The sequence below is a fragment of the Camellia sinensis genome, chromosome 2 (assembly GCF_055761805.1).
Source record: "Camellia sinensis isolate YWXY chromosome 2, ASM5576180v1, whole genome shotgun sequence".
Lineage (NCBI taxonomy): Eukaryota > Viridiplantae > Streptophyta > Magnoliopsida > Ericales > Theaceae > Camellia > Camellia sinensis.
Window position 1 is genome coordinate 15,925,071 of NC_138962.1, and position 72,089 is coordinate 15,997,159.

General features: G+C 35.6%; 4 protein-coding genes and 1 pseudogene across 5 annotated transcripts; all 5 read right to left on the reverse strand.

The window, feature by feature from the left end:
• Positions 1–1,200: 1,200 nt before the first annotated feature.
• LOC145819875 (alanine--tRNA ligase, chloroplastic/mitochondrial-like) lies at positions 1,201–4,807 on the reverse strand. Its single transcript, XM_082913816.1, has 6 exons — positions 4,346–4,807; positions 3,546–3,624; positions 3,049–3,171; positions 2,680–2,889; positions 2,436–2,593; positions 1,201–1,856 (listed from the first exon to the last, which is right to left on the reverse strand). The coding sequence occupies exons 1-6, from the start codon at positions 4,420–4,422 to the stop codon at positions 1,520–1,522; spliced, it is 984 nt and encodes a 327-aa protein (XP_082769942.1). The 5' UTR covers positions 4,423–4,807; the 3' UTR covers positions 1,201–1,519.
• A 5,286-nt stretch (positions 4,808–10,093) lies between these two features.
• LOC145819873 (uncharacterized) lies at positions 10,094–16,914 on the reverse strand. The gene is made up of 15 exons (XM_082913814.1): positions 16,058–16,914; positions 15,037–15,338; positions 14,629–14,850; positions 14,216–14,437; positions 13,803–14,024; positions 13,390–13,611; positions 12,820–12,912; positions 12,227–12,471; positions 12,077–12,128; positions 11,898–11,990; positions 11,671–11,790; positions 11,438–11,536; positions 11,150–11,209; positions 10,963–11,057; positions 10,094–10,437 (listed from the first exon to the last, which is right to left on the reverse strand). Exons 1-15 carry the CDS (start codon positions 16,212–16,214, stop codon positions 10,353–10,355), a joined length of 2,289 nt encoding a protein of 762 aa, XP_082769940.1. The 5' UTR covers positions 16,215–16,914; the 3' UTR covers positions 10,094–10,352.
• Positions 16,915–31,412: 14,498 nt separating this feature from the next.
• LOC145819874 (alanine--tRNA ligase, chloroplastic/mitochondrial-like) lies at positions 31,413–34,530 on the reverse strand. The gene is made up of 5 exons (XM_082913815.1): positions 34,374–34,530; positions 34,030–34,140; positions 32,896–33,925; positions 32,652–32,809; positions 31,413–32,065 (listed from the first exon to the last, which is right to left on the reverse strand). Exons 1-3 carry the CDS (start codon positions 34,473–34,475, stop codon positions 33,089–33,091), a joined length of 1,050 nt encoding a protein of 349 aa, XP_082769941.1. The 5' UTR covers positions 34,476–34,530; the 3' UTR covers positions 31,413–32,065; positions 32,652–32,809; positions 32,896–33,088.
• On the reverse strand, positions 32,011–33,044 carry LOC114264824 (alanine--tRNA ligase, chloroplastic/mitochondrial pseudogene; annotated as a pseudogene).
• Positions 34,502–37,087, reverse strand: LOC145819876 (alanine--tRNA ligase, chloroplastic/mitochondrial-like). Of its 2 annotated transcripts, none has more exons than XM_082913818.1 (4): positions 36,909–37,087; positions 35,959–36,129; positions 35,163–35,240; positions 34,502–34,792 (listed from the first exon to the last, which is right to left on the reverse strand). In XM_082913818.1, the coding sequence occupies exons 1-4, from the start codon at positions 36,939–36,941 to the stop codon at positions 34,517–34,519; spliced, it is 558 nt and encodes a 185-aa protein (XP_082769944.1). In that variant the 5' UTR covers positions 36,942–37,087; the 3' UTR covers positions 34,502–34,516. The 2 variants fall into 2 exon arrangements, with proteins under 2 accessions (XP_082769944.1, XP_082769943.1); XM_082913817.1 differs by having other exon boundaries at positions 35,953–36,129.
• Positions 37,088–72,089: the final 35,002 nt, after the last annotated feature.

A 72,089-nucleotide genomic window follows, 5' to 3' on the forward strand; every position in this document is an offset into this window, starting at 1 on the left:
TTAAGTGGAGATTTTAGAAGAGAGGTTTTTTTTTTTTTTTTTTGGGGGGGGGGGGGGGAATGGATGATAATAGTTTTGGTTCAATAATGCACCTTGTGAAGTTAAGAACAATATGAAAACAAAACATGATCAATAATGCACCTTGTGAAGTTAAGAACAATACGAAAACAAAACATGAGATGTCAAAGCAAAGCATGAGATGTGAAATGATTGCTTATCTTGTCAATGAGGGGAGAGAAAGGAACAAAGCTAAAAAATTGATCTTATCAAGCAAGAACAATTAAGGTGGGCTGTGGAATAAAGCATGTGATTCTTTTTGTCTTTCTTTAGTTCTAGCAAAATTATTAATTATCCTTATCTTAATGTGCTGGAAAACATTAGCTATTCAAATTTGACCATAACTGAGTATAAACTACAAGCAGAAATACACGCTGAACACAATATGTTGAGAGATATTTGTGCTTAACCTATAGACCATATAGTTTTTTTTTTTTTTTGTTTAATCAGCCATACCTCCATGTCAGGGATTCGAACTTAAAACATTAATTTAAAAACAAAATGGCAGTAAACAATTGAACTATACATGTTAATATTAATAACGGTTCATTCCCCGTCATACATGGATCAGGTTAGGTGTGTCAGAAATCTGATACTTATCCCAACAGATCTGGATGATTCAGAGAGAGAGATAGGAATTATATAAACAACTTCATAAATAATTGCTTTTCCAGCTTCAAATGGCCCTGATATGCATGGAGTGAAGAGCAGATATAAAACTGGGAAGTTCAGAGGGCATGGAACATTTAAAAATTTGTGAAAACACCATCTGCTCCAAAGCACACGAAAGTGTCCACAAAGGTATGCATAAGCCGCACACACTAGCTAAAAGTAGAGGTAAAAATGGAAACAAAGGTCAACACACTGTGGTGTGTTGGGATACTGTGACCTCTTACCCTAATGCTACGTATATGTGGTTGGCGAGGGCGATTATCTCTATATTGAGAAAGAGAAGCACAATCTCGTTATCTTCAACCATGTTCTTGTCATGTACTATCATCTTCGACATGCTTTTTACTGTCATATTTCTAACAAAAAATTAATCTAATAATCGTTGACAGTTGAAACTAATCACAAGCAGAAGAATTAATACTGTTTCCAAACTAGCAAATATTTTTCCTCTTCCAGTCAGGCTAACAGTCATTTTTGAAGTACTAAAGCCCAAAACTTTTGATTATTATGTACAATTGGCTCACATAAAGCCATGAACATAGCAAAATTACATTGTTTGACCAAATAAAACCAATGCTATATGATGAACTTTACAAATTTTCTACTTGCCCTCTTCCCCCAACCAAAAGAAACAGAAATAAAAAAATAAAAATAAAAATAAAAAGAGAAAAGGGTTCGATGCTATTGCTATGTTGGGATGTGATAATTGCCTAAGCAGTTGCATAACTGGAATCTATAAAAGCTTCACAGAATAATGATTCTCCTAGCTTTTGGGACAGCCTAATGAATTTCAGCTAGCTTTTGCTGATAAAATAGAAACAAGCTCGGATCGAGCTTTTTCGAGGGCATTTGACAAATTCTCAGGTTTTCTACCACCTGCCTGAGCAAAATTAGGCCTGCCACCCCCTCCTCCACCGCATAACTTCGCTATAGGCCCGATAAATTTCCCTGCTTGAACTCCCATGCCAACCACCCCCGGTGAGAATGCAGCGATTAAACTTACCTTGCCTTCACCAGAACATGAGCCCAAAATCACAGCTGCTGGATCTTCTAATGTATCCACTAGGTAGTCGGCTGCACTCTTCAGTGAATCAGCATCTGTATCATCCATGCACTCAACCAGCACCCTGTAAAGTAATTTTCCAGAAAGCAACTGTATTATTCATAGAATGCTCTTTTAGAACTCCAAAGGGGAAATAATATCAAGACTTGTTAATGTCAATTTTTTTTGTTTTTGTTTTTGTTCTTTTCTGTGCTTGGGTTTAGGTTGAGTTGTCTGAATGATGGCGGTGCGAGTTAGCTATGTTGAATAGCTTAATACACATTGTTGGGCTCATTTTCTAATAGCCTAAGCTTTGGGGACTAATGGTGATATAACATATGGTATCAGAGCCAGAGAACTAGGGATGGGTAGGGTGCATATCCCTGGCTTGTACATGGTGGGTGCTGCCAAGCGAGCACACTGGTGTGAGGGAAGAGGTGTGAAGCGAAATTCCACATTGACTGGGTACAAAAGTAATGTGCAGTATATAAATCTGAAGGCACCTCATGCTGAGCTAACTTTAGGGTGTGTTTTTTCCAAGACTCTGTAACAAGCTATTCTTTACAAGTTTGAATGATTTCGTGTGCTCTTTATCATAGATGCATAGTTGATCCAAAATTTCTACTCTCTAACATAGATGGAACTACAGAAGTTAATTTAATACCTGATATTTTTAGAATTTCCCACAAGCAATACATTGTTTGCGATGATTGAGGCTCTGTGAACTGCTGCTTTAGCACGAATAGCTGAAATTTCATTTCTTGCCATTCGCAATTCCTCCAATAGTGTTTCTACCCTGGCTGGTACATCTTCAGCTTTCACCTTTGCAGAATGAATTTTAATAATGAGAACATTGGAAACAATCAGGTGTTCTCTATTTAGCAAAAAGATTACAGAAGAAAACATACTTTGAGAGTAGAGCAGAGCTGTTTCATGTAGTTATCTCTAGCATTGATGTATTCGATAAAAGCTTCACCAGCAACGGCTTCTATACGTATGATTCCAGACGCAATCCCCTGTTCTGAGATTATTTTGAAGCCATGTATTTCAGAAGTACTGCTGACATGAGTGCCACCACATAGTTCCATGGATACACCTGGAACCTCTACAACACGTACCTAAAATAATCACAGTATTTGAAGGAAAAATCAAATCCTATGTAAAAGTATGTTCCATAAGTTACAGCATTTATGTGTTGTGAAATGAGCGTATATTTTAACACCATTTTCTGTCAGAACTCAGAAGTACAAAAGAAAAGATTTTATAGAAACTTGAACCTGTTCTCCATATTTTTCTCCGAACATTGCAATAACCCCAGCATTTTTAGCATCAGTTAGAGGCATCACTTTAGTTTGCAGAAGTGTAGAGTCCTCAATCCAGCTATTGATCAGTCCTTCAATCTCCACGAGGCAAGAACCAGATTTATGAAGTTAATTTCACATATCATTTATATCTGGAAGCTATCAGTTAAAGAACTCTCACGTGGAAGTATACAGTCCCCAAGAAGTGAAGAACAAAAAAGTCTCAAATGGACACCTTGGGCTTAGCAGGCAAGTGCATATTTGTAACTTGAATGACCATGAAGAGTGATTTTAACAAGGGTATGAAAATTTTGGAAACATTCATGACAAGCCTCTTTGGCATGAATTTGGATAGCTAGACATCTCTTTACATGGAAAACAATTTTAATGATCAGATACGCAAGCAGAGAAAATTACAAAAGATATATTAGACTATAAGTACAACAATATGATTAAAGTTCTTGTCTGCTTACCTCGTCATGCCACATTTCAAATGCTTCATCATCATCTTCATAAACACTTACCCATACTCTTTCAGCTGGCAATCCAAACCTGCGCAATTAAAAAATAACTTTCATTCTTCTTGCTCAGGGAAACAATCACAAATTCATAGCTACGACGAGGAAAAAATTTATTCAAAAAAAATTATGAAAAACCCATCCTTTTAGTAAGATCCTCTGTATTGACCAACATCTGGTACTAACATATTGGAACCTACGCCCCCCAAAAAAGGCATTTATGCTTGACTTTAGGGTCTGTTTGGCTGATGTGCACATGTACTTCACACTCTTCACTACTAGTATGGATCCCAAAATATTTACAGTTTTGACTGCTGCTTTTTTCCCATTGCTAACAACAGTGTCATCCCACAACAAACACTGTCCAAGGATGTGCCTTTGAAACTACAACTACTTGCAGCCACTAGAATGGTTACATCTTATATAGTGAATTGATACTCATAATATTTTAAGGTCATAAATAATTCCAGGCATTGATTGTACACATAAAATTGTGGAAATATTATTCAAAAAATACTGCTTGTATGACTTAAAAACCAGTTTTTATCAGAAATTTTATAGGCCTGGTACCTATTGAGAAACATAAAACTTCATAAGAGGTGCCAACTTGAAATAAGGATGTTGAGATTTATGGCATGCCAATGAAGGGAAAAAAACAAATTAAAAATAGACATATTCAATCAACAAAAGGAGTGTGAAGACAAGAGAATTATCAGTCTAGACTTTAGTGTCACAATAAAATTACTCATACATACTCCAAGGTAGTAAGCTCCCATGCCCATTTAATTGCTTCCTTCTTGAAGTAATCTCCAAAATTGAAGTTTCCAAGCATCTCAAAGAATGTATGATGTCTAGATGTTCGACCTACAATCTCAACATCATTTGCGCGTATGCATCTTTGGGAAGTTGTGGCACAGGGTACCTCAGCAAAATATGATGATGATGATGTTAAAGTGGCTCAAAATTGCATTCGAAAGAACATATGCAATATACACATGTTCATTAATAACAAAATGAATAAGACCACATCATTGCATTCCATTAGCAGACCTTGTAGACCAAAACCAAGAGACACATACCCATCAAAAGGCGAACAACGGGGGCAAAAAAGAAGATGGAAACTACGACACACATTAATGAAAAACCAGTCAATTACTAGATTAATGAATCATACATTTGGTAATCATCAGACATCATGCCAATATGTTAACCAGCCCAATTACGAGATGTGCATCAGTGCCTTTTGAAAATAATTTTTTTATCCAAGGTAAGTGTTTATAACTCCATATCATACATTTGCTTAAAATAGTATATATCTATATAATAAAGCAGAACGATTTTTGAAAATATGTAAAATGTATCAGAGATACATTTCATTTTAAGGGCTCAGATTAATTGTGATAAATATAGATGGTTGAGATATGCTTTAATTCCCGCCCAAACACTTGGTGCTCTCTCCCTCTCCCACCTACCCACGTCTCTCCCCATTCCATCTTTATCTCTCTGTTGCACGTCTCCTTCCATTCTCTCCTTATCTCTATCTCCATCTTTGTTCCTCTTCTTTATCTCCCCCCTTCTCTCTCAGTGGCTTCAATTCGCAACCCTCCACCACCACCCACCCACTCTCTCTCTGCTTCGAACCCCGATTGGAGCTCTTTGGTACCTCTCTCCCTCTCTCTCTTTCTCTCTATGCTTCAAATTTAAATTGTTGCTTCATGGTTTCTGGTTTATCATCATTTCTGTTTCTGGTTCATGGTTTATTATTTGGTGAAACAGAGCTACTTCAAAGCTATACCAAACCTGAGGCTTTTATCTGTGCAAGGTAAGATTTCTGTCTCTATTCCCATTCTCTTTCTGTTCCCCTTCGTTTTCTTCTCTTGCCATTTTCTGGTTCATTTCTGTTTATACAAATTTGCTGATCAACATTTGGTTCTCTTACTGTTCATTTTTGCCATTTTCAATTATGATTGATGTTAAAATCCACCTACTCTCCACCTACTTCACCCACTTAAACCTACTCCACTAAACCTAACCCACTACACCACTACCACCCCACCTACTCCACTAAACCTAACCCACTACACCACTACCACCTCACCTACTCCACTAAACCTAACCCACTACACCACTACCATCTCCACTTCACCTACTCCTTACCTACTACACACTCACCCTCTTCTATATATAGGAATCATGAATCATTGTAATAGAAATCAATATATCAATCAATAATAATACATACAATTTATTCTCTCTCTTTCTCTATACATTATTTCTTAAATGGTATCAGAGCTGGTTTAAAACCTAGTATTTTCGCTTCCCCGGCGGGCGGCAACCTCACCTTAGCTGCCCGCCGGACCTCAACCTATTCCGCTGATAAAATCAACAAAGATTTGTGCAACTGTAGTCATGTGTGAGGCTGATGGAGAAGAATTCTTCACCTCATATGACGAGACAGTCTGGAACTGGAAACACTGCAACATTCTGCTCTGGAATTCTGCAGCAGCTAGATTATAGCTTGGTTGAGTGCCAAGCTTTGGTTCTTCCACCCACTCTTGAACTTGCCCAGCAAAGTGTGAAGGTTCATGCTTGTGTTGGAGGGACTAGTGTGCGCGAAGATCAGCGCATTCTCTCCAGTGGGGTTCATGTTGTTGTTGGTACTCCTGGTCGTGTGTTTGACATGTTGCGGAGACAATCACTTCGCCCTGTTTACATCAAAATGTTTGTCTTGGATGAAGCTGATGAAATGCTGTCACGAGATTTTTAAAAATCAGATCTATGATATTTTCCAGTTGCTGCCACCCAAAATCCAGGTTGGGGTGTTCTCAGTTGCTGCCACCCAAAATCCAGGTTGGGGTGTTCTCTGCCACAATGCCACCAGAGGCTCTTGAAATCACCAGGAAATTCATGAATAAGCCTGGAAAGAGAAAAAGCTCATGCTAGGATTTGCGAAGTGATTCGCTGCAGGAATTTTGGCTTTGGATGAAACCCTTACCATACTCCACTCATTCTCTCCAACTGTTCTAACTTTTTATTTTTTTTATTATTATTATTATATCAAATAATCAATGCACTCATGTTCCCCACTAACAGTGTCCACTTTTGACCCAAACCATTTTCAATCCATCATTTCTCCTTCACCTTTTGCACCCCACTCACCGACTCTCTCTCCACTTTATCACATGGGTTTGTCCCTCTCTCTCCTCCATTTGAATTCAAAAATCACTTATTTTTATTTATTTTTTCCAAGTCACTTTTCCTCTTTTTTAAATACCCCACTTTATTTTGAAACAATCGCACTGATGTTTTTCATATAATCCATCTATAAATATTTTTTATCTATTTTCTTTCTCCCTTGTTTTCTTTCATTTTATTTTTATTTTTTCAACAAAACACTCCCAAAAAAAAAAAAAAAAAAACAACATTTTACAAACTTGTCATTTCTTCATGCCGGGGATCAACCCCGATCAGCATTTTACATCATAAAAAAAAAATAAAAATAAAAAAAATAAAAATAAAAAAACACAAAACAAAACAAAACACAACCAACACAAATCGGAACAGTGGGATTTTTCTTCTCGCCTATTCCGCCGGTCTTTTCTTCTTGCCACCGTCTTGGGCGGCCCTTGCCGGTGTTGCCTCCGTGTTTCCCACTCCACTGGGCATGATCACTACTCCCTGCTCCTCCACTGCAGCATATGGCGGCCCTCCAAATCGGAACATAAAACTGGCCTTCCGCTTCAGCTCCTTGTTTTCCGCCTTTAGCACACTTATCTCTGCTCGCGCATCCTTATACATGAGCTGGAGCAGAGCCAGTTGGGCGTTTAACTGCTGCACCTCATTTGTCCTACTCTGCAGCCGGTGCGACAAGTTTGTGACCGCAGTCATGGTTTCCACACATGACTTCAATGTATACTGATTGGCCTCAATATCCGTTTGCACTGCCATTTTTTGCTCCACCGACCGCATCGGAAAGTTCAACGGAGCAAAACCAGAGGTGTTTGGTTGAGGTTCACTGGCCACCGCACCAGTTATTTCTCTTGTGGACTCGTTCAGTTCTGGAAAGAGCGTGAGCAGACCACGGGAAGAGGAGGCCATGTTCTGGGTAGCTGGACGGGAAGAAGAGGCCATGTTGCTGAGTGTTTCAGAGACGGGTTGGTTACAGAGTATTACAGAGTTTCTTTCTCAGCAAAGGAAGAGTTGTTTTCAGAGGATTTTCAGAAGTTTTTTTGTCTGCCTCAGCCTCAGCATCAACCTTGGTTAAATAGCGAGGCAGCCACGCGTATCGCGCGCCACTTGACGCCAGACGACAAACGGGCGGGCCAGTCAAGGCACTCACGTGCCTCGCCATCATGTCCGGCACATCTTTTTATGACTTGGGCTCGCCTTTTGATGGCACGTCTTTTTATGGATTGGGCACGCTTTTTGATGGCACGCCTTTTTTAAAGATTGGGCACACCTTTTGAGGGTGCGACTTTTTAGGGGTCCGACAAGACTCTGTAAACTGTCCCGACATTTGATTCCGGTTAGCTTTTCCAAGGGTCCGACAAGACTCTGTAAACTGTCCCGACATAGATTCCGGTTAGTTTCTACAAGGGTCCGACAAGACTCTGTAAACTGTCCCGACATTGATTCCGGTTAGCTCCTTTATGGGTCCGACAAGACTCTGTAAACTGTCCCGACATAGATTCCGGTTAGTTTCTACAAGGGTCCGACAAGACTCCATAAACTGTCTTCTACAACGGTCCGACATGACCCCATAAACTGTCTTCTACAACGGTCCGACATACAGTGTCTCCACCAATGGTCTGACACGACCATACAGTGTCTCCTATCCTCTTTTATTTTTATGTATTTTCTTGTTTTGTTACTCTCTCCAAACTCAAGTTGGTTAGTTCCTATCCCCCTTGAGTTTGCGGGGGGCTGTTAAAATCCACCTACTCTCCACCTACTTCACCCACTTAAACCTACTCCACTAAACCTAACCCACTACACCACTACCACCCCACCTACTCCACTAAACCTAACCCACTACACCACTACCACCTCACCTACTCCACTAAACCTAACCCACTACACCACTACCATCTCCACTTCACCTACTCCTTACCTACTACACACTCACCCTCTTCTATATATAGGAATCATGAATCATTGTAATAGAAATCAATATATCAATCAATAATAATACATACAATTTATTCTCTCTCTTTCTCTATACATTATTTCTTAAAATTGAATATAACTTGGTGACTGAGGGAAAATTTTAAGTTTGGTGAATGATGTGATGGCCAAAGAAAGAACACTCCGTAAAGGTGTTTTTCTTCATGGGTTTTATAGGTATGTTTTTAGTGTTGTCCCAAACTACTTTCAGAATTACAGAATACAGATTGACAGTAAATCAAATTCGTTGGCTATACCACACAGAGGAAGCACCTGGGATGAAGACATGGGTGTTTGGATCAGTTAGACAATCAGTTAGCCAGTGACAGGTCTGTCATGAACCCACATGGGAACACCATCTGAAGGCACCTCACATTTTTCCAACACAAAAGTAAATAGAATGGGATGGGCTGTAATAGAGGGGTAGCCCCACCTCTCAAATTTCAATTCCATCATTTTATTAATGAAAAAGTCTAGAAACACATAAACTTATCATATGAAAATTATGTCCGATTTTTAGAAACACAGAATCTAATCATATAAAGATTGCCTCTGATTTTTAGATTGGTTATTAGTTTTATTGTTGTTGAAACTATGATATGGGTAAAGGTAGAAATTTCAAATATTCATGGATTTGGGTCATTTCTGTTTTTCTCAAGAGGCATCCAGGTGAAGCTATGTGGAATAGCTCAGTATGGTAATCTCATAGGTGTTACAATTGGATACACAATAACGGCATCTATTAGTATGGATGTCGTTATTTTATCCTGTGTTTTTTTCCCTTCACAATTATTGTATTTTTAAATTAAGTTTTGTAAAGGAGAATGCTTGATGAAAGTCATTTCAATACATTTGAGATTTTGTCACCAAATGTGTATTTACATGGTGAAAGCACAAAAGCACTTTATGATTTTAAAGGACTTCTTAGATGAACATATACCAAACATTCATTTTCTCTAAAAAGTCTTATGAAGTTCTTCTATAGAGTTGATAGAAAATGCCACGAGTATACAAGGATCAAACTTTTCAAGAGAGAGTGAATTAGAAAGGTCACAGGCATATTAATCACCACCTTTACTTTTTTTGAAGGTGGTGTGAACTAAACTTCATTATAAGTCCTAACTACCCAAGTTTACCATGTCGTACACTAGAAGAAGTCAGCAAAATGTGTATATTGAGGTTGTGCTAATTAAATATATAGGCTTTGTTTGGATTTCTATGTGATTAGTCTAACCAACACGTATCTAAAAAATGCTCAAACAAACAAAGGGTAAGAGCAAAACTTCAAATAAAGATGCATACATGACTTGTGCTTCAAAGATAGAAAAAAGAAAACAAGGTAAATAACAACACTAGAGAAATGAATGATTATGAGCTAATATTCATTGAAATAGCACACAATTGTGCATACAACACTACCATCACTTGTTTCATCAAAATTGCAATTAAATTGATTGCTTTCATAGGAATATTGGAGGACCATATAAAGAAGAAAAAAAAGTTCAGCATTATTAAGCAACTGACAACAAAAGAATTACGAAAAATCTTGATTTTTTCTTCCTTCTCTGCATTTCATTGTTGGTGTGTGAACATAGCATCTCAACACATGCCACGCTTGATCTTCTTGTGTTGTGGTGGTATATGGAACTTTGGCTCTCTAGGTATGGTGCAATGCTTCATCGACCTGAAAATAACCCGAAACAAACAAAGGACATCGTTATGTTTACACCACTTGTGCCAGTCAAATGATGCATTAGAAAACTTCTAGATTTGAGGTATATTTTACAAAATTGGAGATCCAAACAACACCTGATCAATAAAATATGCTGGAAAAGTTGCAGCTACAGTCACACTGAGGGGAAAAAAATGTATATAAAAAAAGAAGAAAGAAAGCAATGTATACAAACTACATATTGCTTTTTAAGAATCATTTGAAGAAGAGGGTCTATTTGAAGTCTTTAGTAGGAGAAGTTATTTGGCAGGTTCAGCTTTCCGCGCCCACCAAAATAGACATGATATCTTCTTGTATAGAAAATAGAAACAAGTGGATCATATGTTTTTCTAATATTGAAAAGACACACCATGTGTTCTATAGGCCAAACCTACTAGATAATTTCTCTATTTAGTAGATTTTTTGGTTATCCATATTCAAATGGAAAGCCATGTATAGCAAAAGAAGTTTTTAAAAATTCTAGATTTTATCCGATACCTTCTAGGGATGAAAGGCCTGTCGAAATAGGGCATGAGTTGAGCTCTTGGAATGAGCTCCTTTCTTAGTCTCCTGATTTCCTCTTCTTCTGCTAACTACAGGAGCAAAATCCAACATGCACACATATATCAGTAAACTACCAATAATATCACCAAAACACACCCATAAGGTTTTTTCTGTCATGTACCTTTTGTTGTCTTTCCCTTTTCTCCCTGTACTGTTCAACAAGGCTCATCTTCTTAGCCAGCTAATATGCAATCACAGAAGCAAAATTAAAAGGTAATTCAATAAAGGGGATTTCATTATTGCTATGTAATATGCGCGAGAACGTGAGTGAAGGGTAAAGACTATAGTAATGACATAATGCCTACTCTGTATGTGATAGGTGAGTGAAGTTATGGTCATTATGCCCAAAACAATTGATTAATACATGAAAACCCTGAGTAAAAATATTTAAAGAAAGTTAAAAATACACCTGCTGGTCAAACTCAGCACGCTTCACAGCCCTCACATCGCTATGCAGCACCAAATCAACCGGTCTTGTGATTTCTTTGACGGCAGGTTTTACTAAGCACTGTAATACCATCAAAAAGCATATATTCATGCTACACATTTCAACAAAATATTACATATGAAATTAGAGATAGAAACATTTGTACAACACAGCGAAACTTCCATCTTTTTTCTCCTCAAATTAAATGGAATTACCTCTGGCTCATCTGTTGTCAATGGGAGACCTTGTGTAATTGGTATCCGTTGCTTTTCCTCCTCCATCATCATTTGTTGTAATTTCTTGACAAATTCTTCCTCCTTGTATCTCCCCCTTTGCTGCAATAAAAATCAATCACCAAAATTAACATGATTTCAAGTAAATTGAGGCAAAGACAGAAGGATTTAAAAGCAAAAGTCAATTTCACAAAACCATAAACGCACACCTCTGTTCGAAGCTTGAAGGGTTTTTGGTAGGTTGCTTTGAGTTGCTTCTTCTTCCAACGACTTCCACCAAAGGTCCCAGATGATTCAGAGCTCTACATTGAAAAAAATGAATATTAAAAATAATAAAAAAAAACACAGGTCCATTTTTCATTTTAGAAATAGAAAAAAAAATGCTTACATTTCGTCGGCTTTTGTGACCACCACCAGAAGTCCTGTTTGAAATAGTGAAGCTAGAAAATAATTCAAAGCAAACCCAATTAGGATCCAAATTGAAACGATTGAAAGAAGGAATAAGAGAATAAAAATTAATCAAATTATTATAACCAACCTTCCATGGCTGCCATCTAATGAAGACGAAACATGCAAATCCAAACCTAAACTCTCTGATATCACGAAAAAATCTGATGGAAAGAACGAAGAAGAAATCAGTGTTTCGGACACCTTAGGTTGTTGCAGTCCTGGCAATGCCCATTTCATCCCCTTCTTATCATCATCATCATCATCATCACCAACATCTTCTGATTGTTTCTCATCTGTCTGATCTGAGCCCTTCGGTATCGTAAGAAGCTTAGGCTGGAAAAGAAAGAGGAAAAAGGGGGTCAATAGTATGAGACAAAAAAAAAAACAAAAGATTCAAAGAAATAATTAATTTCAAGAAGATCAAAACCTAGCTTTAAACATGAACCCAAACAGACCAAGATCAAGAATCCATAACATATTGAAGTGAATATACCATTCCTAGATCAAAAAATAACCAATCAACAGGGAAAAAAAAAAACCTATAAATTTTTTTCTTCAAAATTATAAGAAACACTAGTGAGTTCAATCATTTCCAAGATTCAAACCAACCAATAATCAATGCGGGTTGAGATTAGCGAATCAACAAGTAAACCACGAAGAAAATGAAGAACCAGAAATTACCAGAAAAGCCCACTGATCGACTGGTTCAACAACGTTCTTCCTCGGAGGAGCAACTACTGTATCTATGTTTTCGGCGATTTCTGGGTCTTGTGTCTACATATCCAACATGTTAGACTACCAAATGGTGGACAAACTTATAACTTGTAAGTAATAAATAATAATACTCATTACATAGAATCATATTCCGAAGTAATATATTCAGCTGGCATGGGCATTTCTCACCCTTTCATTTTATTTTTTAATGTTTACATTAATGTTGTGCTTAGAGAAGAACACAGCTGCCAGAATTATCACAGTAGATCCTCAATGGTCTCTCGCAAATTAGTTTATTAAGTGGTGGAATTCTATAATTGTGTTCTTCAAATACATGTAAATATATGTTTCTTTGGTTCTGATTTTTTTTGTTTAAAAAAATGTTTGTGGACTTAATATGCCAAGTGTTTAGTCTGCTGAACTTATTCAAGATTGAAAACTAAGTAGCAGATTGAAGGTGAATAGATGGATTTCAAACAGAAGTAAATTATATTGAAAACAGGACATGAGAGATCAATTAACTAACAATTGATATACCTTTGGAACAGTACTCTTTTGCTCTGTCAGTATCTGAACCTGCTGAACCGTGCCTCCAGCTCCGGTGTTGGATCTCTGACTCGTAACATTCTCTTTACCATTTCCGAGTCCATTATACTTGTTGACTCCCACTTTGTCATTTGCTTTTGTACCACCAGTCACAGAATCTTGTGCATTGACTCCATGTAGCCTCGTGGCTTTAGAATGCACAACTTTGTTAACCTGAAATTTTTATGCATAATTCAGCTGACTAACCATGATTCTGGACTAAATATGCCAAGTGTTTAGTCTGCTGAACTTATTCAGGATTGAAAGCTAAGTAGCAAATTGAAGGTGAATACATGGATTTCAATCAAAAGTAAATTATATTGAAAACAACACATGAGAGATCAATTAACTAACAATTGATATACCTTTGGAACAATACTCTTTTGCTTTGTCACTATCTGAACCTGCTGAACCGTGCCTCCAGCTTCGGTGTTGGGTCTCTGACTCGCAACATTCTCTTTACCATTTCCGAGTCTATTATACTTGTTGACTCCCACTTTGTCATTTGCTTTTGTACCACCAGTCACAGAATCTTGTGCATTGACTCCATGTAGCCTCGTGGCTTTAGAATGCACAACTTTGTTAACCTGAAAATTTTATGCATAATTCAGCTGACTAACCATGATTCTGGACTAAATATGCCAAGTGTTTAGTCTGCTGAATTTATTCAGGATTGAAAACTAAGTAGCAGATTGAAGGTGAATAGATGGATTTCAAACAGAAGTAAATTATATTGAAAACAGGACATGAGAGATCAATTAACTAACAATTGATATACCTTTGGAACAGTACTGTTTTGCTCTGTCAGTATCTGAACCTGCTGAACCGTGCCTCCAGCTCCGGTGTTGGATCTCTGACTCGTAACATTCTCTTTACCATTTCCGAGTCCATTATACTTGTTGACTCCCACTTTGTCATTTGCTTTTGTACCACCAGTCACAGAATCTTGTGCATTGACTCCATGTAGCCTCGTGGCTTTAGAATGCACAACTTTGTTAACCTGAAATTTTTATGCATAATTCAGCTGACTAACCATGATTCTGGACTAAATATGCCAAGTGTTTAGTCTGCTGAACTTATTCAGGATTGAAAACTAAGTAGCAGATTGAAGGTGAATACATGGATTTCAAACAAAAGTAAATTATATTGAAAACAACACATGAGAGATCAATTAACTAACAATTGATATACCTTTGGAACAATACTCTTTTGCTTTGTCACTATCTGAACCTGCTGAACCGTGCCTCCAGCTCCGGTGTTGGGTCTCTGACTCGTAACATTCTCTTTACCATTTCCGAGTCTATTATACTTGTTGACTCCCACTTTGTCATTTGCTTTTGTAGCACCAGTCACAGAATCTTGTGCATTGACTCTATGTAGCCTCGTGGCTTTAGAATGCACAACTTTGTTAGCCTGAAAATTTTATGCATAATTCAGCTGACTAACCATGATTCTGGACTAAATATGCCAAGTGTTTAGTCTGCTGAACTTATTCAGGATTGAAAACTAAGTAGCAGATTGAAGGTGAATAGATGGATTTCAAACAGAAGTAAATATGCCTAGTTTGGTGTCATTAATCAAAATGTTGCAGCTTCTCACCTTTGATTTTGCAGTTTCCAGGTGGGCTGACTTTGCGGCAGCAATGATTTTACTTCCACATCCAGATTTAAAAGTCAAATCCCGAGTCTTAGCAGTAGATTCCTTGGACATATTTGACTTTCTTACTTTGTCACAATTTGCTTGAGGCGCTCTCATGGCATTTTGATTATTATCAGGTGTTACATCTTTGTTCAGTGATGCACGAAGTGTCGTGTTCTTAACATTATAACCAGGGTGTGAAGAGGAGCCCACACCGGATTTTCCCGAGGAAGATTTACGCCCTTCTAATTTTCTCCCACCAACTACTTCAAATGCATGTTACATGTACGCATAAAATCCAAGAAAATCATACCAAAAATAAAAAAATAAAAAACAAATCCAAGAACAAAGATATTGGACAGGTATATATGCAATTCATAAACATATGCGTGCACAGAAATGTAATACAATTTAAACAGATTCATTAATTTTTTATTTTCGATAACATTACAAACAGAAACAGAGGAGCACAAAATTTAGACCAGCATCTCTAATGGAACTTCTTGCAAAAACCTTCAAAAATACACACACCAACTCAAACATTGTTGGTCACCAAGCTTCTTTTTTTATTGATGTATTTGGCGATGTAAACTTTTTACTGTCTAAATTTATCAATAATTTTTTTTTTACCGATTAAAAAAAAAAAAAATTGAACATCTCGCATCCACCATATCGAGGAATGAATCAGCAACGTGGTCACATGCATTACTTAAACACAACTGTCGATGAAACTAAAAATTATCATGTGACAAATCAAACTTATTCAAAAATTTAAAACTCGATGAACATGTATGTTTATATTCATCTTTCATTCATATACTTTTTAAGAGAAATTACCATTCAATGGTAGTTTTAGAAAATTATTACAAATTCCTAAAAGAGTTTTAAGACTTTAATTATTCACTGTACTTTTTTGTAAAAACTTACACTGAATTGAAAAACAAACAAAAACATAGATATGGACCTAAGATAAAAGGAGAACCTGAAAGTCGAATCATCCTCTGAAGAAATATCATAAGCAGCGACAAGAAAATCAGCAACAAGAAAATCAGCAAAAAGAAATTCTCCATTGCAACAACTACAACAGCGTACTGAATAGCTGTGTGTATGCGAATATATATATATATATATATATGCATTTAGAGAGGGAGAGAGAGAGATTGCGGGAATTTTGAAATGCATTTAGAGAGGGAGAGAGAGAGATTGCGGGAATTTTGAAAGAAATTTGATCAATTAAGGAATTAGTTAATTAAGGAATGATTGATTAAGGAATTAGGAATTTTGATATGGTTTTTCCAATCTTCCAGAAGCCTCTCTATTCCTCTATTTTTGTTACTATAGCTAGCTAAAAGCAGAAAATTCATCTCCAGCAGCCTCGCCGGTGGCTAGCTACTTTGATTTTCAGCTACAGTGCCTCGCCAGGGAAGACGAGGCGCTGTTCAGTAGCCTCTCAATTTTTTATTAGTTTCTTTCGAGCACTCCAAGCTTTGCTTACGAACGACGATCGACGCTGGACAACTCACGATCAATGCCGGAGGAGGAGGGCCAAGCCGGAGGAGGAAAATCAACGCCAGAGGAGGACGATCGAGCCGGAGGAGGAGAATCGACGCTAAACGAGTCACGATCGACGGCGGACGAGAACGCAACGAGGACGATCGACGCCGACCTAATCACCATCGCAGACGAATCTCTGGGTCTCTGCCCCTCTGTCTCTCTTTCCCTGTGCTTGTATTTATTAATATTTTGAAGGAAATAGTTAAAGTAGAGAGGGCCGTTGGAATGTGTGTTGAAAAAATTGTTAGCTAAGCTAATAAGGTGTAACTTTTGGGTAACTAATCTGAGTACGAGTGCTGTTGGAATGTGGGTTGATAAATATGTTATTTATTTGTTGATTTTCCTCCCTTTGTTTGCGTAGAAATCATCGAACATATTTCATAATTTTTAGAACTCAATGATTTGAAGTCGAAAAGAAAGAGCATCTCTTTCTCTGTCTCAATTGAGATTCTCTCAGATTTTTTTTTGCAATCGGAATTATATTTTTAATTTTTCATATTTTGTTTTATTTTTTTAATTTATTTCATTTAAATTGATGATAGTATTGAAATTTATTAATAATGGAGTAAAGTGATAGTTGAGGGGGTGTATGTGTATGTATGCCATATTTTAGTTAATTTTTTAATTTTTTAATATTAACTTTTTAACTTTTTAAATAATTTTTTGACTTTTTAACTTTTTGTCAAGTTCCCAAACTTGGCCTAATTTTATTAAAAATAAATTTCGAGAATTAAAGTTATAATATGTTTAATTTTTTTAATACAAGATACATATAAATGGCGGAGATGTCAAGATCATAATTGTTATTTTCATTTCTAAACAAATCCAATTTTGAGGAACATTTTTTTAAAAATCATCTTAAATCTAATTTTTATTTTTTAAAATTCAAATGGATAAAATTATGAAGTAGTGTTGTTTTTTTTGGAAGTGGACTTTATAATGTGTCACATCAACTAGTAATAATTTTTTTATATATATAATAAAATGTTAAACTTAGAAATTAGTGTTACAAAAATAAAATATTAAAAAGGTTTTAAAAAAATTATTTTCCATAAAAAGAAGATAAAATTATATGGAAAACAATGAGTATTTTTTATTTATTATTTTTTTCATTAAATTAATTTTTTTTTTAAATCAAAAATCAAATTTTAAAAACAAATAAAAAACACAACAAAATCTTAACCTTAACTGTGATGTGAGGAAAATAAAACTTTTGTTTGAGATGAGCTTTTTTGACATTTTTTATTTTTATGAGAGAAAAAATAAAATAATTATAATTTAGATATAATATTTTGTCTTATTAATTTTTTTAATGTATTTTGTCTTTTTATTAGTTAAATAGCAACCAAAAAAAAATAAAAAAACAAATCCATGCCAAGCAAACATAGCTAAGATGCGACAAGACCTTACCTGTTTCGACAAAAAAATGCAAGCCGCCTCCTTTGAAAATTTGGCGCGCAACTCTAACTTGTAGGGCAATCTTCACTGTATTTAAAAAGATTAAATTCTGTTGTATACAAAACAACAACAAGAATATAAAGAAATAAAGAAAATGAGAGAATTTGTTTGATTATAAAAATCAAACTCGAAATAAAAATAAATAAATAAAAACAGATTTTATTTTGTTACAAAAACAAAATTTAAATCTGATTTTAATAAATAAAAACAATACTGAAAATAAATTAAATAACTTACTTGATTTAATTTGTTCGAATTATTTTCTGATCAAGTCCAGTGTTTGACACTGTGTCCTTAAGACAGATTCGTCCTCTCCACGGTGCTTTCAGAATTTGGACGTCTATCTCCCAGGATGAAATGATCTACCACAAACAATAGCAGCACTACAAATTGTTTGCCTTATGAGCACACTAACTGTTTACACTCTTTCTTTCAGAAATAAAATGCAACAAAATGAAGAATAGAATAAGCAGAGGTGAAATACGAAATTTCTGAAAAAAAATCAATAACATCAAATGAGGGTGGTCTTATTTATAGATGTAAAGGTGGCTCTTGATTTTAAATTGAACAGGTATGAAACCTGTTGGTTTTGAATTCAAACAGATTTGAATCTGTTAATAATTCAAACAGATAGCAAAAAATCGGGAAGGGCCCTGTTTGGGTGTGCACTAATTCCAAACTAGTTTATTTCTGTTTGAAAACGGGAAGGGCCCTGTTTGGATGTACAGAAAATCCAAATCAGTTTAATTTGAATTTTGAATTTTATTTTACCAAAAATAAAATTAAATTCAAATGTTTTTTGCCCAAAAAGATTAGTATTGGGCCGAACAAGCCCAACCCAATCACACACCACGCACCCGCGCCCAAGCCCAGCCCGCCCGACCGGACGGACAGCGGCGGCGGCGGCGGCGCACGCGTGTTGATTTTTGGGTCCAATGGGTCTAGCCCATTTTGCCCATAACCTCTCCCTCTAAAACACTTGGGTACCCCTTGGGGCACACCTCAAGTACCAAACCCATGCCTTATAAATCCTTTCAAAACTTCCCACCAAAACAATGTGGGACAAGCCATTTTACAACCTTAAGGAATTTTCACCAAAACTCCATTTCCATGGAGCACACTTTGGCTTCAATTTCCCATTCACTCGGTAATGGTTTTGAGCAACCAAATATACCACGTGAATCACACCGCGGCATAGAACGCGTTACCACTTTGACCCGAGTAAATCGACGCTCGGGGCCCACCTAAAAAATAGACCAAACTTGAGAAAAAATTCTGGTTTTACCCAGAATTTTTCTACCATTTCCAACAATCCCCCACATGAATGGAATTTGATGACAACGGAAATGCAACAATATGCAGACTTTTACGAAAGAGTATAAGTCTAAAATATCTTGCATCAGGATAGGTAGTTTTCGGCCTTGAACCTTCCCTAGTGATAACCTATCGGACTTACTGGCTAACCAATGGACGCGATGCCTTGAATTGTTCAGCCGTTTGTGTAAGCCAAGACAATAGATTTCACACAAAATATCTTCTAACACATCGTGGTTCTCACTGTTGTGTTCATTTTGGCCTTGAACGCGCCTGATTTTCATAAGTGTTTCTAGAGAATTTAGCCTCTTCATTCTCATAGAACCGGCCCCAGTTCAACACTCATATAGGTGATTCTTATTGTGAGTATCTCCTTATACTCATCTTGATTTTATGCCTTAATCAAGATATAAGTAATCATTAAAAGCAAAGCTTATCCTTATACCCTTACAGACAACATATGTTGCAGATATCACTCTCACCAGAAGAATGGGTAGGGAATTTTTAATCCCTTGGTGATTTCTGGTGAGCCATACATAACTTAGTTGTCCCTTTGAACTTAGTTCTTGGGATCTCCAGTCATATAAGTAGGGTTACCATTATGACGACTCTTATGTAATAGGCTTTAATCCCATCCCCTTTGATGAACTATACACTAGCTCTTTTGTCAAACCTTTTGTTAACGGATCCGCAATATTCTCTTTAGATTTTATATAATCTATTGAGATTATTCCGTTTGACAACAATTGCCTTACGGTATTACGTCGACGACGAATATGTCGTGACTTACCGTTATACATGTAATTCTGTGCCATGCCTATTGCAGATTGACTATCACAATGAATGCAAATAGCTGGCACAGGTTTCGGCCACATTGGAATGTCTTCTAAGAAGTGACGAAGCCATTCTGCTTCTTCACCTGCTTTGTCTAAAGCAATGAACTCGGATTCCATTGTGGATCGTGCGATGCAAGTTTGTTTCGTGGATTTCTAAGAAACAGCAGCGCCTCCTAGAGTAAAGACATATCCACTTGTGGATTTTAAATCTTTAGTATCCGATATCCAATTTGCATCACAATAACCTTCAAGTACTGCTGGATATCGAGTAAAGTTCAAACCATGATCACGAGTAAATCTTAGATATCTGAGAACCCGAATGATCGCTTTCCAATGGTCTTCTCCAGGGTTACTAGTGTACCTACTCAATTTACTAATAGCATAAGCTATATCAGGACGAGTACAATTCATTAGGTACATTAGGCTTCCAATGATTTGGGAGTATTTTAACTGAGACACTGCATCACCTTTATTTTTCGATAAATAAAGACTGATGTCTACAGGTGTTCTAGCTAAATTCAAATCATCTTTGATAGATTTATCAAGAATTTTCTCAATATAATGAGATTGAGATAATGCATATCCGTCAGATATTTTAGTAATTTTCATTCCTAATATAACATCTGCGACCCCCATATCTTTCATATCAAATCTTTTGTTAAGCATTTTCTTAGTTGATTTGATCATGTTTTGACTGCTTCCAATGATAAGCATGTCATCCACATAAAGACAAACTATGACATATCCTTAGTCAGTATTTTTAACATAGACGCATTTGTCACATTCGTTTATCTTAAACCCATTAGTAAGCATTGCATGATCAAATTTTTCATGCCATTGCTTAGGTGCTTGTTTTAATCCATAAAGGGATTTTACAAGTCGACAAACTTTCTTTTCTTGCCCTGATACAACAAACCCTTTGGGTTCTTCCATATAGATCTCTTCATTTAGATCACCGTTTAAGAAAGCTGTCTTAACATCCATTTGATGTATTTCTAAATTAAACAACGTTGCTATAGCAATAAGCATGCGAATGGATGTTATTCTTGTCACAGGGGAATATGTGTCAAAATAATCCAAACCTTCCTTTTGTCTGTAACCTTTAACTACAAGTCTTGCTTTATACTTGTCAATTGAACCATCTGCTTTCATTTTTCTCTTGAATATCCATTTATATCCAAGAGGTTTAGAACCTGGTGGAAGATCCACCAATTCCCAAGTATGATTTTGCATAATGGATTCAATTTCATTATTAACAGCCTCTTTCCACAAAGGTGCTTCAGGACTTGTCATTGCTGCCTGAGGTTCATTTTTTAACAAGTATGTCAGAAAATCTGGACCAAAGGATTTTGATGTTCTCGCTCTCTTACTTCGTCTTGGTTCATCATCAGTTAAATCCCGTTGGTCTAGACCATTACTAGTCTCTTGTGTTTGATTGTCATTAGTCTCTTGACTTTGTGTACAATCATAAGTTCTTTTCTGTGAATTCAATTCTTGTCATTTCTTATAAAGAAAGACATGTTCAAAAAACACAGCATTCCTTGACTCTATAATAGTGTTCACATTTATATCAGGTATTTCTGATTTATAAGTCAGAAACCGATATGCACTACTATTCTGAGCATAACCAATAAACACACAATCTACTGTTTTTGGTCCAATCTTAGTCTTTTTAGGAACAGGTATTTCAACTTTTGCCAAACACCCCCACACTTTTAAGTATTTGTAGGAAGGTGGTCGACCTTTCCACAATTCATAAGGAATGCTTTTGGTTTTCTTGTGGGGTATTCTATTAAGAACATAATTAGCAGACAATATTGCTTCCCCCCACATGTTCTGTGGTAAGCCTAAACTTAGTAACATGGCATTCATCATTTCTTTTAGAGTTCTATTCTTCCTTTCAGCAATTCCATTTTGCTATGGAGAATAAGGGGCTGTAGTTTGGTGAATAATGCCATGTTGTGCACAAAATTCATTTAATGGTGCATCATATTCACCACCCCTATCACTTCTAACCATTTTAATGATTTTACCAAGTTGATTTTCAACTTCTGTTTTGTAGAGTTTAAACATTTCTAAGGCTTCATCTTTACTTCTAAGTAAATAAACATAACAATATCTTGTGCAATCATCGATAAATATTATGAAATATTTTTTGCCTCCTCTAGTTTGAATAAATTTTAAATCACATACATCAGTATGAATTAATTCTAGAGGTTCGGTTTTTCTTTCAACCGATTTAAATGGAGCCTTAGTTAGTTTCGCTTCTACACAAATTTCACATTTATGATTAGGGTTAATTTCAAACTTTGGTATATGATCTAAAGCAGTTAATCTACGCAAAGCATCAAAATTCACATGTCCTAATCTACCATGCCATAAATTTGACTCAAGAATATAAACAAAAGATGTGTTATTCTTATTCATAGCAATTTTTGGTACAACTGTCATTACATTCAACTTAAAGAGACCATCACTCATGTATCCCTTACCAACATACATACCACTCTTTGTTAATACAAATTTATCAGACTCAAATACAAGTCTAAAACCATTTTTACTTAACAAAGACCCAAAAACTAAATTCTTCCGGATGTCAGGTGCATGCAGTACGTTGTTGAGGGTTAGTTCTTTCCCTGATGTCATCTTCAAGATCACTTTCCCTTGTCCAGCCACAGTAGAAGTAGAAGAATTTTTCATGAAAAGTTGTTCACCATTTGCAGCCTCATTGTAGGTAGTGAACATCTTCTTGTCCGCACATATGTGACGAGTTGCTCCAGTGTCAACCCACCACTCTTTGGGATTTCCAACCAAGTTAGCCTCAGACACCACAGCAGAAAGGTTGATGTCATTCACTCCGTCAGAGATGTAATCCAATTCTGTTACATTGGCCTGATTGGTGGTCTTCTTACTTGTACTTCCATGATCCTTCTTAGGGCAGCGGCAGTCAGAAGCCCGATGTCCAGTTTTGCCACAGTTATAGCATTTTTCTTTGAACTTCTTACTACTATCGCCTTGTTTAGGACCATCTCCAGTAAACTTTCTCTTTTTGTTATGTGGTTTATGAACTTGTTCAACCACATTAGCCTTGGACTCAATGGGATTTTTCTCTTTCCTCTTTTCAGCCTTTCGGTTATCTTCCTCAATTCTTAATCTTACAATCAATTCATCCATAGCCATCTCTTTGCGTTTATGTTTTAAATAATTTTTGAAATCTTTCCAAGCCGGTGGTAACTTTTTCACTAAAGCAGCGACTTGGAATGACTTGCTAAGAGACATACCTTCTAAATGAATATCATGTAAAATTATTTGAAAACTTTGAACTTGAGATATTACTGTTTGGGAGTCAACCATAACAAAATCCAGAAATTTACCAACGACAAATTTCTTCGTGCCGGCATCTTCTGTCTTGTATTTCTTCTCCAAAGAATCCCACAATTCTTTTGCTGTTTTCAGAAGACTGTATACATTATACAGCATATTGTCAAGGCCATTTAGGATGTAGTTTCTGCACAAGAAATCTGAATGTTTCCAAGTATCTACAGCGGCAATAACTTGCCGATCACTTTCACCCTCTTTAAGTGCTGGAGCCTCTTCATGGAGAAACCGGGCCAAATTAAGAGTCGTAAGATGGAACAGCATCTTCTGCTACCATCTCTTAAACTCGGTACCGTTAAATTTTTCCGATTTTTCTCCATGATTGATTGGTACATGAACATGGTTCTGGATAGGGACCGATGTAGGTGTAACAATAGGAATACCACTGCCAGATGCAGTTTCAGTTGTAGTAGCCATAATCTCTGATTACAAAAATCAGAAAAAATTAAAACACAAATTAATTTTCTAGTTACTAAAACCAGAAAATAAATTATAACAACAAAATAATTTTATTTTCCTTGTTACTAAAACTATAAAAATAAAATATCACAATAATTTTCTGTAATACCAAATAATATTCTGCAATTGTTAATGACACCAGTATATTACTACTAGTTGTCAAAGAAAAGAGACAGTATATTACTATTATCTGTCAAATAACATAAATCACTATTTGTTTTTCCAACCAGAATATTACTTTGAAAACACAGAAAATTAAATACAATGAAGATACCAAAAAAAAAGAATATGTCTTAAGATTGTAGGACAATCTTCACTGTATTTAAAAAGATTAAATTCTGTTGTGTACAAAACAACAACAAGAATATAAAGAAATAAAGAAAATGAGAGAATTTGTTTGATTACAAAAACCAAACTCGAAATAAAAATAAATAAATAAAAACAGATTTTATTTTGTTAAAAAAAACAAAATTTAAATCTGATTTTAATAAATAAAAACAACACAGAAAATAAATTAAATAACTTACTCGATTTAATTTGTTCGAATTATTTTCCGATCAAGTCCAGTGTTTGACACTGTGTCCTTAAGACAGATTCGTCCTCTCCACGGTGCTTTCAGAATTTGGATGTCTATCTCCCAAGATGAAATGATCTACCACAAACAATAGCAGCACTACAAATTGTTTGCCTTATGAACACACTAAGTGTTTACACCATTTCTTTCAGAAATAAAATGCAACAAAATGAAGAATAGAATAAGCAGAGGTGAAATACGAAATTTTTGAAAAAAATCAATAACATCAAATGAGGGTGGTCCTATTTATAGATGTAAAGGTGGCTCTTGGTTTTAAATTGAACAGGTATGAAACCTGTTGGTTTTGAATTTAAACAGATTTGAATCTGTTAATAATTCAAACAGATAGCAAAAAATCGGGAAGGGCCCTGTTTGGGTGTGCACTAATTCCAAACTAGTTTATTTCTGTTTGGATGTACAGAATATCCAAATCAGTTTAATTTGAATTCTGGATTTTATTTTACCAAAAATAAAATTAAATTCAAATATTTTTGGCCCAAAAAGATTAGTATTGGGCCGAACAAGCCCAGCCCGCCTGACCAGACGGACGGCGGCGGCGCGCGCGTGTTGATTTTTGGGTTCAATGGGTCTAGCCCATTTTGCCCATAACCTCTCCCTCTAAAACACTTGGGTACCCCTTGGGGCACACCCCAAGTATCAAACCCATGCCTTATAAACCCTTTCAAAACTTCCCACAATGTGGGACAAGCCATTTTACAACCTTAAAGAATTTTCACCAAAACTCTATTTCCATGGAGCACACTTTGGCTTCAATTTTCCATTCACTCGGTAATGGTTTTGAGCAACCAAATATATCACGTGAATCACAACGCGGCATAGAACGCGTTACCACTTTGACCCGAGTAAATCGACGCTCGGGGCCCACCTAAAAAATAGACCAAACTTGAGAAAAAATTCTGGTTTTACTTAGAATTTTTCTACCATTTCCAACATAACTTTTTAAAGCGAATTATTTAGTACTTTTATAATATTATGTGATATTTTTCATTTCATAAAGTGTTTTTAATTAATGATGTAATAAAAAATAAATTTTGTTGATATGTGCTTTTAGGGCATATTAAATAGTTTAAAAATATTAGAGATTTATAATTTTAGATCCATAATACATTTACAATGATGTGGTAAGAGAGTTGGATCTTATATAATAAGTGTATCACAAATCAAAAGTTAATATGTATTATATCACATCATTAGAAGTCAAATTAGGGAAGTGAGTCTACGAGTCTCAAACATTTTTTGTTATTGAGACGAAATTTTTTTAAAGGTACAATGTTTACTTATTTTTGTCAAGTAATTGAAAAACAAATGATAACCTGATATGTTTTGTTATTATTCATTTATCAGGAATAACACATAAGTAAAGTCAAATTATATTTTGAAGGGTGTTGGCAAAGTGGTGATGATTAACTTAGATAATGTGAGGTCCATTATATTTATTGGATAATTATTCAATAATCTTAGAAAACTATATGATATTACTTACATTTATTAGATATTTATGAGAAAAGATAATATATTTAGTACTACGTAAACACCATTATATCATAATCTAAGAATATCTAATAATATATTTTTATTTTTATTTATGTTTATGTTTGGAAGAGAATACAAGATTAGAGTGATGGTAATAGAAAGTATGTCCGCTATTGATATGCAACAATTTTTTCTACAAATGAATACTTGAAAGGTGGTTAATTCACACTTTGTTGATAAAGTACAAGAGTGACGGTAATAAAAACTGATAGAGGTGGGTCTATAGGGACTTTTGGCCCACCGCTTAAAGCCCAATATATAATTTAAACACTAAAAAGCCCAATGTTGCACCAAGGACCAATAACATCTAAACACTTGTTAAGAGAAGAATCAGCCACATAAGCAGATAAAGATCCTGTAGAGTTATTGCACCACGCACCAGTCATTAATGGGTTTCTTTTAGGGGTGAGTGCGGGTCGGTTGCGGCCACGAAACCTCCAATCCGCCATCCGTCCGCTAAATTGGTGGATTAGAGAAAATCAATCCGCATCCGTCCGCCAATCCGGCGGATATGGATTGAGCAGTTTGGCGATTTGGTGGGTGGGTGCGAATCGGTTTGGCGGTTTAAGATTTTATAAATTTTCAACATAATTCAACTTGTGCACTTCCTAAAAAAAAAAAGAAAAAAAGAAAGAAAGAAAGTATTACGGTCAATGACTTAAAAAACTATTACAATCACTGCATGTCTTATCCAAAAAAAGAAAGTTTGAAACTTTAGAATATCACAATCACTGCATGGCTCATCCACATATTACAATCACAACATGATTCATCCACATAAAGTATTACAATCTGTGATTCTTAAAATATAATAACAATTCAAACCACAAAAATCATGAACAAGGCAGTAGTAGAGATTGTATGTCTCTGTATTGTTACATCTATGTATGTTTTTGAAAACAAAAACCAACCAGCATATATCATATTTTCTATTTATTGTTTTTAGAGTTAAATTTAAAAACCAAAAAATATAGATAAACAATACGTTTATTTTTTTCAATTCAAAAAATATATTTAAGTTGAAAACTTTTTTTTAACAGAATATTTAAATTTTTTTTCAATTGAAAACACAAACAAAATATTTACAAATTGAAAATATAAAGTCTTATAAATTATGGCGATTCGGTTGCGGCCAAAGGAAACTCAAATCCGTCATCCGTCCGCCAAATTGGCGGATTGGAGAAAATCAATCCGCAATCGTCCGCTCGTCATCACGCATCCATCCAAAATGTGGCGGATCGGTTCGGTTCGATCGGTTTTGGCGGATCGATATATCCGCTGCTCATCCCTAGTTTCTTTGCAGCATTTAATGCGATAACCTCCTCACGTCGGGGCAGAGCAGCCTCACCATGACACAAGGCAAGCTAAGATATAGGCTTTCGGCTAACATGACAGGTCGGAGTGGACAAGGAAATGATGAGCAAAGGATATAAACAGGTTTCTAAGACAAAAAAAAAGGTTAAGTTCATTATCACCATCCTCTCTGGACATCCCATCATTCTCTCATTTCTAACTTGTTCGTCGGAGGGTTCGCTTGGGGACTCTCGTTTCCGTTGAACTCTTGTGCATGTTTCTCCATGGACCCAGCCATTGGACAACGGTGTAGGAGGCATGGATCTACCCGACCTTATCCATGAGGGTCCAGCAGCATCATCAAAAACTATGTAAGGATCAATTTGAAAGAAACCTGATATCTAATCATCTACGTGACTACATACAGTTGATTTGAATTATAATTTCGATTGTTTTATTAACAAGAAAACAAATAATGTATTTGTGAAACTTATCATCTTAATTAAGATTGAAATTAGAGGTCATCTTAATCTAATAATCTATAAATAGAGAATTTAAAAATATTTATGTTTCAAGTTAAAAGTACTATTCTCTCTGTTTCTAAAAAAATTAAGGATTATTTACCAATAAATCCTACTTCACAAACTGTTATACCAAATAGTCCCACTTTTATTCTATTATACCAAAGAGTCCTGTTGGTGGGTTGATTTGGTCCTTTTTGATCTTTTTTTCCATTTTTGTTTCACTGTGTGGACGAGAGTGCCCTTGGTTTAATATGGTACTCTTTTGCGGGGTCAGTTCCTTTGGGTTGGTTTCAAGCTAGAGAGAGAGAGATGGGTTGGTTTCAGGCTAGAGAGAGAGAGGAGTAATCAGTCTCTCTTGTGTGTGTGTATCTGCTATCCGTGTATCAGTCTGTGTGTTTTTCAGTCTCCCCGATCAAGGCTCTGTTCTATTGTTCCACTCTCTTCTTTACACACACACACACACAGAGCGAGAGCGAGGGCTCTTCTGATTCGATTCGAGAGTAAGAAAGAGAGAGATGGGTTGGTTTCAGGCTAGAGAGAGAGAGGAGTAAGTAGTCTCTCTTGTGTGTGTGTGTGTTTGCTGTTCGTGTATCAGTCTCTGTGTTTTTCAATCTCCCCGATAAAGGCTCTGTGCTATTGTTCCACTCTCTTCTGCACGGGAGACAGAGAGAAAGGGCGACAATGTATGTGTGTATCTGTGTGTGATAGGAGAAAGGGAGAGCCCATACCAGCCCCTGTGTGTGTCTTAACTCAGATCGAAGAGAAGCTGTGTGCGTGTGTCCCGTGTATCAGTGTGTGTGTATATCGTGTGTGTGTGTTGTGTTTGTGTATCAGTGTGTGTGTTAACCCCCCAAACACACCAACCCAGCCCAATAAAAAACCCCTTACAACGTTTTGTCATTCTGTGACACCCTACCAATATATCACGTGCAACACACCACACATCCATTCACTAATCACGCACGTGAGCGACACACGTGCCTCACCCAATTTCCGCCCGACAGCTGCATCAGCAACGGTTAGATAAGGGTAATTACGTCCCTCACAATTGAATGGGACTAAACGGTTTAATAGAATAAAAATGGGACCAATTGGTTCATAAGTTCAAATTTTGGGATTTATTGATAAATCTCCCCAAAATTAATTCATTTAAATTTTTTTTATCTAATAAATAAATTACAGCAGCATTGATGAACGGGAAGGAAGCTATAAGAGTCGTCCTAGTGGTCTTCTGTTTACTTTGTTGAACAGAGATTTGGTTGGATAAGAAAAGAAATATTTCTCCAAATCCACCATCAGTATTGGTTAGGTCCCACACAAACATTATTCGGTAAAATGCAGATAGCCCTGAAATTTGGATTGTTCTATGTAATTTAAAAAATTATAAATATTTTTTTTTGTCAGAATTTGTTATTTAAAAAAATTTATTACAAAATATTTTTTTTTAACTATTCTCTTATACAATAATAAAATTACCTGAATTGTTAATTAAAATATATTTTTAACATCATTAAAAATTATTAATTAACTTGATATTTTATTAATAGTAAAAGAGGTTAGTTGTTATTGGATTAGAAATTTGAAGGGACCAAATGTGATTTCTAAAATCACAATGAACAATTCATATTTTAAATAATTCTTAAATGGTGTATTTACAATTTATCCAAAATTGTTCAGTAAAAAAAAGCAGTTCGACTCCACCACGTAGGATTCTAGCAACATAAAAAATGCTTTCTCCAATTGCCTCATCACCTCCTATATATAAACCATACATGCCCTGCCAGGCTGCCACTTCCTCAAACATCAACAAAGTCACTTCAAAACACAAAAGTGAATCAAAATGAGGTCTAGTTGGGCCTTGACATTTCTCTCTTTGCTCACCATCCCAGTAGTACTAACACTAGGAATCTCAGCAGAGCAATGTGGAAATCAAGCTGGGGGTGCACTGTGCCCAGGAGGCCTATGCTGTAGCCAACATGGGTGGTACGGAACCACCCCAGACTACTGCGCTGCTGGTTGCCAAAGCCAGTGCGGCAGCAGCGACAGTGACACTCCTAACCAATAACACCGTATGTGCACTTCATAATTCCAACCAATAACACCACACACAAAAGGATGAATGGAACCGATCTTGTCTCCCACCCAATCAATTGAGGTAATTAAGATCGGCTCTAGTCATTCAATTATTAGTATTTTTTGATTTGTGAGTACCATATCTGTAATTCAAAGAGTATTGGTGACACACTTTTAACTAAACACTGGTAAAAATTACTTGATCACCATTACATTTAATGGTAACCGGTACTTTTGGGTCAAAATGAACATTATAACCTTGAAAGTATGCATGATCCTCGTGATTTGCAAATTCTGTCATCGTTTTTTTCTTTTAAATGCAATTACCAACTAGGAGATGGTATTTTTAATCATGTTTTATTGGACTCAATGTAAGTGGAGATTTTAGTAGGGGGGGGGGGGGGATATGAAATGATTGCTTATCTTGTTAATGAGGGGAGAGAAAGGAACAAAGTTAAAAAATTGATCTTATCAAGCAAGAACAATTAAGGTGGACTGTGGAATAAAGCATGTGATTCTTTTTGTCTTTCTTTGGTTCTAGCAAAATTATTAATTACCCTTATCTTAATGTGCTGGAAAACATTAGCTATTCAAATTTGACCATAACTGAGTACAAACTACAAGTAGAAATACACGCGAAACACAATATGTTGAGAGAGTATTAATATTTGATAAAATGGCAGTAAACAATTTAACTATATATGTTAATATTAATAACGGTTCATTCCCCGTCATACATGGATCAGGTTAGGTATCAGAAATCTGATACTTATCCCAACAGATCTGGATGATTCACAGAGAGAGAGAGGAATTATATAAACAACTTCATATATAATTGCTTTTCCAGCTTCAAATGGCCATGATATGCATGGAGTGAAGAGCAGATATAAAACTGGGAAGTTCAGAAGGCATGGAACATTTAAAAATTTGTGAAAACACCATCTGCTCAAAAGCACACGCAAGTGCCCACAAAGGTATACATAAGCCGCACACACTAGCTAAAAGTAAAGGTAAAAATGGAAACAAAGGTCAACACAATGTGTGGTGTGTTGGGATACTGTGACCTCTTATCCTAATGCTATGTATATGTGGTTGACGAGGGCGATTATCTCTATATTGAGAAAGAGAAGCACAATTTCGTTATCTTCAACCATGTTCTTGTCATATACTATCATCTTTGACATGCTTTTTACTGTCATATTCCCAACAAAAAATTAATCTAATAATCGTTGACAGTTGAAACTAATCACAAGCAGAAGAATTAATATACTGTTTCCAAACTAGCAAATATTTTTCCTCTTCTAGTCAGGCGAACAGTCATTTTTGAAGTACTAAAGCCGAAAACTTTTGATTATTATGTACAATTGGCTCACACAAAGCCATGAACATAGCAAAAATACATTGTTTGACCAAATAATACAAATGCTATATGATGAACTTTACAAATTTTCTACTTACCCTCTTACCCCAACCAAAAGAAACAGAAAAAAATAAAATAAAATAAAAAGAGAAAAGGGTTCTATGCTATTGCTATGTTGGGATGTGATAATTGCCTAAGCAGTTGCATAACTGGAATCTATAAAAGCTTCACAGAATAATGATCCTCATAGCTTTTGGGACAGCATAATGAATTTCAGCTAGCTTTTTCTGATAAAATAGAAACAAGCTCGGATCGAGCTTTTTCGAGGGCACTTGACAAATTCTCGGGTTTTCTACCACCTGCCTGACCAAAATTAGGTCTGCCACCCCCTCCTCCACCGCATAACTTCGCTATAGGCCCGATAAATTTCCCTGCTTGAACTCCCATGCCAACCACCCCCGGTGAGAATGCAGTGATTAAACTTACCTTACCTTCACCAGGACATGAGCCCAAAATCACAGCTGCTAGATCTTCTAATGTATCCACTACACTAGGTAGTCAGCTGCACTCCAGTGAATCAGCATCTGTATCATCCATGCACTCAACCAGCACCCTGTAAAGTAATTTTCCAGAAAGCAACTGTATTATTCATAGAATGCTCTTTTAGATCTCCAAAGGGGAAATAATATCAAGACTTGTTAATGTCAATTTTTTTGTTTTTGTTTTTGTTTTCGTTTTTGTTCTTTTCTGCGCTTGGGTTTAGGTTGAGTTGTCCGAATGATGGTGGTGCGAGTTAGCTATGTTGAATAGCTTAATGTACATTGTTGGGCTCATTTTCTAATAGCTTAAGCTTTGGGGACTAATGGAGATATAACATATGGTATCAGAACCAGAGAACTAGGGATGGGTAGGGTGCATATCCCTGGCTTGTACATGGTGGGTGCTGCCAAGCGAGCACACTAGTGTGAGGGAAGGTGTGAAGCGAAATTCCACAACGACTGGGTACAAAAGTAATGTGCAGTATATAAATCTGAGGGCACCTCATGCTGAGCTAACTTTAGGGTGTGTTTTTTCCAAGACTGTAACAAGCTATTCTTTACAAGTTTGAATGATTTTGTGTGCTCTTTATCATAGATGTATAGTTGATCCAACATTTCTACTCTTTAACATAGATGGAACTACAGAAGTTAATTTAAAACCTGATATTTTTAGAATTCCCCACAAGCAATACATTGTTTGCGATGATTGAGGCTCTGTGAACTGCTGCTTTAGCACGAATAGCTGAAATTTCATTTCTTGCCATTCGCAATTCCTCCAATAGTGTTTCTACCCTGGCTGGTACATCTTCAGCTTTCACCTTTGCAGAATGAATTTTAATAATGAAAACATTGGAAACAATCAGGTGTTCTCTATTTAGCAAAAAGATTACAGAAGAAAACATACTTTGAGAGTGGAGCAGAGCAGAGCTGTTTCATGTAGTTATCTCTAGCATTGATGTATTCGATAAAAGCTTCACCAGCAACGGCTTCTATACGTCTGATTCCAGATGCAATCCCCTGTTCTGAGATTATTTTGAAGCCACGTATTTGCATCTACCGCAGCTTCCACTTCACCGCCAACCTCTATACTTCCCTCCTTATAGTGTACCCTTATGAACAAATATATTACCCATGGATTTTTTGACGTCTTTTATCTCTATAACAGCAGTCTGTTGGTTTCCAGCTTCGGGAATAAATAGAAAACCATTGTCTCCAATTTGACCACCTGATTCAGCATAAAATGGTGTCCTATTGAGAAAAACTTCTACTTCGCTGCCTTTGGAAACCTGTAGTACCGGTTTCCCATTCACCAAGAGAGCCTCAACTACTGCTCTGGTGGAAAGTGCGTCATAACCTAGAAATTCTGTGTCACGAATATTTTCAGCCTGATCTCCGCCATCTTCAACTTCAAGTTTGACAGCATTATGTGTAGCCTGAGACTGACGTCTTTGGTTCTCCATTTCAATATCAAAACTGTTCATATCTATATTGACACCGCGTTCATCAGCCACTTCCCTAGTTATCTCCACGGGAAAACCGTACGTGTCATACAAGAGAAATGCATCCTTGCCTGACAAGCAAGGTGCAGTGCTATTTTCCTGAGCACTTGACAATGCGTCTGCTAACATTTGATCGAGCAGCTTTTCCCCTCTCTCCAATGTTTGTACAAACTGTAGTTCTTCCCTCTTCAACTCCTCCAAAATGAGGAATGCTCTTGTTTTTATGTCTGAATCTATGTGGGTGCTCAAGTCAATTACTTTTTCTGCGATCGTAGGCAAAAATGCTTCTTCAATATCCCCCTTTATACCAACTAACCTGCCAGTACAAACAGCCCTTCTGACGAGTTGCCGAACTACATAACCTCTCCCAATATTTGATGGGACAACGCCGTCTGACAGGAGATAAACGATTGCATGCAGGTGATCACCAATTATCTAAAACAATGGAAAGTTTTATAGTATCAATGCAAATATAAGAATAATTAATATATGTTAGAGAAAACTATTGGAGATATCACAAACTCTTGGTGATAGCATACTTTAAGGTTTGTTTTCATAGAATCATCAGCAAGAGCATACGAGACATTTGCCAATTCTGAGGCTTTCTTTATAATGGGAAAGATCAAGTCAGTCTCATAATTGTTGGGAACCTGCACACATGGTAGAATATAAAAGGAAGTGTGAAGTTGAACTAAAAAATAACCAAAAGAATCTTCAAGAAATGATTCTTCTGAAACCAAAATGAGATTATTGCGGGGGAAGTTTGCTGTGGGCAGTACAAACTCCATTACCAAGATTCGAATCAGATGGAGGCATCCCATTTGCTTTGATATGAGAAGTACTTAAACCGTTCATAACTCAGATGTGGCAGAGCTAGAAGTACCTTCTGAAGGATGCGAGCCATAAGCTCCAAACCTAAACCAGTATCAATATTCTTTTGTTTTAATGGTTCAAGTGAACCATCATCTGTTCTGTTGTATTGCATGAAAACCAGGTTGTAGAACTCTACGAACCTAGTATCATCTCCTAGGTCCCGCAAATGAAAAACATCAACTCAATAATCAAAATCATAGTGATAATGCTAATAAATAATTCAAATACAAAATAGTCCAGCTTCACCCAAAGCAATATAAAAAAGAAAGGAAATGGTTTTAACAAAATACGTACAACATCTGAGTGTCCTCTCTCAGGACGGAAATCGTAATAAAGCTCGGAGCATGGACCGCAGGGACCAGTCACTCCACTAGTCCAAAAGTTGTCTTCTTCACCCATCCTCTTTATACGCTCCACAGGAACACCAACCTGAAGCAAGAACCAGATTTATGAAGTTAATTTCACTTATCATTTATATCTGGAAGCTATCAGTAAAAGAACTCTCACGTGGAAGAATACAGTCCCCAAGAAGTGAAGAACAAAAAAGTCTCAAATGGACACCTTGGGCTTAGCAGGCAAGTGCATATATGTAACTTGAATGACCATGAAGAGTGATTTTAACAAGGGTATGAAAATTTTGGAAACGTTCATGACAAGCCTCTTTGGCATGAATTTGGATAGCTAGACATCTCTTTACATGGAAAACAATTTTAATGATCAGATACACAAGCGGAGAAAATTACAAAAGATATATTAGACTATAAGTACAACAATATGATTAAAGTTCTTGTCTGCTTACCTCGTCATGCCCCATTTCAAATGCTTCATCATCATCTTCGTAAACAGTTACCATACTCTTTCTGCTGGCAATGCAAACCTGAGCAATTAAAAAAATACTTTCATTCTTCTTGCTCAGAGAAACAATCACAAATTCATAGCTATGACGAGGAAAAAATTTATTCAAAAAAAATTATGAAAAACCCATCCTTTTAGTAAGATCCTCTGTATTGACCAACATCTGGTACTAACATATTGGAACCTACGCCCCCCAAAAAAGGCATTTATGCTTGACTTTAGGGTCTGTTTGGCTGATGTGCGCATGGACTTCACACTCTTCACTACTAGTATGGATCCCAAAATATTTACAGTTGTGACTGCTGCTTTTTTCCCATCGCTAACAACAGTGTCATCCCACAACAAACACTGTCCAAGGACGTGCCTTTGAAACTACAACTACTTGCAGCCACTAGAATGGTTACATCTTATATAGTGAATTGATGCTCATAATATTTTAAGGTCATAAATAATTCCAGGCATTTATTGTATACATAAAATTGTGGAAATATTATTCAAAAAATACTGCTTGTATGACTTAAAAACCAGTTTTTATCGGAAATTTTATAGGCCTGGTACCTATTGAGAAACATAAAACTTCATAAGAGGTGCCAACTTGAAATAAGGATATTGAGATTTATGGCAAGTCAATGAAAGGAAAAAAAACAAATTAAAAATAGACATATTCAATCAACAAAAGGAGTGTGAAGACAAGAGAATTATCAGTCTAGACTTCAGTGTCACAATAAAATTACTCGTACATACTCCAAGGTAGTAAGCTCCCATGCCCATTTAATTGCTTCCTTCTTGAAGTAATCTCCAAAACTGAAGTTTCCAAGCATCTCAAAGAATGTATGATGTCTAGATGTTCGACCTACATTCTCAACATCATTTGTGCGTATGCATCTTTGGGAAGTTGTGGCACAGGGTACCTGAACAAAATATGATGATGATATTAAAGTGGCTCAAAATTGTATTCGAAAGAACATATGTAATATACACATGTTCATTAATAACAAAATGAATAAGACAGCATCATTGCATTCCATTAGCAGACCTTGTAGACCAAAACCAAGAGACACATACCCATCAAAAGGCGAACAAAGGGGGCAAAAAAGAAGAAGGAAACTACGACACACATTAATGAAAATCATACATTTGGTAATCATCAGACATCATGCCAATATGTTAACCAGCCCAATTACGAGATGTGCATCAGTGCCTTTTGAAAATATTTTTTTTATCCAAGGTAAGTGTTTATAACTCCATATCATACATTTGCTTAAAATAGTATATATTCAGATACAACTTACAAGACCCTAATATTATGTGGTGGGAGAATGGAGAAGTACTTCAATATATGGTAGTATAGAAAAATCCATTACCTCATGTGATGCAATTTTATCCTTAATCATTACAATTGTATGGATGACAACTTAAATATTGAGATATTCCAACAACAATAGAGCATGGTCTGTCTAATGAGGCATAAATACCTACAAGTTTTAATATAATAAATAATTCACTGTGCACAATGATCTCAATGTAGCATACTAAAATAAATAATTCACAGTGCACGATGATCTCAATGTAATATATTTCTATATGCTATGTCCAATATAATCAACTGAATGCTAAGTTTAGTCTTTATTTTCAATAGAGTGATCCCAAGTCAGGCTTTGTAAGAAAATTCTGAACTACATGTAAATACCTTTCCCAAGAATATGGGCTTGAACTGAAGCATTCCGGCAATTGTCAGTAGAACTGTTGGATCATCTGGTACAAGAGAAGCACTTGGAAGGACCTTGCGACCTCATGAAGCATAAAAATCAAGAAATCGCCAGCGAATGGAATCCCCACTTGTGGGGACATCCTTGGATTTATCCTCAACCAATTCCTCAGTCATAGGTTGTATTGATGCTGAAAGAAGATATCCAGAAAAGGTTTTTATATCATTCGGAAGACAGATGCTGAAGAATTTGTAAGCTCCTATGACAAAAAATGTGAACAAACAAGAGTTCTCTACCTGACGTAATTCTTGTGGTGAAGTTTACTTTCCGTGCTCCCTTAATTTTGGAATGTTTAGAGGGAAAATGATCCCTGCAACCTGTATTCAGGTTCTAATGTGTCAGCCTCAAGAAGGGAACTTAATGCACTGAATATGGAAACACCCCCCCCCCCCCCCCCCCCCCCCCCCAAAAAAAAAAAAAGACTACCCTTGTCGTGGTAAATCTAGATAAAGCAAAGTTCACAGAGAAAAACCAAAAGAATACACTACACTGCACTCACAAATCCCCAAACCTGTAATTTTTGTGCCCTGAAGAGTCTGGAAATTTATACATGGCAATACAATCAAACACTTAAAAAAGAGTCAGGTTAGTTTGTTTCTATCATTTTTCTATCCAAAACCATGATTAAACCTTAAGAAGTTGAAGGATTTACCAGAGTCGAGAAAAATAATTATACCTCCTCCCCTAAGTTAATAAATTTGCTTTTTCTTGATTTGAATTTGATAATCAAGAAAACCCTAAAATCACAAGGACGAATTGAGACCTTCAAATAGAAAACCAAAGATCAAAAAATAAGCACAAGAAGTCAAACTAATTGTTCCAAATTTAAGCAATAGACTAAAGCTTAAAGACTAGAATTTGTTCAATCAAGTCATACATTCATGTAGCTTCAAGTGAAATAAAAGTCATCTTCAACCAATATATATGTATACCACAATTGAGCAAGAGGACTCTTGAATTCACATAAAAACACTACACCACTTATAAGAACTCCAATATTATGAAGTACAAATCAATAATCCCCACCATATGCTCTTAAATCTTTTAAACTCACCCTAGCTTTGTATACAAATTACTATCCCTGCAAAACTCATTTCAACTATTAAGTCCATGGGTGCTTCCAAAAATAAGAAAAAGACACACAAAAACTAAACTATACAATAAAAGAACAAAATCTAACTTATCTATTAATCAAAATTAAGATAAGAACACAGATGAAAAGAGAGAGATTTGCAATATGGGTAACAAGGCGAAACCACTTCAAGAATGTTTTAGCCCTAAAAGAAACACAACTTAATTCTAGTCTCTTAAAAAAATTTGATTATAACCTTTCACGTACACATCCTGTAACGGCAATTTTTTAATTTCCTAAGACAAATTAAAGACCCAATTTGCTAAACTAACATAACATCACTAGAAGCAAAGTTAAACCCAAGGAACTCAAACAAATTTTAAGATTTAATAAATGTATTCAAGGCAAATTAATTACCAATGGAGAGGGCAAGTTGGCATCTTGGCTGATATCTTGAAATGGGTCTTGAAGTAAGAAATGGGAGCAGAGGTTTCGCTCCATGTATGCAGTGCAGAGAGAGTTCCATCTTCAAGCTTTTCATGGCCGTTTATCTCTCTCTCTCTCTCCCTCTCTTGTGGTTCTCTCTATATTTCGAATTGGCGTTATTTTTTAGAGAGAGAAAGAGAGTGAGGGAGGGCGGGAGAGGAGAGTGAGGGAGAGAGAGGGATAAGTTTTTATGTGATATCCACATAATTTGCAGTTGAAAATTGTAAGGTCAGTTGTGAGGCCACTGGACTTCCAAGTCCAGGCCACAAATGAAGTGGCTGATTGACCCAGGTCCATGTCCAGAGTACCCAACTCAAGCGATTGCTTGGCTGCACTGTACCCAAATGAATTTCCAGTCCTTGATTAGACAAAAAAAAAAAAAAAAAGAAAAAAAAAAAAGAAAAAGAAAAAGAAAAAGAGAAGCCCCAGAAAGATTGAAATACGGGCTTGTTTGGTTTGTATTTGAGAAACATGTTTTGAGATAAAAAGTACGAAAATTTGTTTGGTTTGATTTTTTTTCAAAAGATATTTTGAAAAATTATTTTGAGAGAGAGTTTTGGAAAAAATGATTGATTTGATGTGTATGAGAGAGAGATTTGTTTGGAAAACTTGTAAACCAAACAAGTTTTGGAAAAAAATTTTGAGAAAATTTATTTGGTTTGTTACTTTTGAAAACTTATTTGTAGAGAATTTTTCCCAAAATTTTTTGAGAAACACAAACCAAACTTAATTTTTTTTGGGGGGGGTGTGTGTGTGTTTAGAAACAGATTATTTTAATAAATTTTTAATTAAAATACGAGGTAAAAATATTAGTATATTTAGAATAATTTTTTAATTTTTTACAAAAAAATATGCAACAAGTAGAAAAAAAATAATTTTTTAACTTTTTAATATAGGTTATAGGTTTTTTAATTTTTTTTAATAAATTTTTTATTTTAAACTAAAATACTCACATGCTAAACGAGGCCTTAATCACTTTGACTCTTAAGTCATGTTTGATTGAAAGTTTGGGAGAAGAGATTGGATTAGTAATCTATGGAGTCCACCTATAGTATGTTTATTTGTAAAGAAGTGACATGGAATGCTAATCCTGTGGGCCCATTTGTTTTCCGCTATCACAGTTCACTCCGGACTGTGATAGACGAACAGTGAAGATGACTTATGTTTGTTTGGTTTTGGAGCTCCAAATTTGTAGTCACTTCGGATTACGATAGGCCTTGGCCTTGGCCTTGGCGAGGGGTATTGGTAATTAGGACTGGGAAATGGTATTAGCAAAATAGTCCGTTCGGATTGAGTATTACTGGACGTTCAGCTGGTCAATCAATTAACTGTAATTTTTTTTTTTCACTTGTTGGGCATTTTTTTAAAACACTAAAATTTAATGTTTTTGTATTTTTTGTTAAGTAAAAATTATAATTTTATTTGTTTTATTATTTTATATAAAAATAATTTAACAATCCACGCACTAACAACTATCATCAAACAAACACAATTTTACTAATCTCCTCACTATCAATCCACTCATTAACAATTCCCTCACTATTAATCCTCTCCATTCTACCTCTTAAAACAAACGGGGCCATGAGACTATCAACCCCCTCCCAGGGTGGAATTAGCATTCTCATAGGAGGGGTGGGATTAGAATTCCACTCCCATGGATTGAGAGCAAAAAGACTATTTTGCCCCGCATTCTACAAAATCAACAAAAATAACTTCTATGTAAAAAGGTTTTTTTTATGTAATTTGCAGATTTAATTATAGCTAACTAATACCATCACACTAGTGCACAAACAAACACATTTTATCTTACACCTCCAATCTAATATCACCACACTATCAATCCCCTCAATTCCATTGTACTTTTCTTTTCTTTTTTTTCTTCTTTTTTTCTTTTTTCTATTTTGACCTTTCATATTTTAAGTTTTTCTCAATTAACTCCTAAAGCTAATGTTTGTACAAAATTAAATAGAAAATGATATATTGATAGTCGTGTGACATAATAATTATTTTGGAAAACTGAGTCAAAACCCCATCCATTAGACCATTATTTGTTAAAAATGACAATCCAATTTATTTTTCTTCATAAATCCCCTAAGGAGAAAGCGCATAGTTGAGTAAGGACAAAGTAAAACATTTTTTTTTATTTTTTTTGTTTATTGGAAAATATTGCCAGAGTAACATGTTACTGTCAAATAGAATAATTATCCAACAGAGTAACATGTGGAGTAATTGTCAAACAGATTAACATGTTACTGTTACTGTTTACATCAATTTCAACAGTAATAATTTAAAAAAAAAAATTCATAGTCAACATGAATCTTATTTGATTGATCTTGATGAGAAAACTCTAAAAGTATTAATTTTATTAAAAACTGACATTTACATCAAAAGTTATATTACTTTAAAATTTAATATTTTGATAGTAGTAATATTTGTTGGACTTTTCAAGAAATTTTTTTTGTACTTATCCTTAATGCATTAAAATTTTATTATGAGGGGGTTTTGACTAAATCCTCCTAATATTTTATTATATATAATTCACACTTCTAACATAAATTCAAGCTCTAATATAATAATATATTTTTTATATTATGTGATAGTTATTGCGACATTTTTTTGGTCTAATTTTCAACGTAAATTAGCTTTAGGAGTGAAGCTGAAAAAAATAAAAAATAAAAAAACACAAAGGGTCAAAGTGAAAAAAAATAAAATTAATAAAAAAGTAGCCAAACGTAAAAGGGGACAATATATATATATATATATATATATATTTTTTTTTTTGATTTAAATTGGAATATACCATGATTACCAATTAAAGAAATTTATAAAATTACTTTTTTACAGAATACTTTTCATGTCAACCTGCATGTTAAAACAATTGAACAAATTTATGCTTTAGAAAAACCGAGGGAAACTTGCCAATTATTTGATTCTAATCTAATTAAAAGACATCTAAAACATGGTAACAATTTTATTCATTTAGGATTAATTCAAGTTGGTATTAAACCATTAACTCAACAGGGAAAAAATACTTCTGTTTTATTATGTTTATGAGATGCTCGTTTTATTAATTACAATGATAGTTTGATGGGAATGATGGAAACTAGTCTACATAAAGGTCCAGTACATTTTAATTGTTTTCCTGATTTCACTCTTAGTCTGCGAGATCCACATATTTTAAAAGCATTAACTTTGAATATTCAATTAAATGGTTCATTCACTAATATGTGAGAGAAAGTTCACAATATTGCTTTAATTTATCGTGTTCATTATAAATGCATGAAAACTAATTTAAATATTCAAGCTTTACACAAATCTCCAAAAGATAAAACTCTGCTGATCCAAAGTAGTAACAATGAATCTCATATTAATGTTCCTCAAATGATTGAATGGCATAATATTACTCTTTCTGATCAATGGATTACTGAAAATGAAAATTACAAACATAATCAACAACAATCTTCAATTCAAGATATTCAAGATATTCAACAATATACTGATGGCTCAGTTCCTATTAAATTTAATCAAAGCCAATCTTTTAGACATAGTACATCTAGTGTCCCTACTGATGTTGAAATTGAAGATGAAATATTTACCACTCCTTTGTTTAGGAAAAATAGTCAACTACATCTTGGTCAAACTAGCCAAACCTCTTATAATAAATTAAAAGGAATTGATAACTCTACAACCTCTCAAATTAGTAAACCTGTTTACTCAACTCACACCCATTTACCTGAAGAAGATATTGCCTCTAATAATTCACCAACTCAAACTGATTTCGAAGAATTTATACCTCCAGTAAATCCTCAATTAATGACAATCAAAAAAGATTTTACTCCTGATTTAGATAAATTACTTATTGATTTTAGATCCAAAGAAAATAGGACTAAAAGACATGCTTATCGTGATAAATATGACTCTACTCAACAATCCAGAATAACTAGAAAATGGTATGATTTTATGATTGAATATGGTTTTGAATTAGCTTTCTTTGAATATATGGAAAAATATTACAAAAAGATTAACACAATCACAAAACATAAATGGAAAACTTTTCCTAATACTTCTGTTAGTTCTAATCATTCTCCATTAGAAAACATAATTATTGATCATCAAGGTGCTGAAGTTCCAGCCTCTCCTTTTAAATTACCTGGCTCTGACCCTGAAATTAAAAAAGTTATTAAACAAAATAATTATACTAATCAATGTTTAAAAACAATTGGCAAACAATTAGATAAACTAGAAACCAATTTAGATGAACAATCAGTAAAATCCACTAAATCCTTAGATCAACCTTTGCTTAATCTTCCTAGTCATCATTCTAAAAGAACTAGCTTAGTAACTACTGATCAATCTACTGTAAAATCCATTGAGCAATTATTCACCAAATTAACTCCCAACGATCATACTTCTACATCTAAAGATAAAGGTCTTACTGTTTTAAATCAACACCCTAATATAGATACTATTTCTAATCAATCTGAAACAGGCACTACTGATAATGAAATAAATCAAATCGCCCAACAATTTCAATCCTCTAATCTTAATAAAATTCATTATCCCAAAGTTAATCCTCAAAATACAAAAAACTGGTATTCTCGACCTACTCCACCTGATCTCTAATTTGAAGAAACTAATCTTAATAATCAATTCTCTGTCTCTGCTAAACGATTATATGAATGGAATATTGATGGTCTCAGTGAAAATCAACTCCTTCAAAAATTAAATCATTTATCTATGGTTGCAAATAGCTATCTCAGTAATTACCCTCAATACTCTCAACTTGAAATTGTTTCCTTAATTACTTCTGGTTTTACTGGTATGCTCAAATCTTGGTGGGAAAAATATCTTACTGAAGATCAACGCGACTCCATCGTTTATGCTAATCAAACTGATAAAAATGGTTTACCAATTTTTGATGAAACTATTGGTTGTTGCCACCCTGATGGAATCAATCAATTAATATATACAATAGTTCGACATTTTATTAGTACCCCTTCAAATATATATTCTCGCATATATGATCAACTTAGTAATCTTACTTGCCCAACCTTAAGTTATTTTAGATGGTATAAGGATGTTTTTACCTCTAGAGTTATGTTAAGAGAAGACTGTACTAAATCATTTTGGAAAGAAAAATTTATTAATGGATTACCTAGTTTATTTGCTCACAAAATTAGAGATGTTCTTAGTCAACCTACTGGTATTATTGAATATGATAATTTAACATATGGTGATATAATAAGTACCATTCAACTTACACAAAAATGTGTATTGACCTTAAACTTACACAAAAAGCTGCTAAAGATAAACACAAGGCTAAATTGAATTAGGAAATTTCTGTGAATAATATGGTTTACCTCCTGTTGCACCCTCTCGAAGGAAATCACATAAATATTCTAAACATAAACATAAATCATCATACATATATTCTAATAAATACAAAAAGAATTACTCACCTTCCAAATCCAATGATAAATTCTATACTAAACCAAAAAAGAAATATTACAAAAAATCACATCCGAAATCTAAATCTAATAAAGATGTTACCTGTTACAATTGTGGTCAAAAAGGCCATTACTCAAATAAATGTAAAGAAAAACAAAAATTAAGGGATAAAGTTAATCAATTGCAAATTGATGATAACTCAAAAAATAAATTATATGAAATCTTTCAGTTAAATCAATCTGTTAGTAATTCTTCTTCTGATCATCCTGATACTTCATCTGATTACCATTTGCCTAGTGAAGAATCTGATAATATTAACATAGGATGTAATGATGTTTGTTGTAAACCAGTTAAACAAATTACTGTTCTTACTAAAAACAATCAACAAAAATCTGCTCTTATTGAATTAATTAGTAAATTGGATAACCCATAATTAAAACAAAAATATATTGATAAATTAAAATCCTTGTTAATACATTCTGAAAATAAACCCAAGTATGATAAACCCATAATTAGTTTGTCCAAAACTCTAGAAAGATTTAAAAATAAACACAAGGATTTACAACAAGAAATCAATCAGATTAAACAAACAATTAAAGAATTACAAAATAAAGATAAAAAATTAGAAGACAAAATTATTACTTTAAAACTTAACAAAAGTCTGGATAATTTCCAAGAAAATCATAATGAATCTCCAAATGAGTCTGAACATGATTCTGATCCTACTAATCCTGACAATCTGTTATTTGATAATCGACCATTTCAATCACAATCCCATAATCTTGAAGAAAAACGTTTAAATCTAATTAATAAAATTTATATTAAAAAATGGTATTCTAAAATTAAAATAGTTGTCAATGATTTTGAATTACAATTAATTGCTTTAATAGATACTGGTGCTGATTTAAATTGTATACAAGAAGGTTTGCTCCTTACTAAATATTATGAAAAATGTCATGAGAAATTAACCTCTGCTAATGGTAGTAAAATGCATATTAAATATAAATTACCCAAAGTTCATGTTTGTCAAGATAATGTATGTTTTAAAACATCATTTGTTTTAGTTAAAAATATGACTGATAAAATTATTTTAGGTACACCATTTATATATCTATTATATCCATTTACTACATCTAGTACAGGAATAACAACTCATGTTTTAGGTCAACCTGTTACATTTAAATTTTTATCTCCTCCTGAAATGCTAGAATTAAATCAATTAAAAGATTGTTCTATTTCTCATACAATTAACCGATTAACTCGACACTTACATTTTCTTAAAGAAGAAATTAACTATAAAAGAATAGATTAACAATTAACTGATCCAGTTATTATTTCTCAAATTAATGATTTTAAATTAAAACTAGAATCAACTATTTGTTCAACTTTACGTACTGCATTTTGGCATTGAAAAAAGCATGTAGTTACTTTGCCATATATTAAGAATTTTAATGAAAAACAAATTCCTACTAAATCTTGACCTATTCAAATGAATCATGAATTACTTGAAATGTATAAAAAAGAAATCAATAAATTATTAAGAAATAGGATCATTAGTCCTAGTAAATCACCATGGTCTTGTCCTGCCTTTTATGTTAATAAAAATGCTGAATTAGAATGAGATGTCCTTCGCCTAGTTATTAATTATAAACCGTTAAATGCTGTTTTAGAATGGATTCGGTATCCTATTCCAAATAAAAAAGATTTGATTAAAAGACTTAGTCAAGCTGTTATTTTCAGTAAATTTGATTTAAAGAGTGGTTTTTGGCAAATTCAAATCCATCCTAAAGATAGATATAAAACTGCTTTTAACACTCCTTTTGGTCAATATGAATGGAAGGTCATGCCTTTTGGCTTAAAAAATGCTCCTAGTGAATTTTAAAATATCATGAATGACATATTCAACCCATTTACTCATTTTTCAATTGTTTACATTGATGACATATTAATTTTTTCAAAATCCATTAGTGAACATTGGAAACATTTAACTGCATTCTTTTATACCATTAAAAGTCATGGTCTAGTTATATCTGCTCCTAAAATTAAATTGTTCCAAACTAAAGTTAGATTTTTAGGATATGATATTCATCATAATACCATTCTCCCTATTAGTCGCTCCATAGAGTTTGCATCCAAGTTTCCTGATGAAATTCTTGATAAAACCCAATTACAAAGGTTTTTAGGATCACTCAATTACATTGCTGAGTTCTACAAAGATCTTAGGAAAACTTGTCAACCCTTGTTTGATAGGTTAAAAGATAATCCTCCTCCTGGTCTTTTGTTCATACTGCTATTGTTCAACAAGTTAAACAATATGTTAAGTCTCTTCCTTGTCTTGGTATTCCTACTGAAAATTCATTCAAGATTATTCAAACTGATGCGTCTGATATTGGTTATGGTGGCATTCTTCTCCAGAAAGTCACTCCTCAATCCACTGAACAAATTGTTCTTTATCATTCTACTGTTTGGAATAAAGCACAACTAAATTATTGTACTATTAAAAAAGAAATTTTATCTACTGTTCTATGTATTCAAAAATTTCAAGATGATATTTTAAATCAAAATTTTTACTTCGTGTTGATTGCAAATCTGCTAAATATGTTTTGGAAAAAGATGTTCAAAATCTTGCTAGTAAGCAAATTTTTGCCCGTTGGCAATCTATTTTAAGTATTTTTGATTTCGATATTACTTTTATACCTGGTTGTCAAAATTCCCTTCCTGATTTTCTTACCCGGAAATTTTTACAGGGGAGTAAAGGATGAGTGCAACTCCACATATTTCCTACCTGAAAGCCCAAATTACCCATTACCAAACCCTAATACACCAAGTTAACTTCCGAATCCAACACCTTCAATTAGCCGCAAAACTACAAAAAGAGCCCAGTATATCATTTACCACCAGATTCAAGCTCGTCGCAATTTACTTTCTGACTACATTAGTCATTTGAATTACTACCAGAATTATTTAGATTTTCTTTCTGGTTTCTAATCTTGTTTTAATTCCACAGATGTCTCGCCCAAGGCCTCCTTCGAAGGCTTTGGTCCCATATTCTAGTAAACCTAATCAACTTCTAGTCCCTCCTCCTTTGGAACCAGTTACCCAGTCCCATTCTCTTGAAATGGTTAACCGTTACTAAGTTCTTGGTAATATTTATCGACCTAATTACTCATCTGCTTTGGCTACTGATCCCTTTGCTTCTGGCCAATCAGTTTCAGTTACTCCATTCCCTGCTAACCCAGTCAAGTCATCTTAATCGGATTACACCAAATCACACATTACTAATCTGTTTTACAAAGAACCCAGTCACCCTAAGAGTCAAACCATTAATGAAATTGCTCGATCCTATTTTGGCTCTGGATGCCATTTCATCCTCTCGCATCCAGAAAAAACACTTTCCTATTACAAAGATATTTTGATCCGCCACCAATCAATTCTGATTAAACCAATTCAGGATCGAACTTATTCTTACAAGATCCTGTATCATTCAATTTATATTCACAACATTGTTTCCTTAGCTGAATGGGGTCTTCCTTATCAACTTCGTGATTTACCCGGTCACTCCATTCAATACAATTACCATGATTACATTGATGCTTGGTTCAAGATCTTCTTGTACCAAAATGAAACTTTCAGTCATTCTTGGTTCATTTCATGTGATCAAAAATTCAAGTCCGAATTACCTACCTGGTTTCTGAGATGGTGGACTCATTATGGCGCCATTTCAGATATCCTCCCTAGTGATCTTAGTGAGCTAATTAATTATTTTGCCTCTGTTTACCCATTCACTGCTCATCAAAGACAATTTCCATTGTTGCTAATTTTTATATCCAAATATAAAATTCCTTGGATATTCAAATGGCATTATGGGATTGATGGTAACAAAATCATCCGTCAACACTCAGTCAAATGGTGGGCTAAGTTCAATGTGTCCAGAATTCTTGAAATTGTCCATGAAGAATTCCCAATTGATCAATGTGCTCCAACTAAAGCCCAGCAGATCCCAACTGCTGCAATCAGTCAAGAAAGTCAGCCCAGTCTTCCTCCAATCAACCTTGGAAGCCCCTCATCTAGTGGCTCCAAGCCCAAATCATCCAAGTCAAAGATTCAGCCCAATACTGATCATTCCAAGTCCAAGGCTAAGTCTACAGCCTAATCCAAAGCTCATTCAAGGCCCAAGTCAAAATCTCAGGCAAAGCCCGTTTCACCTCCTGCTCAGCCCAAAGTCAAATCCAAAAGAAAGTCCAAGTTATCCAAGGAAGAATTGATCCAGTTGGTCAGCAAATTTATGGATCAGCCTGATTCCCACTCAACCAGTTCAGATAATTCAGAAGAAGGTTCAGAAAATCCACACTCTTCTGAAGAATCAACCAATCAGTACTCAGGTCCAGAGTTTCAAGGTGCTTAGGATCCATTTGCTTGATCAACATTGGATTCTACATAGATACAAATTAGCTTCAATAAATACTCTTTTGAGAAAAGCTGCCAATTTGTATTTATATTGATTCCATTAATCACATGTTCCACCGAAAGGCATGAATAGTAAAAGTTACTGTTCACTTTTACTGTTCACTTTCACTATTCAATCAATCAACTGTTGATAAAGCTGCTCATTTGTGCAATCACTCCACCGAAAGCAACCGACAGCATCTGCTTTGCCTCATGCGTTGCCAGCTGCCTTCATCAATCACATGCTAATTTGCTTTTCTTTTCTATATATTGTAATCAGTTATATTCATTCAGCACTCTTCAATTTTAGAAAATCTTCATTCTAAGAAAGCCAGAGAGCTCTGAGTGAAAATTACTTCTTTCCGTCTGTAACCCAATTAAGATCCTTGCAGTTGCTACAATTGTAATTGTAAGTTATTTTCTGTATTTTAATTACAAAGTTTAATATTAAATGGTTTTGGTTTAATTAGTGCATTCCAATTCTGTTTATCAATTTTGTTTCGTATTTGATTTCATATTCCATTTTCTTTATTCTGCTTGCTGCTTCCGTGTTTTGGTATATATATATATATATATTTTGTTCCCTTATTTCAAAGCATTTTGAACCACACTACCATACCATATGAATCTTATAACTAAAGAAAAAAAAAGGCATAATTTTATACGTTTTGAGTCATAACTAATAATTTTTTTTTTAAAAAAAAAGTCATGACCAAACATCACATGAGGAATAACCAAAGATCAGATGAATCATAACTAAAATATTGTCATGTTTAAAGGAGAAAATTAGTCATAATTAAATAAAAAAATGACATAACTAGGGGTTGCATATGATACATCATTTTCAAGGAGCGTGTATAATAGAATTTCCCTACATTTAAAGTAGAACACAAAAAATCTATCACATAATAATACACATAAATGAATAAGATTTTGAAAAATTTACTTATAAATCTCATATTGAGGAATGATAATCCGATTAGTCCCAAGAGTTTTCTTATAGACCAATTAGTCCCATTGACTTTGAAAATGTAGATTTAATATATTATTTGAAAAGTAAATTTACGGTTATACCCTTATTTCTATTATTTTTTTCCTCTCTCTCTCTTTTTTTGTGTGCTAGAAAGGTGAGATACACAACCTATGATAATCAAATTTAAAATGAATTTTTATATGAGAATCTTTTTTATTTAGAATGACTTAAAATATGAAAATTTTCAAGCATTCCAAAAGGATTTCAAAAGGAGTATAAAAAGTTCTTAGTAAACTTTGAGTAAATATATAATTTCAATATGTAATACTTCAACGCAACACTAAAAAAAAACTCTTTAGTGTAACACTCCAATGTAATACACAAAAAAATTATTTAGTGTATTTTTTTGAAACGTAATATTTCGATGTAACACTCAAAAAAAAAATGTAGGATTCTTCAAACCATTTCAAAAGGGTGTGGAATTGTTCAAACTATTACAAAAATAGTACAAAAATTCCTTAGTAAGCTTTGGGTAAATGTATAATTTCCAACTGTGCGTGTTACATTTGAAAAAAGTATATTAAGTAGCTTTTTAATGTTTTTATGTGTGTTAAATTGGAGTATTACATTTGAGATTATATTGATTGGAGTGTTACGTTTGAGAAAAATACACTAAGGAATTATTTTTTGCGTGTTACATTGGAGTGTGTTACATTGGAGTGTTATATTTACAAAAAGTTTGGAGTGTTACGTTGTTACATTTAGAAAAAAATACACTAAGGAGTTTTTTAGTGTGTTACATTGGAGTGTTGCGTTCTTATTTGCAACGTGAGATTTATTCCAAAAAGAGGGAAAATCCATAACCTCTATAGTGGGAAAATTATTTCCACACACCTACTTATCTTAGTGCACACACTTAATGAAATATTATTTTAATGACAATTATAACTTAAAATAAAATGAATATAATGGATATCAAAACACACCCTTAATATTGAATTTAAATTTTCTCTGTACACATTTAAAAAAAAAAAATCTCAATGCACATTTTTTGAGTAAAAAAAAAATTCCTAATTTAGATAAAGAGAGAAGCCATTGAAATCCATGGAACCATCTTAAAATCAGAGGGATTATTGTTTTGCTATGAACTAAGAAATCCCCAATTCCATCTCCAATTCAAAGGTCATCTTTTTGAGAACCTCCAATTCCATTTTTAGATTCTCAATCACTTGTATCAATTGTAATTCTCTGTCGATTTCCACATTCTCTCCTCCACTAATCATATCAATCATATTTCATTACCTTTTGCATTCTTTGTCGATTTCCACATTCTCTCCTCCACTAATCATATCAATCATATTTCATCACCTTTTGCCTTTGATCATCCAAACTCTTCTTTAGAAACAACAAACTCCCTGTCATCACCTTCCTATCCATTGATCCACCATTACTACCAATCTCACCTTCACCTATTTGGGTCTGTAAATCCAATTTCTCTGACTTTCCTTCCTTTTTCTTGAATGATGGTTTTGCCACTAAATCAGACTTGTTTCACAATATCATCATCTTGATTACTCCCTAGAAAAACAAGGTCTAGTCCAAACACATATTCATTGAAGTTCCACCCACTGATCCTCCATTTCACAGTCACATCACCGATTAAAAACTTTGAGTTGCCTTAAATCGAAATAGGGTCTAAATCGTTGGTATATAATTTTGAACAAATTTGTGGAAAAAGGGTTGAGGTGGTGTGTGTACAAGCATATGAGTTAAGGGTATGATTGGAACATTTGATGTGTTGAATGAGAATAATAACTCAGAATCAAATTACTAAATGTGTGTACTGATAAATGATGTACACTGAGATAAGTGGGTGTGTGGAAATAAAATTACCCTCTATAGTGCGGATTGTCCAAATGTGAAATTTCATATTTGAAGAAACCCATTTTTATTCCTCAAAAATTAAACTTAAATATGTAAGTGACTACCATTTTGTGCTCTTTTGGGAAGCTGGTAAAAAGCCAGCTTCCAGCTTTTTATTAATTTTGGGTCACATTACCTTTCACATAACTTACCCAAAAAAAACAAAATAAGCTAAAAAAGTCAAAAAGTAAGCTTTTTACCAACTTCCCAAAACACCTAATTTCCCTTTGAATGGGACATTTAGATTCATATAAAAAAAAGAAAGGACTAAATAATTTATAAGATCATATTTTGGGATTTATTGGTGCTTCACCCTAAGATTTTATGTGATAATACACATAAATTAATAAGATTTTATAGAGTTATTAGAATGGTCTATTTTTTTAAAAAAAATCTTAGTCATATGTAACTGATTCCATGATCAGTTTCTCAGTCTATAGATTTATTTATTGTGTTTGATTTCAATTTTTTAAATTTAATTTTCTAGAAATTAAAATTTTATTTTTTTGTGTTTTTTTGTTTTTAGTGAATATTTTTAAGATTTTAAGCAAATTTTAAAACTTTTTTTAGATATATCTTACATAGATGTATCTAAAAAGTAAAATATTTGTCAAAAAAATATTTTAAAAATTAATAAATATACAAGAATACGAAAATGTACTGAATTTTCGTATTTTTTTATATTTAGTGAATTTTTTAAATATTTTTTATACAAATATTATACATTTTAAGCGTATTTATGTTAGGTATATTTAAAAATTAAAAAATTATTGCTGAAAATATTGAAAAATTCAATGAAAATAAAAAAAAAATTAAAAATTAAAAAAATTAGTTTTTTGAAAAGTAAATCCTGAAAAACCAAACCAAATAAGTTGATTTATTTTGAAGAACTCAAAATAAAATTTTTTGGGACAAATAATATGTATTTGGAAAAATCTTATCTACATTAAAGTGGTGGAAGTCTCACATCCACATTGGTATGAACCAAACACGATCTTGTGAGTAATTAGTAATTTAGTATGTAATTTATTAGAATTTTTTTAAGTTTTGTTCTTGATGAAAATTTGCTTCTTTTGGACCTGATTTCAATTCAGATAACCGTACAAAGATGGTGTCTAATTAGGCCAACAATTTCAATGCAGTCTTAGGTGAGAGAGTACCTGCAGGTCCTAAGCTATACTTGAAAAAGACTCTTGTGAACTGAAAATCAACATGCCTAGCATTTCAAAGCTATTTACTAGGGTCAAGTTTGACATTTTTAAAAAAATTTAAAAATTTAAAAAGTCACTATCCTATTTAAGTCATATCATCTTATTTAAGTCAGATCACTTCTCTAGCACATCACTTCAAACCCAACCCAAATCTAATCCATATTTCATAAAAAATCAAAAAGTACACTTATTTAGTCTTCCCAAACTTGGCCTTAATAATCACCGGCGGAGCCAGCAAATTAAGTTAGAGAGGTATTTATTAATTATAATTTTTTATTTTAAAAAAATCTTGAGCAATATTAAAATAATTATAATTTTATGAGATAAATTTAAACATAAAAATTACATATTCATTATTAATAAGAACAAATCAAAATTCTATAATAGTGTAGAATAGTTCGGTGTGGGATGATGACGTAAATTTGTAATTTTAACACACAAAATTATGGATCAAAATTCCTAATTTTAAAAAATAAAACACATCATTTATAGGAGTTTTTTTTTTATTTAAAAAAAATTTTCTATAAAAAAAACTATTTAGAGAATTGACCTACTTTTCAAATTATTTAGGAAACTAACTTACTTTTTGAAATCGCATTTTAAAAATGCGATTTTGAAATTGAAATTGCATTTTCAACGTGCAATTTTACCTTGAAATCGCAGGTTGAAAATACAATTTATGATGATATGGTGAAATTGCATGTTCAACATACGATTTTAATTGAAATAATCAAAATCGCATTTTCAATATTCGATTTCAAGGTGAAATTGCATGTTGAAAATACAATTTCAATTTCAAAATCGTATTTTCAAAATGTAATTTAAAAAACAAGTTAGTTTCCCAAAGAGTTTGAAAAGTGGGTCAATTCTCTAAATAGTTTTTTTTTAGAATATTAAAAAAAAAATCTCATTTATAACACAAATTATTATAAAATCTATTTAATTTTTATTTGATAGAAAAATATTAAAAAGATGACATTTCTTATAAATAATATGTTTTGAATGAAAATTATTAAACAGTCTTAGAGTACTATAGAGCGTTACTTACATGATGCTCAAAGCATAAAAAATCACAAATCACACTAAGTGGTATGTCAACTATTTAAAAATAATGAGTTCATTATATCAAATCTAAAATATTTTTCTCTACACTATTGATTTAAACTACTATATAAATAATACCACATAGTCAGTGGCGGAGCCAAAAAATTAAATCAGATGGGGCATTTATTAATTATAATATTGAAAGTTTTTTCAAAAATATTTTACATAAATTTTTACGATTGACTTTGAGAAATATCAAAAAAATGATGTTATTTGTAACTAATGTGTCATGGACAATACAAAAAAAGTTATGAATATAAGTCTTAAAATAAATTATATAATAATAAAGTAATTTTTTTATACAAAATGTGAGTAAAAAATCAATATAATGGTAATACCACGTTACCATTGATATGTGATATCATCAATCAATAATAAAGAAATACATGAAGGGTGAACCTTACATGTCAAATGTAACTAACAATCCAATAAATTATATATCTTCGTAATAAGATTAATTATGCTTAATAATAATAGATATGACCATTACATTAAAAATATTATAAATTTTTCATAGATAATAATATAATCTATCGTAATTTTTTAATTTTCAATCAAAATAGTCATTGTTGTTCTCATAATTTTAAAAATGTCATTGACATTTCACTCCAAATAATATTTTTATAATTTTTTTAAAAATATTTTCTTTATATTTGGTAAAAAATAAAACAAAAAAAAAGAAGACCAAAACCCAGGGGGCACGTGACCCCCTGCCTCCTCTTTATCTCGGCCCCTGCATATAGTATTCTTAAAATATCAAATAACTACTTATTGCGAATAATATAATAAATTCATAACCAAAGAACATGTTAAGAAAAAAAAAAAAACATTTTATACATGGCAATCACCAAAAAAAAAAAATTTTCAAAACTGAGGGGCACGTGAACCCCCCGCGGCAGCGGCGGCGGCCCTATGCTGCCTCTGCCCCTGCACCCAATTGTGGATTTTCAGTAGTTAGTATTAGTACCCATGAAACAGTACCAGCAACAGAGCTGAATCTCTCTTGATTACTTTCTTTATTTATTTTGTGATCTAAGACCTAATGCCCTGTTTTGCATACCCTTTGATGCAATGATTGTCGTCAAACCTTAACAAACCTGCCCAAGACGCGTATGTACTCAAAGGTATGTCTGATTGGATGGATTAAAATATGTAATTGAGATTATTAATTTGTGAGCCTAATTATCTTATGTTTGTTTTAACATTTTGGTTTAGGATTATTAATCTAATGGATAATTAATCTAACAAATTTGTAGGATTATTAATAAGGGGGTAGAGATAGAATTATTAATCCAATGAATAATTTATCCTATTAATCCTATTGGATAGTAAATACTACACTAATTTGATAGGATTATTAATATCTCACTATTAATCTTGTGAATCAAACATGACCAAAAGATATTATTGGCTACATATTTTGTACAAGTCAATTACAGTTCAACGCGTGGCAGAATAAGGGTAATACCAGAAGATTATTCAAGTCTTCGATCCTGATCGTACACGTGGCAGTTATTATTGGTTATTACAAGATCTGGGTAGTAGTGGATCAACAAAGAGATGCAAGGTGATGTGGCTTCAACGGTTACTCACATTTAAATTCAAATTTAGGAGGGAAGCCTAACTGCAAGTGATGGCGTAGTGGAGCTAATTATAAGGCAACATGATCAACGATCATGGAGGAGCAGTTCGACGGTTCGAAATGCAATTCGATGGTCATCCTTGAGAAGTATAAATAGCAGAGAAGGCCCCAGAAAAAAATCCCAGACTCAGATCCAAAAAACCAGTCTTATTCTACTTTATTTCTTTTCCAGTTTTACATTTCTTGTTCCTTACATTCCAGTTCTTTACATTCCTGTTCTTTACATTTCTGCACTTTAAAATTCCTGCACTGCACTTCGTTCGATAGGAGTAATTTCAAGTAGATTGTTGTTGTAAACCTCCACGAGGCTGAGTTTGGATCATTGTAAGTTTTTCATTTCAATGAAATGCTTCAATTGTTCTTCATTTAACTGTTATTTTGCTTAATTCTCCTAAATCAAGCCACCAGTAAAAGTTCTCTTCATTGAGGCTGAAAGAACTAAAACACAATTGTCTGATAATTGGTTGGCAATTATTTTTCTGTAATGACTGATTGATCCTTGCTGGCACGCTCGCAATTACAATAATAACCTTCGAAAGCCAAAAAGCCAACATATATTTTTCGCACGCCCAGTGGGACTAATTGAAATGGCTAAACGTAGAAGACAAGGAGAAAATGAACGCTTGGAAGAAGGCGTGGAAGGAGAGATAGAGATACCTAATCCAGAGGATAATGTGATAACACATCCTGTGGAAACTCCCATTTTATCAGAACCTATGGTCGAACAGACCAGCACTTCAGAACTAGTACCACATATTCATAATATTGGACGAGACCAAGGAATTGGACCATTTACTGTTCCATCTACTCAGCCATGGGGTGGCGTAGTACATGCTATGGGACAACAATTAATGAACACAATGGAAAGGTGGGCAACATCCTTTTTGGATCGAATGAACAACCACCAACAAACAAACGCAAGACACATGGAGGAAGTTTTAAATGCCCCTCAACAAAGATTGACTAAAGATAAACAGCCTATGCAAGTTAATTGATATTCTAATGGTCAAACTAGTGATCAGAACTATGAAAGACCATCACCTCAGTCTTGATACAAACCTATTTCGAGGCCTATAGCATGTCAAAATGCCTCAGTACTTAACAGTGAAGCCATGCAAATTGGTGGATCTGGCCCAGTACAAGAAAATGGCGTAAGAATGGTTCTAAATCCCATGTTCGAAGCCATACCTGGCACGAGGGGGTTCACAAATCCCTTATTCGAATTTATACCCGGGGGGTTGGAAGGTTTTCCTACAAATGGAAGAGACACAACGCCTGTTCCAGCACCTTTCGCAGGACAGGCTCAAAGGGGTTACCCACCACCCCAACAGCGACCTGCACCACAGAGACAACCAGTCCCAAATTTACCACCTTATGGACCAAGAGGACCGCAGGCATAAGTTTGTCCACCAAATCTTGTGTTTTTCCCTCTAGTAGTGGTTCAGCAGGCACAAAATATGGTCCCTAGGGACCAAATTGCTGATATTGTTAGAGAGATGTGTGGACCGATGGCTCGGGGGGTCCAGACTCCTGTATACAGGAAACCATACCCAGAATGGGTAGATAGGGTACATGAATACCCAAGAGGTTTCAGGATACCAGATTTTGCCCTTTTTTATGGGAATGGAAACCAATCAACAGTAAAGCATATTGCTAGGTTTGCTGCTCAATGCGGTGAATTTACTAATAATGACTATATGAAGTTAAGGTTATTCCTAAATTCTCTAACTGGGGGAGCATTTGTATGGTACATTAACATTACACCTGGCTCTATCCAAACTTGGCAACAAATGGAAGAGGCATTTCATGCCCGATTCTTCCAATCGGAGCCAGAGGTTTCCATGGCAGATTTGGCAAGATTAAGTCAAAGGCCTGAGGAGAAGGCTACTTAGTTTATTGCCAGATTTAAAAGGGCTCAAAATAAATATAGAGTCATCTTACCAGAGCCAGAATTCGTGAGATTGGCTCAAAATGGCTTAGAGTTTAGGCTTCGGAAGAAGTTTGACTCAACTGAGTTCAGGGACTTAGTGGAACTGACTTATAAGGTGTCTAGGTACGAAGCATTACTAGAGGAGGAATAAGATCGAAATAATGCATCGTACAAGACATATTATAGAGATCCTAATTATGAGATCGATGCAGCAGAGATTGTGGGAAAATAACCTGTGATCTGTGAAGCATTAGTTCATAAGGATAAAACAATTGACCAACAGTTTAAAAAGAAAGACCTTCATAGGAAATACTCTTTCGATTTAACTAAGGCAGATGACATTTTTGATCATTTGCTTGTGGCCAACTACCTTAAGTTATCAAAAAGAGTCAAAATTCCATCTCCAAATGAACTTAAAGGAAAAGTATATTGTAAATGACATAACTCTTGGTCTCACTCGACTAAAAACTGTATTGTTTTTCGAGATAGGATCCAAGAACAAATTCAGAAAGGAAGTTTGAAATTCCCAGCCAAAGCAGAAAAGGCCATAGGGATCGACAGTAATACATTTCCAGAAATTGGAGAGGTGGCAGCCAATGTCATTATGCCAGACTTCTAGAGCTTGTCATTGAAAGAATTGGAAGAAGTCAATGTGCAGATGCATGTTGCCAACCAGACAACTATCAAGAAAGACACTGAAAATTTACCAGCTATTGGACAAGGTTTCTCACACCAGAGGGAAGACTCTGATGAAGAAGCACTAGATAACGATTCCTTAGAGGCAGCTATAATGCAAAGGATGTGTCCCAGGTGCAGACTGAGTTATAAGTGGTTGAAAGGGCTTCCAATTGATGAGAAGCAATATTACAGGGATGTGCAGAGACGTACTAAACCAACCAATGCTTACAACAAAAGGCCATACCCAACTAGTGGTAGGCAGCAACCATTAATGGTTGAGCCAACCGCCGATAGAATGCATTCTAAAGGCAAGAGACCTTTGTATGAGTCCAGGCCACCTAATTATTACAGAATGGAGAGCAGTCATTCTGAAAGAAAACTGGAGAAGGGTTCAGTTCATAGGATCAAGGCCTAAGATTGGCCCCCCAGACCAGCCTGATGCAGGACAAAAAGTGGCCACCTTCATCGAAGGCCTAAGTTAGGCCCAAAACATGAAGTCAGGACCAAGCAGTGGCCTTCACAGCCAGCTTCGAAGATGGATTCGAAGGAAGAAAAGAACAGTTCAACATCTGGGTCAGTAAGTTCGTGGGTACCTGGAGTTCCAGATTAGTTTGTTATGTAGAACAAACCTAGGGAGGTATCTACCCGAAGAGATATTTTTGGAAACCAAGGCAGGATGGTCAAACCTCCTTTGGTGGCCTCAAACAATTGGGTATTGCTTAAACACCCAAAAACAAAGGAACCAGATATGGTCCCAGTAATTTCAAGATCACAAAGGAAAAAGATTCAGCGTAGGTACACTCAGTACCAGAAAGACCTGAAAGAAAGTGGAAAGAGCTCTTCATTGGTCTAGACAGAAGGAAGGAAGAATCCAAAGTCAGACCATACTCCAAAACCAACTCTACAAGGCAAAATGGGCTGCAACAGAGAACAGTTGGCCAAAGTTCACTCTGAACTAAAAGCCAGAGAGAAGTCCAGTTTAGCAGAATTGGAGAAGGCTTTGATGCAGAGTGATAGCGAGACAGAAGAAGAAGTTGGCCTAGGCCAAAAGAAATGAATGGTTGAGGAAGAAATGTTCAAAGCCTTCATGGCTTAACAAACATTTTTGGTTACAAAGCCAGTCGAAAAAGACCATTCGAAGGAGTCTGTTAGTAATGAAGTGCCAGAATGCAGCATGAAAGATGCTTCTGAGGTAACTGAACAAGGTGGCCAAGAGGAGAAATAAGCACAACCAGCCATCCAATTTGGCTCAATGTCTGTGAATATGGTACACATACTACCGCATGAATTCCAAGCTGGAGATAAGAACCAAGAGGGGCAGGAAATTGACCCAATTCCAGTCTCTAGTGAAGATTCACAAGTGAGTATGGTGTAAGATGAATCCAGGATGGCTACCCCAATGGAAACTGAATACGAGAGTGAAGAAGAGGTGAGCATTAACCTCTCTTATCCTTTTGAGTATCCCTCGAACTTTATGACACAACATGTCAAGCCTTTGTATATCAAGGCCTTTTTCGACAGGATACAATTGAATCGAGTTTTGGTGGACAATGGAGCAGCAGTGAACTTATTACCGAAATCTTCCTTGAAGAAACTAGGGAAAAAGAACCCCAGGTTGATCCCTACTAGCACAACCATTGCTGGCTTCGCTGGAGACAAACAGATGGCTCAGGGAATTCTGTCCATCAACCTGAGTGTGAGAACCAGGGACTGCATGATGGCATTCTTCGTTATCGACATCAATGCTAAGTACAATGTTTTACTTGGTAGAGATTGGATCCACACTAACAAATGTGTGCCTTCCTCTTTGCATCAGAAAATAATGATGGCTTTGGGCAATGGGGAGATAGAAGAAATTGATGCAGATCCTCAACCCTTCATAGCCTGTGCAAACTTCGCAGAGGCCAAATTGTATATTGAGGGATGACACCACTCAGTATACTAAGGAAACCTGATGGCTCAGCCGAAGTGACGGCTGATGAGGAAGTGACACACCTGAAGCACTTAGTCCAGGAGAGTGCTGATGAAGAGATTGTCATTAAGGATGACAATGATGCCTGGTTGTAGGCAAAGAGATGAAGCACAAGAAGCCAAGTCTTTGGCTCTAATCAAGTTCTCAATATTGGATGTAAAATCAATAATCCAGAAAGTGTAGGAGCAAGAGAAAGAAGCCATGATAATTGGGTGCAAGCAGGAGCAGCAACAGGTTAGAGTTTTGGCCCTTGATAAATACTGTGCATTAGACATTGAAACAAAAGTCTAGGAGATACAGGAAGAAGAAGCCTTGCGGACAGACTTTGTCTATGAGGAGGAGGGTAAAGATGTTAAATTAAAGAACCTGAGAGCAGAACAAAGCAAGAAGATTGCTTCGAAGGCAGAAGGAATCAAAGAAGAAGCCTCAGTAAGTTCTCAGACACAAGACTCCTTAGAAGAAGTAAATTTAGGGGAAGGTTCTATACAACAGCCCACCTATATAAGTGCTTGGTTGAATGTTCTGGACAGGGACCAGTTGTTGGTTGTCTTGACGAAATATAAAGATTGTTTTGATTGGTCTTATAATGAACTACCAGGATTGGATAGGTCATTAGTAGAACATAGGCTCCCTATGAGGCCTAATTTTAAGCCATACAAGCAAAAACCAAGAAGAATGAGTCCAGAAGTGATTTAGAAAGTTAAGGAGGAAATTCTTAGACTACTCAAGACAGGTTTTATTAGGACAGCCAGGTATGTTGAATGGTTATCCAATATTGTGCCTGTAGTTAAGAAGAATGATAAAATGATGGTATGCATTGATTTCAGAAACTTGAATCTAGCAACTCCAAAAGATGAATATCCTATGCCTATAGTAGATTTGTTGGTAGACAGTTCAGCAGGACATCAAATTTTATCAATGATGGATGGGCACTCTGGTTATAACCAAATCTGCATTGCAGAGGAGGATGTCCACAAGACGACATTCAGATGTCCTGGGAATATTGGCACCTTCGAATGGGTTAAAATGCCATTTGGTCTGAAGAATGCTAGGGCTACATATCAGAGGGCTATGAACACTATCTTTCATGACCTCATTGGAGGGTATTTAGAGTGTTATATTGATGACATTGTAGTGAAATCCCAATCCATGGAGGAACATCTGTTTCACTTAGAAGCAGCTTTTGAAAGAATGAGGAAGTTTAAGTTGAAACTCGATCCTCTTAAGTGTGCTTTTGGCGTATCATCTGAAAACTTCTTGGGCTATGTAGTACACAAGAAAGGAATGCGGATTGACCAGAACAAAGCCAAAGCCATCATTAAAGCTAGACCTCCATCAAGTAAAAGTAAGAAAGAATTACAAAGATTCCTTGGACAGGTTAACTTTCTTCGAAGATTCATTTCTAACACTGCAGGGAAAACTAAAGCATTTTCTTCTTTGTTAAGGCTAAAAGATGAAGAGGAATTTGTGTGGACAGCAAAGCATCAAATTGCTTTCGAAGGAATCAAAGCCTACTTGGCCAACCATCCAGTGCTGATGCCACCAAAGGGTGATAAGCCCTTGAAGTTGTACATAACTGTAGCAGAAGATTCATTGGGAGCTTTCTTAGCCCAAGACAATGAAGAATGCAAGGAGCAAGCTGTTTATTACCTTAGTAGGTTTTTAAATTCTTGTGAATGTAAATATTCAGCTGTAGAAAAGCTGTGCCTTGCATTGTATTTTGCTGAAATGAAATTAAGATACTATCTTTTGCCTACAACTGTCTTGGTAATTGCAACCATTGCAATAACCCTCGTCACTGTTTACCGAACAACCACTGATTACCGTTAAACTGAAAATGATTATGACTGATAAGTGAACTGAATAAACTACTGAACTGACTGACTGAAATTGAAACTGAATTGACTGAGTATACCTGTTTAATTGTATGTATATCTGTTGACTGTTTGATTATCTGTTCATGCCTTTGTGTTTAAATTGCGAATTGAAGGCCTTATCGGCGACCGAATCTGAAATTGATTGATGATTTGCGTTCCTTAGAATTAATGTGATTTTATGGCATATTCAGTTAAAATGTGATTTGGTGTGATTTAATTAGATTAAATATTGATAAATTGCATGGTTTGGCTTAATTACCAAAACACCACACTAGTGGCCCACTACCTTACACACTTAGAGGCTTGCATACATGTAAACAAAACATTTCATCAGCCATTTCTCTTGTTCTTGCCGACTTGAGAGAGTGAGAGGTAGAGAAAGCTTGAGTTCTTCACATTTTGGCTTAGGGGTGTTTTAATTTCCCCCGTCTGTCTCTGTTTCTGTTTTGTAATAACTGTATAGACTGATAGCACTGTACTGTACTGTTTGATGGGGATTAGGTCCCTGTTCTGATCGACTGTATATGTTGTACATACTGTTTTGACTCTGATCGTATATATGTATGAAAAGTCTTTTTGCATACAGACTGTCACAGCTCATTGGACATTGTCTATTTACTGTTTTGGCTTCTGCCAGGCCCTGTACTCTGTTTTACTGTATTGCTGTTAAGCAGGCCTTCGGTAATCTCAGATTACTGGCCGGTTACGGTGCTAAACCCATAGGGCCGGGTTTGGGTCGTGACAGAGTGGTATCAGAGCGATACTTACCACGAGTTATACCGCACACACGTGTCCAAATGAGCTATAGGATGTCCTAGAAAAGTGATTAGGGCATTTCATGAGCATGATAAGTGTGTGCCTATGACATGATTGAATATATACTAATATGTTAATCTGTTTAAATAAATGACTGCCTATGTTGATAACTGTCATAACTGCTTATAGTGAAATGGATAATACAAGAACTGCAAATGAATCTGAATCCTCATCCTCTGAGGCAAGAATGGCAAGACTGGAGAGAATGATGGAACTCATAACTGAAAGGTTAGGACAATAACAGAACCCACAGCCCCCACCTCCTCCAGAACAGTCAGAGCCACCTGTTAATGATGACATAATCGCCTTCACCCAGAAGTTCAGCAAAATGAAACCGCTGTCCTTTCAGGGAGGCCTTGAACCATTGAAGGCTGAAGCTTGGGTTCTTGAGACAGAAAAATTGTTTGAGGTTTTTCCGTGCTTTGAAGCACATAAAGTACTGTTGGCCACCTTTACCTTGCAAGAAGAGGCTAGAAGGTGGTGGATGCTTATTCGTGATGACAACACTATAATGACTTGGGCTCAATTCAAATGAGCCTCCTTCGAGAAGTATTTCCCTCAGTGTGTTAGGGACAGAAAGGTGACTGAGTTTGAACAACTGAAACAAGGCACCATGTCGGTGGCAGAATATGAGACAAAATTTACTGAACTTGCCCGTTATGCACCGCACATGGTTGACACTGATTACAAGAAGGCTAGAAAGTTTGAAGGCGGCCTTAATGTTGCAATACTGGACAGAATTAATGTTTTGAAGCTACCGAACTATGTAAATGTTCTTGATCGAGCTTTGATGGCTGAATCAAACATCGAGGCACTGAAAACTGAAACACCAGCGTCTGAATGGCGTGGTAAAAGGCAGGGTTTCAAATTCAAGAAAGGAAAGCATAACCCATCGAACAAGAAACAGAATACGGGGTCAACAACTAGCCCCAGTCAGGGGAGTGGTTTCATACCACCCTGTTCTGAGTGTGGCAAGAAGCACAAAGGGGTCTGTTACAAAATATCTGGAGCCTGTTACAGGTGTGGCAAGGTGGGCCACCTGGTTAAAGATTGCGCCTCTACTTCTCAGGGCAATAGCAAAGCTGCAGCCAGCGGCGCAGCATCAACTGCTCCACCGAAACCCAACCCTAAAGCTACCGGGAAAGAGCCCATGAGGTAGGACTGAGTGATCGCCCTAGTACCGGGAGATGTGCAGAATACCGAGACCGTTGTGTCAGGTATTCTCTCTATTTGTACTCAAAATGCTTATGTACTGATTGATTCGGGGTCTACGCATTCATATGTGTCGCATGCTTTTTCGCGAAAATTGAATAGACCCTTAGAACCTATGAACTATCTGCCACTGAACATTGACCATTTTGATGTTATATTGGGGATGGACTGGTTAACGAAATATCATGCCACAATAGACTGTGTAACGAAACAAGTAGTTTTCCGTCCATCTGGTCTGCCTGAATTTGTGTTTAATGGGGTTGGAGTAGTACCTCCTCCGTACTTGATTTCATTTGTGAAAGCTATTAAATTGATTAGAAAGGGATATAAAGGATATCTGTGTTCTGTATCGACTGTATCTACTGATGATAGTGCTAGTGTGAACAGTATTCCTATAGTCAGAGAATTCCCTAGGGGTGCAACTCGGGCGGGTTCGGTTGGGTTGGGGGTCTGCCCAAGCCCGACTCGAATTGTATTTGGCAGTATCCAAGCTCGCCCAAACCTGACCATGAACCCGAGCATTGCTGCTCAAGCCCGGCCCAAGCTTTGTATTTTGAACTCGGGTTAGCTCGAATTGCCCGAGTCCAGAAACCTGTAGGTAGATCTAAGGGTAAACATAAAAGATGCTAATCTAATGGTAGAAGACTAACCAAAAAAAATAAAAAATAAAAATTAAGACTAACTCTTTTACTTAATTTATATAATTTATATAATTTATTAAATTATATATATATAATATATTAAATTCAATTCGGGTTCGGGTTGCTCGGGTTGGCCATTGGTTCTGCCCAAGCCCGGCCCGAATTGTAATTCGGGCATCAAAAATCTGCCCAAGCCCGTCTAGATTACAAGATATAGTTGCCCAAGCCCTAAAAAAACTCGGGTTGGGCTCGGATTGCTCGGGTTGAGCCCGCCCGAGTTGCACCCCTAGAATTCCCAGATGTTTTTCCAGACAATTTGCCAGGGGATTTGATTGACAGGGAGATTGAATTTACTGTTGACGTGGTTCCGGGAACACAGCCAGTTTCTAAAGCTCCTTACCGAATGGCTCCAACTGAACTGAAAGAACTGAAAGTGCAACTGCAAGAACTGTTAGACAAAAAGTTCATCAGACCTAGTACTTCACCGTGGGGCGCACCTGTTTTGTTCGTAAAGAAGAAAGACGGCTCACTGAGACTGTGTATTGACTACCGTGAATTGAATAAGGTAACCGTGAATTGAATAAGGTAACCGTGAAAAATAAATACCCATTACCACGTATTGATGACTTGTTTGATCAGTTACAGGGTGCACAAGTGTTTTCTAAGATTGATCTCAGATCCGGATACCATCAGTTGAAAGTTAGACCTGAAGACATTGACAAAACTGCTTTTCGAACGAGGTATGGACATTACGAATTTTTAGTTATGCCTTTCGGAGTTACCAATGCACCAGCTGCATTTATGGACCTCATGAACAGAATCTTTAAACCGTACCTAGATGACTTTATTGTTGTATTATTGATGACATACTGATTTACTCCAAAAGTGTAGAAGAACATGAATATCATCTGAAACTTGCCCTACAAACCCTAAGAGAACAGAAACTTTATACTAAATTGTCTAAATGCGAATTTTGGCTGGATCATGTTATGTTTTTGGGGCATGTTGTTAGCAAAGACGGAATTTCTGTTGATCCACAGAAAATTGAAGCTGTAGTGAACTGGACTAGACCAACAAATGTGACAGAAGTCTGAAACTTTTTGGGATTAGCCGGGTATTACAGAAGATTTGTCAAAGATTTCTCCAAAATTGTTTTACCATTGACTCAGTTGACTCAGAAGGGGATATCATTTGACTGGACTGACCAAAGAGAATCAACATTCCAAGAGTTGAAAACTCGACTTGTGACTGCACCGGTTCTTACCTTACCTTCAGGTATAGATGGTTATACTGTATTTAGTGATGCTTCTCATAAGGGTTTGGGATGTGTTTTAATGCAGAATGGGAGAGTTATTGCTTATGCTTCCCGACAATTGAGACCGCATGAAAAGAACTACCCGACCCATGATCTGGAACTTGCTGCAGTAGTATTTGCACTGAAAATCTGGCGTCACTATCTGTATGGGGCGACATGTAAAGTATATACCGACCACAAGAGTTTAAAGTATTTCTTCACACAGAAAGAACTAAACATGAGACAGCGGAGATGGCTAGAACTGATTAAAGACTATGACCTACAGATCTTGTACCATCTGGGAAAAGCCAACACCGTTGCCGATGCACTGAGCCGGAAATCGATTGGAAACTTAGCCTGTTTGCTCACCGGGCAGAAAGAATTGCTTTGCGACCTTGAAAAATATGGAATTAAAATTGTTTTGCGAGAACAAGGTGGAACAATAGCTGCTATTTCTGCTCAACCGGCACTGATCGAAGAAATTAAAGAGAAACAACAACAGGATGACTTTTTGAAGAAGATCATCGAAGAAAGGGAAACTAAACCTAGATCGGGTTTCAAATTTGAAAATAAGGTACTGAAATTTCAAGAAAGACTGTGTGTACCGAATGATACTGAACTGAAAAGAAGAGTTCTGCAAGAGGGCCACAATTCAAAATTTTCTATCCATCCAGGGAACACGAAAATGTACCAAGATTTGAAATTGAATTTCTGGTGGCCGGGAATGAAGAAAGAAATTGCCGATTTTGTATCAAAATGTCTTAATTGCCAACAAGTTAAATCCGAACATCAACGACCCGCAGGCTTATTACAGCCCTTACCTATACCGGAGTGGAAATGGGAACATATCACCATGGATTTTATTGTGGGATTGCCTCGCTCCAGTAAAGGTATGGACTTAATTTGGGTTATTGTTGATAGACTGACTAAATCTGCTCACTTCTTACCTGTTAAGACAATTTATAATGCGGACAAATTGGCTATACTCTATATTGATGAAATTGTTAGACTGCATGGAGTGCCTGTGTCCATTGTTTCTGACAGGGATTCGAAGTTTACATCGAGATTTTGGCAAAGCTTATAGACTGCATTGGGTACTGAATTAAGACTGATTAGTGCCTACCATCCTCAGACAGATGGCCAGTCAGAAAGGACCATCCAGACTCTGGAGGATTTACTGAGAATGTGTGTCCTTGATTTCCAGGGAAACTGGGAAAGTCATTTGCCATTGGCTGAATTCGCCTACAACAACAGCTTCCATTCAAGCATTGGTATGACGCCTTTCGAGGCATTGTATGGCAGAAAATGTAGATCGCCGATTTGCTGGGCAGAAGTTGGAGACGGGCCTTTGCTTGGGCCCGAGATTGTTTATGAAATAACCAAGAAAGTGAAACTGATACAACGGAGACTGAAAACTGCGCAGAGCAGACAGAAGAGTTATGCTGATGTTAGAAGACGAGACAGAGAGTATGAAGTGGGTGATCACGTTTTTGTGAAAGTGACACCAATGAAAGGCCAGACTCGTTTCGGAGTCAAAGGCAAGTTAGCGCCAAGATATGTCGGACCGTACGAGATTATTGAGAAAATCAATCCGGTGGCGTATCAAGTTGCGCTTCCTCCTGAAATGGAGCATATGCATAACGTCTTCCACATTTCTATGTTGAGGGACTACCTCCGGGATCCTTTCCATGTGATAGAGCCTACTCGTGTAGCGCTGAGTGATGACTACACTTACGAGGAACGGCCCATACAGATTGTGAACAGACGGATCAAGAAGTTGAGAAACAAAGAGATCCCGCTAGTGAAAGTCGACTGGCAAAACCATGGTGGCGTGTATGCCACTTGGGAAAGGGAAGATGACATGGCTAAAAGATATCCTGAATTGTTTCCACTGAATCCTGTTTTCTTCCAAAACGAAGGTAACTCGAGTTCAGAGGACTAAACTCTTTATAAGGTAGGGAGACTGTAACAACCCTCGTCACTGTTTACCGAACAACCACTGATTACCGTTAAACTGAAACTGATTATGACTGATAAGTGAACTGAATAAACTACTGAACTGACTGACTGAAATTGAAACTGAATTGACTGAGTATACCTGTTTAATTGTATGTCTATCTGTTGACTGTTTGATTATCTTTTCATGCCTTTGTGTTTAAATTGCGAATTGAAGGCCTTATCGGCGGCCGAATCTGAAATTGATTGATGATTTGCGTTCCTTAGAATTAATGTGATTTTATGGCATATTCAGTTAAAATGTGATTTGGTGTGATTTAATTAGATTAAATATTGATAAATTGCATGGTTTGGCTTAATTACCAAAACACCACACTAGTGGCCCACTACCTTACACACTTAGAGGCTTGCATACATGTAAACAAAACATTTCATCAGCCATTTCTCTTGTTCTTGCCGACTTAAGAGAGTGAGAGGTAGAGAAAGCTTGAATTCTTCACATTTTGGCTTAGGGGTGTTTTAATTTCCCCCGTCTGTCTCTGTATCTGTTTTGTAATAACTGTATAGACTGATAGCACTGTACTGTACTGTTTGATGGGGATTAGGTCCCTGTTCTGATCGACTATATATGTTGTACATACTGTTTTGACTCTGATCGTATATATGTATGAAAAGTCTTTTTGCATACAGACTGTCACAGCTCATTGGACATTGTCTATTTACTGTTTTGGCTTCCGCCAGGCCCTGTACTCTGTTTTACTGTATTGCTGTTAAGCAGGCCTTCGGTAATCTCGGATTACTGGCCGGTTACGGTGCTAAACCCATAGGGCCGGGTTTGGGTCGTGACAACCACAGATTTGGTTAAGTATATGTTATCTAGACCTATATTGAGGGGAAGAATTGGCAAATGGATACTAGCCTTATCAGAATTTCGTTTAGAATATGTTCCCCAAAAGGCAGTAAAAGCACAAGTTTAAGCTAATGTTTTGACAGACCATCCATCTTAAACAGAAAGCCAAGAGATAATGGAACTTGGTATGGCTAGTGTTGAGTCATGGCAAATGTGGTTCGATGGATCAAAAGCCAATGGCCTAACTGGAATTGGTATAGTGATTAAGTCACCACGAGGAGTAGAAACCACACATGGTTTTAGAGTGGATGAAGCTACTTGTTCTAATAATCAAGCTGAATATGAAGCCTTAATAGTGGGATTGGAAATTCTTATTGAATTACAAGTTCATGCAGTTGACATATTTGGAGATTCTCAATTGGTGGTTAACCAAGTAAAAGGGATTTTCAAATGTCAAAGTATAAGCATGTTGCCATACTATGTTGTTGCATTACATCTGCTTTCTCAGTTTCAAATAGCAAATGTAACTCATGTCCCAAGATTCTTGAATAATAGAGCTAATGATGTGGCTCAGAAAGCTTCGAATTTCAAGAGAATGGATAATGCTCAAAGGGACATAAGCCAAACAACATATCAGAAATTAATACCACCCTTGAATAAAAGAAATGTGGTCCTGAAAGTCAATCATAATGACTTACAAGAACAAGATTGGAGGCATCCAATAATGCAGTACTTAGCTGGCCCATCTTCGAAGGCCAGCAGAAGAATTAAATTGTAATCTATGCAATACATGATGTATGGTAATGCTCTTTACAAAAGAGGAGGAGATGGTTTATTACTGGAATGTTTAGGCCCAAAAGAAGCATTAACAGCTATGGCTGAGGTTCATGAAGGCATCTGTGGTGCTCATTAGCTTGGTGTGAAAATGAGATGGTTACTTCGAAGACATTCTTACTATTGGCCAAATATCCTTAAAGACTGCATAGAATATTCAAAAGGTTGCCAGGCATGCCAAAAGCATGGCACAATAAGGCATGTGCCCATAACTGACCTGCATGCAGTAGTGAAGCTTTGGCCATTTAGAGGATGGGCCATGGATATGATGGAAAAAATACACCCACCTTCTTTGAAGCATCATTGTTTCATTTTAGTGGCCACTGATTACTTCACTAAGTGGGTCGAAGCTAAGCCATACAAGGCTGTAGACCAGACTGAGGTCATTGGATTCATTAAAGATTTGATCCATAGATTTGGTATCCCACTGACTATAACTGTTGATAATGAGACTGCATTTGATGGGAAGATGGTAAAGTCTTTTGTGGCAGAGTTTGAAATTAGTTTTGTTAATTCCACCCCATATTATGCCCAAGCCAATGGCCAAGCTGAATCATCCAATAAGTCCTTGAAAAAAGGAATACAAAAGGTTATGGAAGACAATCTAGGGATTGGCATAACTTATTGTTGGATGTTTTGTGGGCTTATAGAATTTTCCCAAGGTCAAGTACAAGAGTCACTCCTTATGCCTTAGTATATGGGCATGATGCAGTGTTACCTGTGGAAATTAATGTTAAGTCCTTGAGGGTAAAATGCCAAGACCAATTAGATCCTGAGCAATACCATCAGAGTATGTGCTTGGAATTAGAAAGCATAGATGAAGCTAGAATTCTGGCATTAAATAACATTCTTTTTCAAAAGAAGAAAGCAACCAAAAATTATGATGAGAAAGTCAAACACATTGGCTTTGATGAAGGTGATTTGGTATGGAAGACAATACTTCCAATAAGGATTAAAATCCATAAGTTTGGCAAATGATCACCTAATTGGGAAGGACCATATCAAGTTCATAGAGTCCTGCCTTTTGAAGCATACCATTTGAGAAATTTGAATGGATATGTACACCCCAAAAAGATTAATGGCAGATATCTGAAGCCTTATTTTCCAACCATTTGGGAAACACAAGGAATAAAATAAACACTAAGTACAAGAACACAAGAATACTCAAATGATAAATAAGAATTTGTTCTTCACAAAGAGTTGAATACATTCTGCCATAAATTGGCCCAGAAATCATTACAATGCTTTAGCTGTTCTTTTACAACAGATGTCCTACTCTTAAATGATGAAAACAACTGGATGGCTGTGGTCATTTCTTGTTTTCGATCGGCTAGTCCTTGGTTGGTGATCTGCAGTTTGGTGTCAGTTCGGATTAAGACCTGGTTCACTGCAGATAGCTCCTCCTCAAGTTGAGCTTTCCTCTCCAATAGTTGAGTTTGAAAATGGGAGACAGAGGAATGTTGTTCCTTTAGCCCTGATACTTCAGTATGTACTTTAGAAACAAAGCTCTGATCTCTCACTATATTCTCCTCTGCAGCCTTGGCAGCATGACAAATGTTGATGTAAAAGTCAATAGTGGCTGCTGCCTGAGATAAATGACTTAAAACAGTTATGCTAGATTGTTCAACGATCTTGCAGCATTGAAGGAAGCCATTTCGTATTATAGGTCTCTCTAGGGCCTCGAAAGGAATCCTTGAAAAAGATGTTAACAGCTCCAGACAACTGTTTAAGTCCATCAGAGGTGAAGAAGGCTTGCTAGTGGAGGAAGAGCTCTTGAAAATTTCTAGCAAGGAGTCGGCCAGAACTAATGGCTCAGTCTCTTCATTAACTATTGGAGAGGTAGAAGATATGTCGAAGAGATTGGCTAGTCTTGCTTCGAAGATATCTACCTCATCCGTGGACATGAGGGGTGCAGGAAGAGCTGTAGTGAAAGGCACAAAGGACTGTATAGGGATAGGAGAATGAGTGGAGTATCTTCAGCAGTCTCTATGGTCCTAGCCACCAATAGATCAAGGGAAGAAGGGCTGGAACTAGGTAAAGGTAATAAACCATGAGTTTGAGAGCTACCAGCACCCTCTGTAGAGGGATCAACTGCCATCAGAGATGGAGCAGCAGTTGGAATTTCCTCAGTAGGAGGAGGAAGAACAAGGCTCGAAAGAGAACTAAATTGAGTTAGATCAAAAGACAAGTAAGGAAGATATGGAGTTAAGTCAAAAGAAAGAGATTTAGGAATACTTGGCCTAAAAAAGGGTACAGAAAATGTAGGCCTGGGAAGTGGGAGAATTATCTGAATGGACTTCACATTCTGAAATTGATCAACTTCAACTGAAATTGAGAGAGTCTTTATTGGAAGAATAGGCTCAGTAGTTGTTGCTGTAAAAGAAGAAGTACAAAGTAATGTCAAGTCTCAAATATCAAAATTTGGCAAGGAAAAACAGTAGAGGCATGAAAGAAGTTACTTGTTCCAGGAGTGATAGCAACAATGGGAGAGCTACGAAGGGAATAGTGCTCAGCAATATGTTGCCTTCTTGCAGTTTCCCTTTGAATTGCATCAGCAGCAGCAGTTTCATCTTTTAAAAATTGCTGTTGCCGTCTCTTCTCAGCTCTCTCAAAGACAATCATGGCTTTAGAATGTTCCTGCTCTACTGCCTTGACGGCTGCTTTATGAATAGGGTCTTCGACCAACTCAAAAGGAGAGACAATCATCTTTCGTCTCTTTTTTCTCTGTATTGGTATT

Coding starts and splice junctions, on each gene's coding strand:
- LOC145819875 (XM_082913816.1), bottom strand. CDS start 4,422: ATGCTTGGAAACTTCAATTTTGGAGATTACTTCAAGAAGGAAGCAATT. Junction 2,890..3,048: donor GAGAAAAATATGGAGAACAG/GTTCAAGTTTCT, acceptor TGATTATTTTAG/GTACGTGTTGTAGAGGTTCC. Junction 1,857..2,435: donor GGAAATTCTAAAAATATCAG/GTATTAAATTAA, acceptor ATTACTTTACAG/GGTGCTGGTTGAGTGCATGG.
- LOC145819873 (XM_082913814.1), bottom strand. CDS start 16,214: ATGCATATATATATATATATATATATTCGCATACACACAGCTATTCAG. Junction 11,210..11,437: donor GTGCTGAGTTTGACCAGCAG/GTGTATTTTTAA, acceptor ATTGCATATTAG/CTGGCTAAGAAGATGAGCCT. Junction 11,058..11,149: donor AAAGGGAAAGACAACAAAAG/GTACATGACAGA, acceptor TTGCTCCTGTAG/TTAGCAGAAGAAGAGGAAAT.
- LOC145819874 (XM_082913815.1), bottom strand. CDS start 34,475: ATGCAATACAACAGAACAGATGATGGTTCACTTGAACCATTAAAACAA. Junction 34,141..34,373: donor TGGCTCGCATCCTTCAGAAG/GTACTTCTAGCT, acceptor CCATGTGTGCAG/GTTCCCAACAATTATGAGAC. Junction 33,926..34,029: donor CTATGAAAACAAACCTTAAA/GTATGCTATCAC, acceptor CCATTGTTTTAG/ATAATTGGTGATCACCTGCA.
- LOC145819876 (XM_082913817.1), bottom strand. CDS start 36,941: ATGCTTCAGTTCAAGCCCATATTCTTGGGAAAG. Junction 36,130..36,908: donor AGCCCATATTCTTGGGAAAG/GTATTTACATGT, acceptor TATTTTGTTCAG/GTACCCTGTGCCACAACTTC. Junction 34,793..35,162: donor TTGAAATGGGGCATGACGAG/GTAAGCAGACAA, acceptor TTCTTGCTTCAG/GTTGGTGTTCCTGTGGAGCG.